Source organism: Panicum virgatum, chromosome 9K, assembly GCF_016808335.1.
Source record: "Panicum virgatum strain AP13 chromosome 9K, P.virgatum_v5, whole genome shotgun sequence".
Taxonomy (NCBI): Eukaryota; Viridiplantae; Streptophyta; class Magnoliopsida; order Poales; family Poaceae; genus Panicum; species Panicum virgatum.
This window is the reverse complement of record NC_053144.1, coordinates 6,610,088-6,680,337: the sequence shown is the minus strand read 5'-3', so window position 1 is coordinate 6,680,337 and position 70,250 is coordinate 6,610,088. Positions and strand designations below refer to the sequence as shown.

Sequence of the window (70,250 nt, the reverse complement as noted above, 5' to 3'; positions counted from 1 at the left end):
AGCAGCCTTGTTAACATAAAACCACTGTTTCGCTCTCCCCAAAAGAGAGAACGAAAATAGACGGAGCCGGATTGCATCTTGCGATACACCCTTGATAATAAAAGTACTGCAGAGCTCCAGGAACTGCTGGAGATGAGCGCTGGCATCCTCATTGGCCTTGCCGCAGAAAGGGCTGGCCTGCACCATCGTAATGAGACCCATTTTGATCTCGAAATTTCCTCCTCCGGTGTTAACCTCGGGCCCGGTGGGGACCTGGTTAGCAGATGTAGCAGAGTAATCACAGAGTGTCTTTTGGGCCATAGCTCTAGGAGCTGACGACTTTGCGATGACTGGATCGACTGCCGAGAGTGAGATCTGAGGAGGTACGATATGAGGTCGAACTCTTCTCAAAAGTGACTCTGGATTGGAATGAAAGTTTTGCGGCAAGTCGAAACCGGCCATACACTAGCCTGTTTTCATATCTACAAAGACAAGAAAACAAAGCCAAGTTAGCCTGTTTAGCAAGCGAATACCAATTTCGATTTTGTTCACAACTTTGTCTATATATTTCACTCTGTGCCTTCCCCGACAACGGCGCCAAAAATGCTTCTTGGCGCCTACCAACGTCACCAGCGATGACGCCCGCAGACGCCAATTTGGGGTGGCAATATTTCATAAACCACGAATAAATCCACAAGCGCACGGAATACCGCTGTAGCATTTTACCTGGGAGTATACTGTGGTGTCATTTATATTTCCGCAGGGAAGGAGGTGAGTGAGAAGATATATAGATTAGTTGGTGAACTCTATCTAGATTGGATATTCTCATGCATAAACAGGGGTAAGATAATAACATGGTAGGAGGTAGTGTGACACACACACAAACTACCCTCTTGAATAAATAAAAGATAAAAGATGCTTTAGGCCGGGAGCAAGATAGAAGTCAGAGCTCGAGTCAACTGTGCTAGGCTAGCTATATCTACACTTTCTCATTGATTAGCTCGTCAGAGATTAAACTACACAACAGGGAGATCGCTATCGAAGTAACGGGAGGAGCCCGTATACCCCGGCGACTTTATGTACCTCCTACCCCCCATACCGAACGTGGAGGATTACTCGGGCTCGGACAGGACTGTCACCACCTGCCGGCTACCTCTACAAACCGTGGGTATAGTTGACATCCAGCAACACTTAGCTAATCTAGACACCATGTCTACACTAGTAAGGGGATACTCTAGTATCCCGCGCGGAGCCCCCACCCTCCGGATGGACAGACACCACACTAGAGCAATCATACGAATACTGGAGCAGTTGATAGAGTTCTAAGAACAAAAGACTAATCATCTCCAGCACAGGACGATCATACAATGCAAGCATGGAATGATAACACAACCATATCAAGAAGCATATATGTAACACCCCTGTGTTAATCGTCTCGCTAATTACGAGTTAACTCGCTAATCGCGGACTCAAAATTTGTCATTTGCGTTAACCGAGTCCGCGATTTAATCTTTGTCTTAGCCATTTTCGATTCCGTTTTTGTCCTTGATCTGAGCTCCAAATCAGCTTCCGCCCAAAACGAAAGTTGTAGATCTTTTAATCCTCTACAACTTTTATTTTGGCCAAATTTCAAGTTGTTATATGAAATTTGGAGTTTTAGCGGGTCAAACTGGAGTCAAAATCGTTCAGCGAGTAAACAGTAGCCCCCAGTGCTTCTACTGTGAAGCTCCCGACGCCCATACGCCGCAGGTCGCCGGCGAGCGCGTCCACGCGTCGGCAATCGAGCTCGACCTCGGCGTCTGAGCGCCGCTCTTAGCCACGCGGACGCCTTGAACCCTCCCGTCCTTCCCTTCCATCCCCATCCTCGAGCTCGAGCGGAGCTAGGTCGAGCAGAGTCGCCGCCGTCCACCGCGCCGGCCACTGCTCGCCACCCCGCCTCTATTCGTCGCGCCCGGAGCCGCGCAGCCTCGCCGTCCACCCACTCCGACCACCCACGAGCGCGGCCGTGCCCAAATTCGGCCGAAATCGAGCTCAGACCGTCGCCCACCATTGCTGTCTTCCCCGAGCTCCGCCCCTCTACGCCGAGCTTCCACCTCCGACCGTTCCCCGCCCAAAATGAACCCTCGGTGAGCTCCACAGCAACCTCCTCTCGCTCCCCGAGATTTTCCCCGCCGGAATCCGCGGCCGCGGCCGTCGAATCGCCGCCGTGCCGCCGCGGAACGCGCCGCCCGCCGCCCGCGCACGCCACCGGCTCTCCCTGCGCCTCCCAGTGCGCCGACTCCGCGCGCCCTAGGGCCGCCTAGGACCCCTGGCCGCGCCGCCGCCCGCCTCCGCCGCCAACCAGCCCTGGCCGGGCTAGAACGCCGCCGCCGCCGAGCGCTCTGCCTCGCGCCGCCGTGGGCTGCCGCATGCACGCGTGCCCACCCCTCTGCGCCTTCCCTCTGTGCGCCCCGCCCTGTGCCTGCCTCACCGCCCCGCCCCGCCCTGGCCAGACTGGGCCGCGCCGCTCCGCCGGCCGGGCTCCGCCGGCGGTAGCGCCGCCTCCGCCGCCGCCGTGCCGCGGCCTGAGCCTGTGCGAGCAAAAGCAGGAGAGGGGGTGCGCCTGGGAGCTGGGCCGGGCTCCCTGACCAGTGGGCCCCGGCTGTCAGCGCCCCCCCCCCCCCCTTTAATCTTTTGTGTTTATTTCCCTTATCTCGGCTGAAAACTTCGTAATTGCGTAGAAAATCACAGAAAAATGCGAAAAATGCCAAACAAATTTTGTTAGGGTTCTAAAATCACAAGCTTCTGAGGAAAAATACTTGTGCCTATGTTTTGTCACTTTTGCTGTGATGAAAATTCAGTTTGCGTTAAACCTAGTTTAATTATTGTAGGAAGTTCCATGGCTCTAAAAATTATGGAAAATTCGCAGTGGCTTACTCATTTCATGTGTAGCCCACTGTAAAAGTTTCATGGCCTGTTCCTATGCACTTTTGGGTAGATCTATTTATGTTCCTTTTTCCTTGCTAGGGTTAGTTAATTGCTTTGTTAGCAGTAGCTTTTGTTGGAAAATTTTGTGAGGCATGCTTACTGCTTTCACGTTGATCTGGTTAATTGTGCTGCTAGATCATGTATGCAAGTTAGGGTTTTGCTTATAGTTAGCCCCTAGCTTTACTCTTTTCTTTATTTAAATGTTGTTAGTTGTTTGTCTCTTGCATGCGAAACAAGCCTCTGTTTTAATCCCTGCTACCCCAAGCAAGTTAGTAGTTGTTTTTCGAAGGAAACACTTCAGGCTATTTTGAGTTAATCTTTTCATCGCATTAAGTGCTCATGCGTTCCACCGTATCCTAACTGTTGCATGGCATATTTTACTCGTGTAGACGCCGCGAACCAAGCTGTCCACGAGCTAGTTGCTGAGCCGGTCCAGGAGCCACGAGCAGGAAAGCAGCAGGAGGACGCCGTTGAGCCCGCTCCAGAAGATTTCGTTAACCCCGCTGACCTGCAAGGCAAGCCCCGGAGCATAACTATAATTTAAATTATTCAATGTTTATTTAAGTTTTGTGCATTTAGGTTCTAGGAGTTGAATGGAACCATAGTATGCATGTTTTCCCTAGGTACCGTGGGCCTATACTAGTATGCAGGTGTCGATAGAAATGCTCTGCTAAATAGGATTTCGGTAGAAGTCGAGTGATTACTGTCACTCGTGAGTTTAGGATCTTGATCCCTTAGCTTTGGCTTGAAATGAATTGTGGAATAAAGAGAAATGGAGACCGGGCGGAAATGAGTTGGATTAATGGTATGGAATGGATGAAAAGAAATCTCCGCCCGAGTCGATTGAGGACCGTACCGTTGTTGGCAGTGCTGACTGAGTTTGAACAGTACTAACCACATGCCGGAAGTAGGAGATAGTCGAAACCGGTAAGCTAATTACCTGATTTGCAACGATACTTTGAATCGCGACCTGCTACTCTGGGAGTGGGATGATGGCGGGTGTTGGAGTGTATGTCACCTCCTAGTTCTCTGGGAGTTCGCTGTGAGGGACCCTTCACCCGGGTTTTGGCAGGCGTGATTCAGACATCGGGGTGATGATGGGAACAGTTGACGTGTGTGGCCCGACGGGGTTTACGCGTGTCGTGTGAGTTAGGTCCACCTTGCAAGGTTAAATCGGATCGATTCTCCATCTCTCTCGGTTAAGAGAACCTTGGTCACTTTGTCACATCGTAGTAAGAAAGTGGAATGAAAACGGAATGAAAAAGACTGGTTTGGAAGTTGCTGAAAGATAATCGGTTCCACCATGTGTGCTCTAGATGATTAGGCGAATTTAGTTAATACTTGGTATACTAAATGGAGCTAAAATATTGAAAGTAAGGATTCACTTCTAGCAGCCTTTCAGCAAAAGAACTCCAGAGCCAAAAAGCTTTGCATGTCTAGGTAATGGGCTAAGTATACCCAGAGTCGGGTAAGCCTTGCTGAGTATTAGTATACTCAGGGTTGTTGTTGTACCCCTTTTTAAACAGGTTGTGTCCCTGCTGACTTCGAGGAGATCTGCGCGTCCTGGATTGGACAGCCGCTTCCTCCGGGTTGGACCGTCGAGTGGGCCCCGTCTTCCCCGTGAAGGTTGGGCAGGTTGGCGTCACATCGGTGGGCAGGATGTGGAGCTCACCTTTTATCGTCGTCGTAGTTATCGTATTGTATTTCGAGCTCAGTTTTAAACTTCTGCTGTGTTTTAAACTCTGTCGTTTGTATTCGAATCTTTTATGTAAAACCTGGTGTTGTAAATTAATTTGAAAATTTCTGTTTGCTGGTAACACCTGTGCTCGTCTTCGTACGGGTCTAAGTGCAATTGTGATCCTGGAGTACAGTAGTTTAATCGGGATTTTACCCGACAGCCTGTCAGGTTACACCGTTTTAAGTGCACAGTAACTTGATTAAGTATTAAGATGATGGTTAGTGCATTTAAGCCGGTTTAATTTGGACGGTGCTGCTACAATATATCCGATAACTCAGAACATACTTCAAGCAGATATCGGTAACCATAGTCTAATTCTATTACAAACAACCGAATATTACAAGAGAGAGCTAGAGATGAACCCATACCAGAACTCTCGAGCAACTCCGGCGACTCGATGACTCCTAAAGACTATGCAAGGAATGCAAGAGAGGAGAGATGTGAGGTGTGTGGTGTGTGTGTTCTAATCTCTACCCCCCTTGTATTTACAGCAGGGAGCCACGGGGTGAAGCCATCACAACCGACGTAGGGGACCAATGGGGAGACGCCACGTGCCCTGGTTGAGGCGGTGGGGCCCACGGGCCAGGTCGGCCGACCAGGTAGGTCGGTCGGCCTGCCCGGGCCAACCGCCCCCAACTTCTTCTAGCAAGCTGTCTTGGGCCTCCTTGTCTGATCCACGTTGGGGTTGGCCTGTCTTGACTTGTTTGGATTGGGTTCTTGCATCACTTTTGGTCCATCTGAGCCTGAATCGATGCTCTGATAATTTCTGTGATTTTATGTCGGGTCAAAGTGTGCTTGTAACCTGCATATTAGGTTGAAAACACAACTTGCATATTTTAAAAGGTAAAGTGTGGTTTAGGGACTTTATTGGATAAGGATGCGTGTAAGAAATGCAAACTCTCATGATTTTCTGATCAAGTTGACGCCTGGAAATGATTGTTAGTGAGCGTCAACAGGCATGTGTTTAACTGGTGGCCTTACCGAAAGGGCAAGGAGGGGGTTGGTGTAGGGGTCACAGCCCGGTCCTCTTGGGGTAGCAGCCTTTGCTAAGGTGCTGACTATTAGGGAGGGTTATGGACCACACCACTACTGAAACTCTAGCGGGCCATTAGTTATCTGCGTGTCTTTGTAAAGACTTCATAGTGGATCTCTTGCCACTCACCAAAGGAAGTGTTTAAGAGGCTAGCTACCTCGGGCAAATTGGGAGACACGAATTGTGGTGAAAGTGTACAACCTCTGCAGAGTGTAAAACTGATATATCAGCCGTGCTCGCGGTCAAGAGTGGCTTGGACCCTCACATGATAATCAAACTTGAAGAATAATTCAATGTGTGGTACCTTGGTTTTGTTATAACGATATATCCTTTATATTTAAGTGGGTTGGGATAAACTTAAACCTAATTAATAGGTGCTTGCTAATAAAATATAACCAACTGAAAATGCTAACCGCTATAAACTCTAGCCTCTCTTGATGGTCTTGCATTCTTCCCCCACTCGCTGAGTACCAACCATAAGAGTACTCACCCTTGCCTAAATGATGTTCAGAAGAGAATGTTGAAGTGGAGAACTACGACGACTTCGAGGAGTTCTAGGTGTGCGTTCACCAGTCAACTGCCTGTAGAGGAAGACGTTGTTGCAGTACTCGTTTAGATTATCGGTGAAACGATTAAAGACATGTGTGTCTATTTATCGGAGTGTAATAAATTTATGTACTCTTTCTTGCTTACGTTTTGAACACTGTCTTTTGATATATTCACTTATAATGTCTATCATATGTGTGTAAATTTGATTTTGGCGCACATATGAGATGCATTCGGTTTTGTTCTTAAAACCGGGTATGACAGTAGACGCCAGTAATACTGAATTATCTCCAATAAATTTTAATTAATTTTGATAAATTTGTTTGACTTTTTATAATTTGTTTGACTGTTTATATACCTTAAATTTCACCACTTGTTTTATTCAAATAATTTGTGCAAACGTAGTCAAATTTAAATTATTATTGAAGAGTTTTTATTAATAAAGCAAGCCACAACAAAAGAATTAACATTTTGCATAAATTTTTCAATAAAACAAGTGGTCAAACTAATAAGAATAAAAAAGATCAAATAAGTTATAATTGTTTGGGGGAGAAAAATACCCGGATAGGGTTTCTCTACACGCGGGGAAAAATAAATTGCGGGCGTGCCAGTGTATATAAATACACAAAATAAAAAGACAAAGAACAAAGTAGGGAATACATATTTCATTCATATTTTCCAACAATACAAATACAGGTTCCCAATATGTATGCGCGCTCCATAGCCTGCCGTGGGGCAGATCGAATATGGGCGATGTGATCTTATGGTTCCCAAGGCCTCAAAAGGCTCCAGTTAATTACATCTGCGAGACAGTTCGCAGAACACCTCCGATTAAGCTGCAATGGTCGTCTTCGTCGATCTTCACTTTGTGTCCTCAATGCATGATGATGATTATGGATGAATACGTGCGGCAGCATTATCATGGCCTTGTCAGTCCATGGGGCGATGGTAACACAGTCGAAACGTCGACGGCGTTCGCCCGTGCCGTTTGGCCTCGCCAGTCACGAACAGCATGTACAATAGTAGAGTTATTGATGTAGTGCATGGTGGCGCTCAGTTTGATCAGTTACACGTTACGATGGCATAATCAAATAGAAGTGTCTTCAGTAATAATCGTAGGGGTGTTGAAAGGCGCAGATCCGGCCAGAGTGTAACCCACGACGCAAACGAGAGGTCTCGGCAGTTGCGGCCCAGTCGAAGACAGAACACATCGGCATCACTCTTTTCTCCGCGAACGTCGAAGATGAGGAGGCAACCGTGTTCACGTTGATCTCTTGTGGCTTCTAATATGAACTTGTACAAGAACGGCTTTTCAGTTGATGCATGCAAGGCATCGTGACATCCTTGACAGATGCATCTCGGCAACATGGGCTGTTCAGGGACGAGCTCCAATATCATGACCGGCTGCATGACGGCGAGAGCCGTGACGTTGATACGGCAACGATCCCGGCGACCGGCGGCGAGGCGGGCTGTTCATGGACGAGCTCCGACGACGAATTGCACAACGGCGAGTTGGACGCCATCGAGCCGCGGCAGCGATACGGCGACGATCCCAGCAGCCGGCGACGTGACGTGGCAGGCTGTTCACCGCAGGGGACGATAATCTCCTTCATGGCGACCACGAGATGCCAACGATGTGCAAAACTCTTTCGTGCATGCGTGCTGAAAGAAAACATGCAAAGAACAAGAATAACATGAATAGAACGATCTCAACCTGAGTTACCGGCGAGAAGGATGGGAGCCATGGGTCGACGCCGAAGTGCTCGACGGCGGCGACGTCAGATGTGTGGCACCGTGAAGCCGAGGTCGGGACTCCGCCGCAGGCCTCGGACTCGCTCGCCGGCGCCGCGTGCGTGATGGAGACGGTGGCCGCGCAGTAGGTGTCGTCGCTGATCACGAACTCCGGCCGGCCGGCGAACTGGTGCAGTGCAGAGTGCAGCACGGCGATGGAGATGGCGGCGGGATGCGGATGGATGTGGATCGTGGATGTGTCTGTCTGTCCTCCCTCGTGAGAGACTGGGGGTTCTCTTTTATAGGCCGGACGCAGAGGCCAGGAGAGGAGCGTCCAGGCGTGCGCGGCCTTTGATCTGTTGCCGAGCGAGCCGGCGCCCGAGCCAAGCGCCCGGACCAGTTTCACGCCGCGCGGTCGCCAATTCAAAATTTGAAAGCTTGATCTCATCCACATGTGGCTGGCGCACGTGGTTGTGCATGCCGAAGCTTCGAGAAAGCAACAATTTGTGGAGGCCTGCTCGTATCCACCGCACGATGCTTGCATGGGCTGATGTATGGGTCATGCGTGGTCACATAAAAGCCCATATACACCAGGCCAATTAGTGCTAATTCTTTACTAATTAATCCAAGACTTAACAAATCCAGTCCATTAACATTAACTGCGGCCGGCCATGTTAATCATTGGTTGCATATGTGGAGGCACTAGTGTCTTGATCTCGTGTAACTTTTGGAAAGAACAAGAGGATGCATTGCATGTTAATATTGCTTGCTTCTTTGAAACTACATACATGCATGAGCTCATTTTATTCGCTCACGTTGAAGTACATGCATGTACAAAATACCGTCGAACAATAATTTGGAATGGATGGGTACCTAAGACAGCGACCGGCCATGGTGCATTGGCGCGTGCGTGCGGACGCCCGCAAGCGCCGAGGATTCACCATTTCGTCCGCCCTCTCGACGACAACGATGTCAGACGTAACATTGACGATCATGTCGAAAAGGAGAGGACCCAGCACCCAATCTTATCTTGGTTTTGCGGACGACCGCGCGCTACGCTCCTGGCGGTCGACAGAGCGCACGTGGGTGGACCCCACACCTGCCGCTCACTTTTTACTCCTCCCAATCACCCCGTTCGGCTGGTGGACAGCCTCCAGCTTCTACAGTATTTCCCTCTCACACAACTCTAGTTCCAGCCTCCAGCCACCAGTCAGGCAACAGTGTTTTTCTCTCACACAACTCCAGCTTCAGCCTCCAGCTCCAGCCTGCCGAACGGGGTGAATGTGATTTCTACGGCCCATTGATCGACTTTCCGCACGCTTCCCTTTTCTTCCCACCAGCCTCTCTCTTTCCTGACTGTGTTTAGTTTCTCTAAATTTTTCAAATTTTCCATCGCATCGAAATTATATCGAAATATTAAATATAATAAATAACGCATCTATGAAATATTAAATGTGAGTAAACAAAACAACTTATTGCACAATTTAGATGTACGTTGCGAGATGAATTTTTTTAGCCTAGTTAGCCCATAGTAGGACAATATTTACTACATACAAATAAAAATAGTACAGTACTTTCCAGCTTCACTTTTCGCATCGAAACACAGCCCCTCTATCACTTCTCTCTCTAAGCCCATCGCGGAGGCTACAGCGGCAGCGAGCTCCCCGGGCAAAGCAATGGCGACAACCTTCCCTGCACGAGCTCGCGGCGCAGCAGCTGGGGAAGAGCGGAGCTGAGCGGCACGGCTGGGCGGAGGCGGAGGCGGCGCGCGGCGGGTTTCCGGAGTGAGCTCCGCGCGCAGCGCGGCAGCGCGCTCTCCCGGCCTCGCCCTCATCGGCGGCGGGGACCTGCCCGGTCGCTCGCCCCGGGGCGGCGCCGAGCCCCCAGTAGTGGCTTTTTTTTTCTTTTTTTCTTTTTGTTTTGAATTTTGGATGCAAAAGGTTTTGTTCCAATTTTCTTCCATTTGGGATGCAAACATTTTTTCCTTCAATTTTTTTCTCAAAACTTTTTCAATTTTTTTCTCAAAACTTTTTCAATTTTTTTCTCATCAAAGCTTTCCGTTTTCTCCAATTTTTTTCCTTGAAAAGTTTTTCCAAAAAATTTTTATATCGAAAAAATACTGTACAACTTAGTATTGTCGAAAAAACTTTCCAGCCCATGAGGGAAAAACTTTCTTTTTCAAATTTTTTCTGTTCCGATCTATTCAATTTTTTCCTTGAAAAGTTTTTTTATAAAGTTTTTATCAAAAAAATACGGTTCGACACGCTCTGACATGTGAGACGTCCCGTCGGAAATTGACCGTACGCACGCAGGCGTTCTTCCGGGCGCCCGTAAATTAGACGTCCCCCACGCAGCACCGCCGTGTATGTTCACATCAACAAACCCAACTCGCCCGCCTCCTCGCACCTCGCCGATTGGCACGGCACGGCCGCACAGATCGAGCTCATCGCCGCACAGGTCACGGGCATCGGAGCGAGCTAGGCCGCCGCCGCCGCCCATGGACGACGCGGCGCCTCACGTCATGGTCCTGCCGTTCCCGGCGCAGGGCCACGTCACCCCGCTCATGGAGCTGTCGCACCGCCTCGTCGACCGCGGCTTCCGGGTCACCTTCGTCAACACCGAGCCCATCCACGCCCTCGTGCTCGCCGCCCTGCGCCCGCCGGCGGCGGCCGGCGGCGGCGGCACCGCGCTTCCGGACGGGATCCGGCTGGTGTCCGTCCCGGACGGGCTGGCCGACGGCGACGACCGCAGGGACCTCCGCAGGTTCGTGGACGCGCTCTCGCGGTGCGTCCCGGACTACGTGGAGCGGCTCCTCAGGGAGACCAAGGTCAAGTGGCTCGTCGGCGACGTCAACATGGGGATGTGCTTCGAGGCCTCCAGGAAGCTCGGTGTCCGGGTGGCCGCCGTCTTCCCCGCCTCCGCGGCGTGCCTCGCGACGCTCTTCAAGGTTCCCCAGCTGATAGAAGGCGGCTTCTTCGACGACAAGGGTATGGTCGCATGAACCACCATCCATTTTTCTGATTTCTTGCTCGAGCTGTCTTGTACAAAAGAACCTGCGAGCGAACGAAAACAGTGGCAAAAACTAGAGCTGCTGAACTTCGAATCGAATGTGTATAACAAACGCAGGCTTCCCGAAGCGGCACGGTTCGTTCGAGCTCACCCCGGGGATGCCGCCGCTCTGCCCGTCGCAGATGCCGTGGAGCATCGACGGCCCAGCCCAAGGACAGGAAATGAGCTACCAGCTGGTGTCCCGGAACACCCAGGCGGCGCGCCGCTACGCCGAGGTCGTCGTGTGCAACTCGTTCCGCGACGCCGAGGCCGCGGCGTTCGAGCTCTTCCCCGCCATCCTGCCCGTCGGCCCGCTGTCCGCCGACGCGGAGCTGCGGAAGCCCGTGGGGCAGCTCCTGCCGGAGGACACGGGGTGCCTGCGTTGGCTCGACGCGCAGCCCGACGGCTCCGTCGTGTACGTCGCGTTCGGCAGCTTCGCCATCTTCGACCCGCGCCAGTTCAGGGAGCTCGCGCTGGGGCTGGAGCTCATGGGCCGCCCGTTCCTCTGGGTGGTGCGCCCGGACTTCACCACCGCCGGCGACCTGAGCAGGGCGTGGTTCGACGAGTTCAAGGACCGCGTCGCCGGCACGGGCACGGTGGTCAGCTGGTGCCCCCAGCAGAAGGTCTTGGCGCACCGTGCGGTGGCGTGCTTCGTGTCGCACTGCGGGTGGAACTCGACCATGGAAGGGGTGCGGAACGGCGTGCGGTTCCTGTGCTGGCCCTACTTTGTCGACCAGTTCGCGAACCGGAGCTACATCTGCGACATCTGGGGGACCGGCATGGCGGTGTCGCCGGGTGAAGATGGTATCGTGACCAAGGAGGAGGTGAGCGGCAAAGTGGAAAAGGTCATCGGTGATGAGGGGATGGCGGAGAGGGCACGGGCGCTCAAGGATGCTGCTTGCAAATCCCTCGGCGAGGGCGGATCTTCGCGTGAGAATTTCAATAGGTTGGTCGATCTCCTGCGTGAGTGACCTGCATTTTGCTCCGCTGCCAAGGACCAAGGTGCGCTCGAGTGATTTCTTGCCTGACTCCTACACGAAAACACTTAAGTGATGCGGTATGAGTTTCTCACTGAACTGATGCACGGATAGTTCTCGTGTAAACAAGTTCTGTGTGTGTGAGGCGTCGAGAAAGAAAACTGTAGCTTTGCATGCTTGTTAATTCTTATTTATAACACGCTAAAAGAGATAAATTTTAGATATTTTCATAACATTTTTTTGAACGAAGGTTAAAAGAATTTCGATACATAAAGAACGGGGCATCAATATGTAATTTTATATGATTTGCATGTTAAAAATTTTTCTATACATGTGGAAGCACTGGCAGGCTCCAAATGTGGGGCTCGGGGCCCTCGCATCCCTTCCCCGACGTTACCCGTACATGTTCGGTTCGTCGGATTAGGTGGCCCATCAACGATTAAGTTCCAAGGCTAGTTGGTGATACTTTGGAGCACAATGTCCAGTCATCTAGAGAAGCCGATATATGTGTGCCAATTAACTGAATTTCACTTGGAAAAAATTGAAACAAGATCTCTTTGAAAAGGACAACTTTATATGGAGCTCGGGTGTTCTGAAAGGACTCAACACTCGAGTGGTATGGTTGGTAACTTGGTATTAGGAAATATGCACATGTACAGGTATTAAGAAATATGTACAGGTATTAGGAAATATGCACAAAACCCCTTATACAATGTACAGGTATTAGGAAATATGTATATGTGAACAAAAAGCTTGAGCATGTCAAAAGACAAACAATCTCTACCTCAAAAAGAACCAAATGCTTTTTAGCAATTGCAGAATATTGCTTCCCCAATGCTGTCTTTGAGTGATTTCGGATAACCCTCAATGCGGTCTCAGTTCGAGAAGGATGCCTGTAGACCTGTAAAAATTGACAGCACAAAAAATATAATATTGGAAGACGGAAATGGATCCATATCGGTTGCTTGGAATGCCAGGTCAAATTCAATGGAAGGAGGGTTTTATCGTGTGCAGTCTCCAGTGCTACACTTTGACCATTAATGTCTCTAAAAAGAGTTCATGACTGTAGATTTGGTATCATATAAAAGTACTCTCAAGTGTAAACCCTATGGTATTTAATTTATACCAACAATCTATAAATTCTTGGTCTAATCGTTGGCCAAAGATTATGAAGTTTGAATCTCAGAATGTGTGCAAGCCTTATAAGACACATGGGAAAAGACAAATAGAATGTGTAACATTATTTTCTGGCAGTGGCGGAGGACAGACAAGAATCAAGGTGTGGCACAACTCGGCTGTACTGACAAAATTATAAGCTGCAGCATATTTCTTAATGCTTTGAAGACTTAAACACTTAATGATATAAGTTGATTATGTGCACCTAGCAAAATCTGAGGTATGGCAGCCGCCACACCTTGCCCTACGGGGCGCTCCGCCACTGTTTTCTGGAGTTGTGGTTGCAATGTTATCCTAGAAAAAATTGAGGAAAGAAAAGCGACAGCAGTTTAATTGTACAATATGCAGAAATAGAAGTGTGCAACGAACCTGTATGTTTTCTCGAGCTGACCTAGGATTATTATTGTCATGACCAGGTTCAGATCCCTCATTGGAACTTTTATTACGGAAGAAGTGATTGAGCTCATATTTTCGCCTCTGTAGGTCCTGTGCTTCTTCTACTGAATCGATGACGGAATCATTGTTCGATTTCTTAACAAGAAATAGCCGTGCTTCATACCTCTAAAAGAAATGATAAGATTAAACCAACACATGATTCATTTCTTTGGGACATAAATACCTCAAAAGCTTTGGTGCATGATTACCTGAAAGAGTTCATCTAGCTCACACTGGATACACAGAGAACCAGAACCATCGTAACACTTTGGACAATATCTCTGACCTTCAATGTCCTCATCCCTTGGGTTATCCATTGTGTTGTCAACTTCCAAAAGTCTGTCCATCAGCTGTTGCCTTGAACTTTGTAGAGAATCAATATCAGCTTGAATTGCATATTTTAAACCGGCAATACTTTTAACCCTGTGAAAGAACAAAACAACCAGGTTAACCATCAAATAGAAGTACATATTTTATTTAGTGATATGAATTCTTGGAAACAAAAATCAGCATAGGCACCCTGGAGAATAAACTAAATAAATGAACAAACTGAAACAAGTTTGGTACAGACCTAGAAGACATTCCCCTTGAACCCAAACCAGTGGTGCTCTTAGTAGAAGAATTATCAATCTTCTTAAGGAGTTCGTCAGCAGAAATATTGCTCTGTTCAATGCAGTCCAAAGCATGTAGCCACCAATTCATATGCTCATCCTGTAGCTCCTTAGTGATATTCAAGACCTAAATGCAGGCAGAGGCTCAGTATGAGGGAGAAAAGGGAAAGGCTTGGATCACACAACGGTTACCAAGTATTTTGAACACAACAGGAGACAAAAAAAAAGTATATAAATAGTTAAATACACTAAGGTAGCTTGGTGCAACTACAAAATACAAAATAAGAGAGGAGTGCAGTGATCAAACCTCTGTGAAAGATGCATTAAAATCCTTCTGTGATTGTCTTGCAAGTCTTTTTTTTTCTCGAACACGCAGGAGAGCTGCGCATCTTTGTATTAAGAGAAAAAAAAAGAATGGTCCAATTACAAGTCTCAGCACCACACCTTGGACCAGAGTGAGGGTTGTAGTGGTCTCAAATATAGGAACAATGTTACAGAAAAAAACACAGTGTAGGACCTGACCACAAAGCACCCCAACTAACTAAGCCTGAGCGAGCGCCCTGTTTTCCAAGGCAGCAAGCCCTTTTGCTCCATTGAACTGCCAGAGGTGAGCTTCATCCTTGTAGCTCTGTAGTGCTTGCTGCAAATTTGGGGCTGCCCCCTCAAATACACATTCATTCCTGTGTTTCCACAAAATCCAAGCACCGAGAATGCACAGCGAGTTGAAGCCAGCGAGTTGCAAGTCTTTTTCAAGCACTCATCAGCGAAACATTTCAATGATGAGTGGCCTTCAGCAGCATTCTTTGTGTCCATCTCTCCAGTTGTGCATGTTTGTTCAATAACATTTTCATCTTCGTCAGACGTTTCCAAACCATTAGTTGTTAAACTCCACCTCTCCCACATATTTCATTTCTCTTTATGCTACGTGTATCAGTCTCAACAATGTTAATTTCCTTTCTTTTCCGGCTGAGGTCAACTTCAGAAGCCTGCTTTTTTAATGGGCATTCTTGTAAATATTCAGAACTACTTCTAAGCAGTTCTGCAAGATTGTAGTTGATATGAAGATTCAATAGAGGGTCAATGTTAGGATCGTTGATCCTACCGCGACTGCGTAGCGCGTATGGATGGGAGGAGGGAGGTGGACGCTTGCGCAGCGGCCGGCGAGTAGGCGTCCTGGCTGCAGCAGGGAGCAGCGGCGGCATGCGTGGAGGGCGGCGTGCGTGAGGGGGAGATCGCGCGCGCGAGAGAGAGAGAGAGAGTCACGAGAGCTAGGGTGGCCCCGTTAGGCCAACTGGAATTCTATTCCCAGCCTAATCTGTCTTCCCTCTAGGGGAGAGTACTTAATACAAATTGTTTCACACTTTAGGAAAGTAAATAAACCCTAAGGAAATAACCGCAGCTCTCCTAGCCACTTGGGTGCCGCCGCCGCCGGTACGTGATGAGCGGCGCCGGCTGGGGCGCCTGCGCCTGAGGCGCCTGGTCTGGCTGGGCCGGGCCCATAACATCTCTCTGCTCCTTAGGAAACTGCTCGTCCTTGAGCTGGAAGTCGGGGTAGCACTCGACGAAGGACTCCCGTGGCTCCCACGTTGCATCCTCTGGAGGGAGCCCCTGCCACTCCACAAGAATCTCCCAGGCGCCATGCTGAAAGCGTGCCCGCCGCACCCGCGCAGGGGTCAAGACCACCCTGCCATCATCAATGGGCGGCAGTGGCGGTGCGGACGCAGGAGGGTCGCCGTCGAAGGGCTTCAGCAACCCCACATGGAAGACATTGTGGAGGCGCGACCCCTCTGGAAGCTGCAGGCGATAGGCCACCTGCCCAATGCGCTCAATCACCTGAAACAGACATGCATAGAGGGGGCCGAGCTTTCCCTTGGGATGGCACTCCAGCGAGTGAGTCGGCCTGTGTAGCAGGCGGAGCCAGACCCAATCGCCCACCGCAAACTCCAGCTCGCGGTGGTGAACGTCGTAGTAGTGCTTGACGTGCTGACGAGCATGGAGAAGACACTCGCAGACGTCGGCGAGGAAGGAGTCGCAGTCGCGGAGAAGTGTGTCGGCCGCGTCCGTCTGGGCCGCGCCGGTGGTCTGTGGTAGAAGCGTCGGCGGGGGCCGCCCGTAGACCACCTCGAACGGCGTCGCCCGAAGCGCCGTGTGGTACGAGGTGTTGTAGCAGTACTCCACCCACGCGAGCCAGTCCACCCAGGCTCGCGGGCGGTCTCCCGTGGCGCACCGCAGGTACATGGTCAGCACCTTGTTGACGATCTCCGACTGACCGTCCGTTTGAGGATGGAACGCCGTGCTGAAGCGGAGCTGGACGCCGGCCATCTTGAATAGGTCGCGCCACATGTGGCTCGTGAAGACGGGTCCCGGTCGCTGACTATGGACGTCGGGAAGCTGTGGAGCCGAACGATGCCGTCGAAGAAGGCGCGGGCGACCGACGAAGCCATGTACGGGTGGCTCAGGGCGATGAAGGGCGCATACTTCGAGAAGCAGTCCACCACGGTGAGGATGACCGACTTCCCGCCAACCTTGGGCAGACCCTCGACGAAGTCCATCGAGATGTCCGCCCGCACCTGGGAGGGAACTTCGAGGGGCTGGAGCAGCCCCGCTGGCTGCTGCGTCAACGTCTTGTTGAGCTGGCGTGTAGGACATGCACGGACGAACTCTTGTACCAGCCGCCTGTTGTGGGGGAAGTAGAAGTCGGCACGTAGACGCTGTAGGGTCTTCTGGGCGCCCTCATGGCCAGCTGAATGGACCAATGAAAGCACCCGCTGGCGAAGGTCGTCCTGGGCAGGCACGAAGATGCGCTTGCCGTGGAGGAGGAGCCTGGCGTCCCAGTGCCAAGGAGCCATGAGGCCCTCACCCTAGTGCTGGGCGGCCTCGCTTTCGATGGAGGTAGCCGCCCGAATGTCGTCGATGAGGCGGAAGGACGGCCCGGAGATGGCGTGAAGCGCCGCTGCGTTGTCGGAGCTGGACTCGCTGTCGCGGCGAGAGAGGGCGTCGACTGTGGAGTTGAGGCGCCCCGGGCGATACTCCACGGCGAAGTCAAAGCCAAACAGCTTGCTGAGCCACTGGTGCTGTGGGATCGTGGACAGCCGCTGGTCAAGGAGGTACTTCGGGCTGTAGTGGTCGGTGCGGACCATGAAGCGGCTCCCCCACAGGTAGGGCCTCCAGTGCCGCACAGCCTGTACCAGGCCAAGGAGCTCCCTCTCGTAGGCCGCCAGCCAAACGGCCTGCTGAAGAAGGCCAGGGGTCCGGACCCCTGGTGGAGTACGGCGCCGAACCCGGTGCCGGAGGCGTCGCAGTCGACCACGAACTGCCACTCAAAGTCCGGCATCTGCAGAACCGGGCCGGTGGAGAGCGCCCACTTCAGCGCCGCAAAAGCCTCCGCTGCTTCCGCGGTCCAGGCGAAGGCCTCCTTGCGTAGGAGGCGAGTCAGGGGGGGCAGAAATGGCCCCGAAGTCCCGGATGAACTTCCGGTAGTACCCGGCAAGTCCTAGGAATCCGCGGACGCCCCGGGCCAAGCGGGGCTCAGGCCAGGACGCCACAGCCTCCACCTTGGCGCTGTCCATGGCGACGCCCCCGGCCGACATGACATGGCCGAGGTAGGCGACCGAGTTGGAGCCGAAGGAGCACTTGGAGCGCTTGAGGTGGAGGTTGTGAGCGCGGAGCGCGTCGAAGACGAGGCGGACGTGCTGCAGGTGCTCAGACCACGAAGAGCAATAGATCAGGATATCATCAAAGAATACAAGCACGAACCACCGAAGGAACGACTGCAGAACGTCGTTCATGAGCGCCTGGAACGTAGCCGGCGTGTTGGAGAGTCCGAACGGCATGACGAGAAACTCGAAGTGGTCGTGGTGTGTGCGGAACGTCGTCTTCTCCACGTCGGCCAAGTGCATGCGCACCTGGTGATAGCCGGAGCGCAAGTCCAGCTTGGTGAAGAACTTGGCGCCATGCAGCTCGTCGAGGAGCTCGTCAACCACCGGGATCGGGAACTTGTCCATGGAGGTCTTGTCGTTTAGCGCGCGGTAGTCGATGCAGAAGCGCCAAGTGTCGTCCGCCTTCTTGACCAGCAGCACAGGTGCCGAGAACGGGGAGGTGCTGGGTCGAATGATGCCCTGAGAGAGCATCGTGGCACACTGGCGCTCGAGCTCGTCCTTCTGCAGCTAGGGGTAGCGGTACGGGCGGATCGTCACCGGCGCCGTGCCCGGCAGGAGGTGGATCCTGTGGTCGTAGGGGCGGGAGGGACGGAGGCAGCCCGCGCGACAAGCCGGCCGGCAGCTTCTGGGCCGAGGACGCCTCCTGCACGGCGTGGCTGGATGCGCAGCCGGCCAGCTCCGTCGTCTACGTCGGGTTCGGAAGCTTCGCCGCCTACGACGCCACGCAGCTCGTGGAGCTCGCCGAGGGCCTCCTGCTCACGTATGTTGCCCGGATACGCGGATACGGATACCGATATGCGATACGGAGATACTCCGATACACTATTTTTTTCAAAAAAACAAGCATACGTGGATACGCCAATATATATATAAAAAATAAAAATAAATAAAAGTTTCGTGAACTAGAATGTGAGAAAATAGAAGTTCCAGGGATTATAATGCGTCATAAACTCATATATTCATATGTTCTATAATTATTAGAAAAAAGAAGGGGCAAAAAAAAGAACCAACCTTATCTTACCTATTCGTCTGTTCCACGAATGGATGCCGGTCGTCTTCTTCCCCAACCTCCGGCACTCTCTCTCTCTTTGTAGCGGCCAACTCCGGCGGCCGCGGCTCCTCTCCCTCTCTAGCGGCCGCGCGAGCCGCGCGAGGCTGCTGCGGGCCTGCGGCTACGCGAGTGGGGATGAGAGGGTGGCACAGCTGAACAGAGGACTTTTATACGAAGCGATTGAGTGGTGTTGTTAGGGTTTGAAGGTATCGGACAGGTATCCACCGGTATTCCACGAGTATCCGATTTATTTTTATTATTTAAAAATATCTAAATAGTCCGATACTTACGGGATACGTATCCCGGAGTATCCGTGGAGTACGGGTATCTGACACGGTATCCGATACCGGTATGCGAGTTTTGCGGAAGTATGCACGTATGATAGCTGCTCACGTCCCGGCCGTTCCTGTGGGTGGTCAGGCCGGGGTCGGCGGGCGAGGAGCTCCTCGGGCGGCTCTGCCGCCGCGCCGCGCGGGCGCGTGGTGAGCTGGTGCCCGCAGCGGCGCGTGCTGGCGCACCCGGCGGTCGCCTGCTTCCTGACGCACTGCGGCTGGAACTCGACCATGGAGGCCGCAGCGAACGGCGTGCCGCTCCTGTGCTGGCCCTACTTCACCGACCAGTTCCTGAACCAAAGCTACATCTGCGACGTGTGGAGGACGGGGCTCAAGGTGCCGCGCCCGGCCGGTGGCAGTGGCGACGGCGGGACGACGGGGCTCGTGGGGAGGGACGTGGTGCAGGCCAAGGTGGAGGAGCTGCTCGCCGACGCCGGGACGAAGGCGAGGGCGCGCGCGCTGCGGGACCTCGCCCGGCGCGCCGTCGGCGAGGAAGGGTCGTCGCGCCGGAACCTTAGACGATTTGTGGACCTTGTGAAAGGATCGGCGAGTTGATGAAGCAAGAGAGCGAATCGATCATTGGCACTGGCAGATTGAATTCCAGAAACAGCCAACGGCTATTCTATTCGAGAAACAGCTTTTGTAATCTTTGGACGACATGCTGTGCTTGGGCTTCTCGCAGGCGGTTGCCCGCCCGCGCCAAGCGCCATTCCCGTTTGGGAGAAGGCACAAAGCCATGTGCCTGATTTTTTTTCTCAAAATACAACACATACGTACCGATGGTTACAAATACACGCACACTCATCTCTATAAATATACATACGCAACTCTACCTCTATCAGCATCTCCAAGAGAATATTTTTTAGATTACACAATACAACGCGGACACTCACAATGCACGCACACTCACACCCCTATGAACACACGTACGCAAACCCTACTCCTATGAACATCTTTAAGAGAATATACGCACGCAATCCTACCTCTATAAGCACGTCCAAGAGAGTGAGCCAGCAGATCCTTAAGATTTCAAAGTCATCACTGACGCGTCGCTATCTAGGAGCACGTAGCCTAACACTGAAATGATTGCGCTGGTTAATTCATGAAATAAATCCAGGAAGACATACGAGCATCAGTGTCGAGTCAAAGGCCTCGAACTCTATTCAAGTTTCACAAAAAAAAACTTGGAGCTTCTCCAAGAATGCCTAAAGAGAGCGATGCATCCGGTTCGTCAATTTCAAGTCTTCGAAAATGCTCATAGGAGTAGAATTGGGTGTCAAACAATATTGGGTAGATAATAACTTTTTTCTGTTTCTGATAAAAATAAAAGAATTAGGAATCCGATGGTCAAGTTGAGTACTATTGTTATAATATACTAGCAGAGAAGCACGTGGGGCACGCACATATTTTAAAAAACCTATTAATCACATATGTTATATTCATAGAACACATGTAGTAGTATTAAATTTTTATTTGACATCTCTCCCACATAGTTTAATATTTCAATATCTCATTGTTTATAGCATTGCTAGGCATATACAAAGAAAAAGAATAAGTAGAATAGTTTACCTCGGCCAAAAATGTCATCTAGATTAATATCACCTTGATTAAAAAGCATGGGAAAATTGTTATCGCCATAAATATTAATTTATGGGCCGAAATCAAGATGGGCTTAAAGCAGAAGACTGAAGAAGGCTTGTAAATCGGCTCCTGCGTAAGCATCTGGGCCACATGGGCCATGTATCTTTAGATTTAGTTCAAGATTAGAGATAGAGTTCAATCGGGACAAGATTAGTTTAGATTGTTTCCCAAGTCTCCGGACTATAAATATGTATCATTTGTTATTCATAAAGAGAGCGTCATCACGACTCACAAACAACAACTCTCGGCGCATCGCCACCCCTAATCCTAGGGTTTCATCCAAGTAAGTGTCATGTTGCCCTGATCGCTTCTCGCAATCAGGGCAGCATTGTTCTTGCTTTTACCTTGGTATTACTCGTACCGAAGCGTTTTTGATGGCGAGTAGTACTAGTTATCTTGATGTTCGTAGCATGGCTTTTAGTAGATCCATTGTGCTTCGTTGTTTATCATCTACGAATATCATGTTGTCTCTGTGCAGTCACGTTTCAATCTTATGCTAGTTCTTGTCGCATAGAATTAGTCGCACAGAGGCAATACCCTGCTTCTTTTGTGTTTAGTAGATCTAGTCTGTTATGGTTTGCTCTTTTCTTAAGAGCTTGCGTAATATCTGTTAGGTTAGGCCTTGCAAACGGGCCTTGCAAACGGATTGGATGATCCGGTGGTGTAGTAGATGCTTTATCGTGGTCTTAATAGGGATTGTTCCGGGAATCGGCTCTTGCTAGTTCTTAGGCCCCTGTTTTGGGTTACGGTTCAGTGGTCTGTTACGTTCATTAGGCCTAGTCACGTGTAGGATGTTCCGATCTAGCAGTGAAGTTTTTATCATCGTGGATTAGATTAGTTAGATTCAATTGAAGCAGCTTTACAATTATTTGCTTTATTTATCACATCTGGATACAATCAGATCCCATCTGACACCGGGACTCGATCGGCTCTTTAAAGCCGATGCAAGAGTCGTTCCGGGGAGCCGACCACGGCTCAGACTTACATTTACACGTGTCTTTGTACGCAGGAAACTGTTCGGAGCACATCTACACCCTCCTGATCCGGTATAGGTCAGGTGGCACGCCCGGCTTTCACACATCCTCCGGGCGCGTGACGGAATTGCGGGCCGTCGACGAGGGAGCAGTGCCTGCCAACGCACCAGCAACCTCCCGGCTCTTCATGTTGCCCGTCGCTGCTCGCCGGTGGGTTTCTACCGACAACACATTCTGGCACGCCCGGTGGGACGTTTCTCGGCAACAACGTCCACTGCAACAATGACCGGAGCTCAAGATCAAGAACTCGCTCCCAAGCCCGTCACGTATGAAGAGCTCCCTCCTGAACACAAGAAGAAGTACGATGAGATCAAAGCTCTGCTGGAAGCCGATCTCATCGGCTCTTTTGAGAAGACCCGCAACCATGGCATCAGGTGGAAGGGGTTCTCGCCTGAAGGCGCTCTTGACAACGTGGACCTGTCTGTACCATCAGAGGAGCGCACTAGGGCCCTGCGTCAGGAGATGAACTGCATGGTGGCCCATGCGATTCATCGGCACTCTTAGAGCCTGATGAACGAGCTTGAGCGCATGGCGCATCGCGTCATCCAGGAGATAATCAAGAACCAGTACTCTCCATCGGGGCCAACCCTGGGGAGTCACACAGAGGAAGCCACGCTGCATTCTAGACCGGTGCTGCCGTTCTCGTTTGCGGCCCCAAGACCACAAAATTCGCCGATCTACGTCGTCCATAAGATCGGCGGTGATCCTGGAGAAGGCCAATTCCTCACCGAGCCAGCCAAGGAGATCCCGCACGGCTACACGTGCGCCTACATCCCTGACAGCGTCAGTCCAACACGCTCGGTGCAGATGGCAAACCCAGGAGCTTCTGTAGCAGACGCGGAGAAACAAGCGTGGCTGGCAAAGTACGCTACTGGGCCGAGTGCTGAGCCATCGGCCCCAGGAGTTCTTAGTGTGGAGCAGGTCAGTGCAATACTGAGAGACCAGGTCGGCATCCTGCCCAAGAGGAAAGTGATCGGCTATTCAAAGCCGTATCCAAGTGATTATGAGTTGATCCCACTGCCACCCAAGTATCGGCTCCCCGAGTTCACCAAGTTCAACGGGTCAGAGGGAGCCAGCTCCATCGAGCATGTGAGCCGATACTTAACGCAACTTGGGATGATCTCAGTGTCGGACCCGTTGAGGGTTCGGTTTTTTGGCCAATCTCTTACAGACCCAGCTTTTGGATGGTATGCATCACTGGCTCCGGATTCGATTCGAACTTGGAGGCAGCTTGAAGATCAATTCCATGCCCAGTACCATTCGGAGGCTGCTGAAGCTGGAATTGCCGACCTCGCCCAGGTCAGGCAAAGGCGAGGAGAGTCTGTGTCGGAGTATATACAGCGCTTCAGAGAAGTCAAGAACCGATGCTACTCGTCGCGCATCACAGAGAAGGAGGCAGTCGATCTGGCTATCCTCGGGCTTGCTAAGCCGATCAAAGATGCGGCTTTCCAGTTGGAGTTCACATCTCTGGCGCACCTAGTACAGAAGCTTGCGGCATACGAGCATTATCATCCTGAGCTGTACCAGGACAAGTTCAAGCGCCATGTAAACATGGCCCAGGCAGAAGAATCTGATGACTCTGGTGAAGAGCAAGAAGTGGTCGTGGCAGAGTGGACTCGGGGGGCAAACCCTGTCCCGTGCAAGTGGGTCAAACAGCAGGGGCTTGTGAAGGGCTTCGACTTCGACGTGACCAAAGCAGAGCAGATATTCGATCTGCTCCTCAAAGAAAAACAGCTGAAGCTACTAGAAAATCACAAGCTACCGACGGCACAAGAGCTGCAGGGGACGCTGTACTGCAAGTGGCACCACTCGTTTACTCATGCCACGGGTGAATGCAAGCAGCTGCGTCATCAGATCCAATCGGCTATCGAGCAAGGCCGATTAATCCTGGCTCAACACACTATGAAGGTTGACACAAAGCCCTTCCCACAAGATAACGTGGTGGAGCTGTCAGACTTCAGATCCGAGGGCCAGGATCTGGCATTCCAGATCAACATGGTGGAACCCATGCGCCGCCATGACAAGTAGAGGAGAGAGGCCGCTTCTGGGAAATGGCCGCAGGGTGAACGCGAACTGGAACATCGGCATGTGACTGAAGAGCAGGTGCGTCACATCCGCAATCAGCTTCCAGCTTCTAATCGGCTTCTGGAAAAGTACCAGTACCAGTACAAGTTGAGTCGCCGATACGAATCGGAGGAGGACGAGTACGAGCATCGCACAGGAAGGACGCTGGGGAGACGCCAGGCTATACGCGACCACTGGCACTGCCCGTTCTTCAGGTATTGCTGGAATTCCGGCATGAGCCGATTTCCTACTATAGATGATTGCTTGGAGTGCAGGCCTCGAGGACGCCAGCACGACGATACATCGGTGTTCCGGCGCTTGGGGCCCAGAACACACCAGGATGACCATGTGAGGCGCCCGTCCAGGGGTGATTCTGAGCCAGAAGAAGAAGACAGGTACCATCGCCCACGGTGGTGTCCTGACGGGCTCAATCGCTCGCAGAAGCGCAGGGTGCAGCGCTTGCGCAACTTGGAAGAGGCAGAAGCAAAGTATCTTGACGTGCTGAGGAAAGCGCGTCCGGATCTCGCGGAGCAAGTCAGACAACCGCGAAGGGAGGAAATGCGCCCTCCGAGAAAAGAGGGGCGCCCAAGCAGACAAAAGCTGATGACAAGCCATCGGCTGATGTGAACATGGTGTTCGTACTCCCGTCGGAGTATCGAGCACCCCAACCGGAGGAATTGGCCATCGCACAGCTGGATCTCGGCCCACGGCCAATCATTTTTGAGAAGCCCAAGGAGAAGAGCTACAAGAACCTGAAGGGGTTATATCTCAAGGGTTTCATCAATGGCAAACCTGTGAACAGGATGTTGGTCGACACTGGTGCCGTAGTCAACCTGATGCCATACTCTGTGCTGCGCCGATTGGGTCGTTCTTCTGCCGATCTGATCAAGACCAATGTGATGCTGAATGACTTTAATGGACAGCCATCAGAGGCGATGGGGGTTCTTAACGTGGAACTGACAGTGGGCCGCAAGACGATCCCGACTTCGTTATTCATCGTTAACAGCAAGAGTACATACACAGTGCTGCTTGGGAGGGACTGGATTCATGCCAACTGTTGTATCCCTTCCACAATGCATCAGTACCTCGTCCAATGGGATGGAGATGAAATAGAAGTGGTCCCTGGAGACAATTCCAGCGAGGTCTCGCTCACAGATATGAACGCCTGGGATGCGGAAGGACAAGAGCCGATCTCAGGGATCGCCCTGGAAGACTGTGATCGGATTGAGGCGACAAAAAACAGACTGAGGCTGGTCTTATCCACTGGCCTCACAGAATAGATGCATCCTGGCATGCCACGGGGTGTAATAGAAATAGAGAGGTCGGTCCCAGCGATCGGCCCCAAAAAATAGAAAAATTCTGTTTAGGTTCGGAATTGTTACATCATGTACACACGATGGCCTGCTCTGGCAGTTGGCCACTCATCGACTATTTGGTTTCGAATGATGATGGAATTATGGAAGCGGCCAGCCCGTGCGGTTGGCCAAATAATTTTTCTTATCATCTCCCTGTGTTTGCCGCTGATTTTGTGGATAACGAAGACTCGCTTGCGTTCGTAGCTAATTTTTCAGACGATGGCAAACTCGGATACGGGTTCACGTCAGCTGATGACGTGGAAGAGGTTGACATAGGTCCTGGGGATAAGCCACGGCCGACATTTATCAGCAAGAAGTTGGATCCGGCTTTGCGAGAGGAGATGATTGCACTGCTGAAAGAATACCGGGATTGCTTTGCATGGGACTACACCGAGATGCCCAGGCTGGATAGAAGCATCGTCGAGCATCAGTTCCCGCTCAAGACAGGGTTTCGGCCGTTTCAGCAACGAGCACGTCAGATGAAGGCCGAAGTCCTAGAAGAAGTTAAGAAAGAGGTGGAGAAGATGCTGGATGCTGGGTTCATCAGGCCGTGCCGGTATGCAGAATGGATCTCTAGCGTAGTACCGGTGCAAAAGAAGGATGGCCAATGGCATGTTTGCGTCGATTTTAGAGATCTCAACAGAGCAACACCAAAGGACGAATATCCGATGCCTGTTGCAGAAACACTGATCAACGCAGCTGCTGGCCACAAAAAGATGAGTTTTATGGATGGCAATGCTGGTTACAACCAGATCTTCATGGCCCCAAAAGACGTGAACAAGACTGTGTTCAGAGTACCAGGCGCAGTTGGCTTGTTCGAGTATTTGGTTATGACCTTTGGACTGAAAAATGCCGGTGCAACGTACCAGCGTGCCATGAATTATATTTTTCATGATCTCATCGGCAAACTGGTAGAGATCTATATTGATGATGTTGTGGTCAAGTCCAAATCGGCTGGGGGGATCTAGAAGATCTGCGTCAAGTTTTAGAGCGGACACGGAGGTTTGGGCTCAAAATGAACCCAAAGAAGTGCGCTTTCGGTGTGACGGCCGGTCAGTTTCTGGGATTCTTGGTGCATGAACGGGGAATTGAGATTGGTCTAAAGAGTCAAGAAGCTGTAAAGACGATGAAGCCACCTACTAGGCTACTACAAAGAAGGAGTTACAGAAACTCATCGGTAAAATTAACTTTGTCAGGCGATTTATTTCTAATCTGTCTGGACGCATTGAGCCGTTTATGAGTTTAGTGAAGATCAAATCCGATGATGAGTTTCGCTGGGGGGCAGAATAGCAACAAGATTTCGATGAAATCAAGGAATATTTGTCAAAGCCTCCAGTGTTGGTTCCTCCTCAGCAAGATAGGTTGTTTTACGTGTACCTATCCGTGGGTGACACTTCCATTGCTTCGGTGCTAGTCCAGAAGCATGATGGTCAAGAGAGGGTGGTTTTCTACCTCAGCAGACGCATGTTAGACGCCGAGACCAGGTATCCTGAAATCGAGAAGCTTTGCCTTTGCTTATACTTTACATGTACAAAGCTTCGTCATATTTTGCTCTCGGCGGAAACAATTGTCATATGCAAATCGGATGTCATAAAGCACATGTTGTCGGCTCCTGTCCTGAAAGGCCGACTTGGAAAATGGATGTTTGCATTGTCAGAGTTCGATATCCGGTATCAGCCTGCAAAAGCAGTCAAAGAACACGCACTGGCGGATCTTGTTGCGGACGGGATCAGCACTGATATTGCTGCATTATTTATTCGTGCTTGGGCTATGTTCTTTGACGGATCGGCTTGTGATGATGGGTGCGGTGTGGGAATTCTGCTGGTGTCGCCTCGTGGGGCGACTTACTCCTTTTCCATCAGAGTAACTGCCCTATGCACCAATAATTTGGTGGAATATGAAGCCATTCGCAAAGGGATGGAATTGCTACTCGAAGCTGGAGCAGAAGCAGTGGAAATTTTTGGGGATTCAAAGTTGGTGATTTCTCAGCTCACGGAGGAATATATATGTGAGAGTGAAGCTCTATTTCCGATATGGATGCAATGCCGTGAGTTAATGTCACAATTCCGGTACATCAATTTCCACTGGATACGCAGGACTCTGAACAATGAAGCCAATGATTTGGCACAGATGGCTTCCGGGTACAGGGAAGCAGCCGATGGAGTCGACATGGAGGTTCAGTTTCTAGAACCCGGAGACTGGAGAGCCGATATCTTCAATTACTTGAAGGATTCGGCTCGGGGGGCACCCAGAAGGATAAGACTCAAGGCCATGAAATATGTTCTGATAGGGGATGACATGTTCTACAGGACCTTGGAAGGACTACTGCTTAAATGTCTGGGACCTTCAGAGTCAAATCGGCTCTTGCATGAGGTTCATGAAGGAGCCTGCGGTACTCACCAATCGGCTCATAAGATGAAGTGGCTGATTAGGCGGTCGGGTTATTACTGGCCCACTATGCTTGAAGATTGTTTCAAATATTATAAGGGATGTCAAGCATGTCGGAGGTTTGGCAAGATTCAGATAGTGCCAGCATCAGTGATGAATCCTATCGTCAACCCGTGGCCATTCAGAGGTTGGGGCATGGACATGATTGGACAAATCAACCCGTCGTCTAGCAAGGGTCACCAATGGATCTTAGCTGCCACAGATTATTTTACAAAGTGGGTAGAGGCAGTGCCCATGAGGTCGGTAGCGTCAAAAGATGTGATCAGCTTTGTCAAAGGGCACATCATTCACAGATTTGGGATCCCTCAGACCATTACGACCGATGGAGGATCGGTCTTTATATCAGAGGAATTCAGAAAGTTTGCCGATGACATGGGGATTAAGCTGATCAGATCATCTCCGTATTATGCCCAAGCTAATGGACAGGCTGAAGCATCCAACCAGAGCCTCATCAAGCTCATAAAGAGAAAGATCGATGAATATCCTAGGCGCTAGCATGAGGTGTTATCAGAAGCTTTGTGGGCATATCGTATTTCGTGTCATGGATCCACCAAGACGTCGCCGTACCATCTAGTCTACGGCCAGGACGCTGTGCTACCATGGGAGATCACGGCTGGATCAAGGCGTGTTGAGTTTCAGAATGATCTATCTGCTGAACAATATGCAACCTTGATGAACGATAATGTGGAGGACATGACAGAGCTAAGACTTTGGTCGTTGGAAAAGATCAAGGAAAATAAGGCTAAAGTCGCCCGTGCATACAACAAGAAGGTTAAGCCTAAGTATTTCCAGGTGGGAGACTTGGTTTGGGAGGCAGTATTGCCGTTGGGAACTAAAGATAAAAAGTTCGGTAAATGGTCTCCAACTTGGCATGGGCCGTACAAGGTTGATCAGGTTTTGCCTGGGAACGCGTACATGCTCGAGGAATTGGACGGCGTCAAGTTTCCTGTTGCTGTCAATGGACAACATCTAAAGAAGTATTTCCCGAGCATGTGGGAAGGCAAGTAACGAAAAGCCGATGAGATCCATCTGGCTGCAGTGTAATAGGCCAACACGTTGAGTTGGCTGGTAAAAAAAAGAGAAGATAAGGCCAACACGTTGAGTTGGCCAACAATATATATATATATATATATATATATATATATATATATATATATATATATATATATATATATATGAGAAGCGAACAGCCGATGTGTAACCATCGACTTAAGATGTTTTTAAACAAGTGCAAGTTTCAGGATAATAGGCAGTACTAATTGTCTCTTGAGCCTATCTACTGGTTCAGGAATTCTTCTATGGCATGGATGGCTTCAGTACGGACGGTGTCTGCTCGTGCTACAATCACTTCGTCATCCTTGTCATCGCCTGTAACTATCTGCCGACTCAAGGTGCTGATCTCTGCAAACTCTGCTTGTATATGCTCGGATATTTCCTGGGTTTCTTGTTTGGAGTTTGCAATGGAAGCTTCCTCGGCCTGGATGAGTTCTTTGGTAGTGCGGACCTTTTCTTCGAGTTCCGCTAGTTCTTTCTTCAGGATATCGAGTCGATTTATGTTGGCAGACACGTCAGCTTTGATATCTAGAGTTGCCTTCTTCTGGTTAAGGGCCTTGCACTTTTGGGTGATATCAGCTTTCAGAGAAGTTTGAAAGCGACGTGCTTCCATCCTTTGTTGTGCTTTACTCACTTCTATCCGAAAGAAAGGAAGGTTGCTGGCTTACCAGAGTTTGATTTGCAATGGCTCCGGGAGTTGGGATTCTATTTACTCGAAAATGTTCTTTATCTTGCTGGAATCATCAACTAGAGCAGTGATCGGAGCAGATAGAAGGTCTTTGATGAGTTGAAGCTGATGTGCCAAGTTAGCCGATTGCTGTAAGGAAGGTGTTTCTACTCCAGGGACAGTCAGACCCATTAATGCAGGGTCAAAGGAAAGCAAACCTGAAATGTCGAAGTTATATGGACATATCTGGAGTTAGAACAATATGCATTTATGAAGCTATCGGCTGGTTCAGAATTGGTTTTGGAATGTTACCTGTTCTGAAGAAGAGATGTTGGACGGTTCAAGAGCAACTGTAATGTTAGAGCTGTTGTTGGCGCCGAGAACATCTGCTGCATCGGTTTGTTCTTCGTTTGTCTCCACCAGTGTATCAGGAGTAGCAATCATCCCATGTTGTACTTGGCTTTCTGCGTTGGGGATGTCTTCAGCTGCATCCTGAAGATGGAATTATAGTCAACCAGGGTACATATGTGTGAAATAAAGAAAAGTTCTTGAATGATGAGTTACCCTGTTGGTGTTGGACTCTGATGGACTCGGAGAAGATGGTACTGGTTTCTTAACGACATGCCTCGTGATCATCTTCCTTTTCTTGGTCAAGACTCGGGGGGCAATACTTGCAGAAGTGTGTCTTCGCTTGGAAGCCGACTGAAGTAAGTCTGGCTGAACAGTCATTATCACTTTCTTCATTGGTGGTGATCCTTTGCAAAAGAGTACATCAGGAGCAGTTGGAAGAAAGTGGAATGGCTCCCCAGTGCTGGTCATAGGTTCTGGACCATCTTGTTGCTGCTAACATAATGAATTAGAATTAGACAGATGCAAAGGATGGAGGACTTAGAAGGATGAATGCGTAAATTCGGTACCTCTTCCTCGGGGATTACATATTCAGGATCGATTTGCTGCAGTCGAGGGCCTAGAGCTTTTCTGAAGACATGAGTTTTCCACATGTTCCACCAGGTATCAAAGCCGATTGATGAAGAGGTTAAGGACAGATCGGCTGGTATTGGAATGTGGAGATTGTCAAACATGCTGTAGCATCTCGAGCTGGTGAGACCATCAGGCAGATCGGCTCTGCTCTCCACCAAGTGGTGAATATGGAAGTGGGGAGGGACCTGTCCTAGGCCAAATTGCCGAACTGCTATAACTGGTTGGTAAGATTCATAACCTGGCTTGATAATTCTGTTAGAAGTGCTGATGCCAACAGGAAGGAAGCCGGGTCGAATCATCAAAGAAAATAGATGCCGAGTGCTGTCATCATCGGCAAGGTTATCTAATCTGAAGGCAGTTGGGTTCTCAAAGGATTCAGATTCAGTAAATGGGAAGTAGAGAGGATTATCTAGTCCTTTGTAGAAGACTCTAAACTAGTTTGCTGCATCTTCTGAATTTAGTTTACTGTCAGGGAGACTGAACAAAGCTTGGCCGTAACTAGTACATCTGATTGGTTTGCCACTCTCATCAGGGAAAGAGTTCTTGGTCAGGCCTTGGAAGTTGGGAATGTGGTGCTGGAAGTACAGTTGTGCCCACAACTGAATGAACCACCAAGGGCCTCCAGTTCTCAGTTTCTTGTGGTTAAGCAAGTTATGTGTCGTCAAATGGAGATATCTGTAAATTTCTCCAAGGAAGAGTTTGCCTAGGCCGGTGTGATTACCATGGGCCAGGTGGTAGGCCAAGGGGAGATAGTTATTAGTTGGAGCTAAGGGAGGGCCACAGAAGATGAAGTGCTCTAGCCAAAGATTTAAGAAGGCTGTGTGTTCCTTCTCAGTCACTGGACCTTTTGTTTTCATGTGCTGACTCATGTAAGTACCCCAGTTTGTGCAGTTGACTTTGGAAGAAAGTTTGAAGGGGACTTCTACCATTTTGTGAGTAGCAGGATTAGGAGAGCTAATGTCTAGTCCAGTGATCATGGTGACATCCAGCAGAGTAGGGGTCATGGGTCCATGACCAAAGAGGAAACAATTCAGAGCATCAGACCAGAAATAGCCGATGGTTTTCAGAAGATTTTCATCTTTGTCAAGGGGTGACAGTGATAGGCTAAGTGCATCGGCTATATTCAAATCTTGCCACAAGGGCATGTAGACTTTTGCTACTCTGTTGTACCATGTAATTCAGCTTTCGGGTGGATTAGGCCAGGCTCTTAAGCAGTCGGCCCAAAGGTTCAAATCGATGTTTTGACTCACAAAAGGGATCCTATTTGCTTCACAAGAGATCAAATCTATGGGGTTTTCATGGGTTTGTGGGCCAAGACAGAAAGATTTTGGATTAGAGGGATGCGGCAAAAAGATGTCTGACACCTGAAGTTCAGAAATTCAGAAATATGCGTATGGTGTCATGTTTCAGAGTTTCAGTTTCAGAAGTTTGATAAACTGAAGAAAATTAAAGGATTAGGCCGAATATTACCTTCAGACCGTGGATTGCCGCATCATCGATTGCAGAGCTTGTTGTTTGAGCTGCAGAATCTGTCATGGTCAGATCTGTTGACTTAGGGTTTGATTGCTGGAGATTTTGATTCGAATTCCGGCTGCTTGGAGAGTTATTGCTCGGATTTGTAGAGCGTGGTTTTCGAATTGTGCTCGGATTCAAGAGTTCGGTTCAGGCTGAAAGTATTACTCTATTCTTCTGCGGGTTGCTTCTAGTTTGAATTTCGTCGGCTCTTGGATATTTATAGAAGCCTGATGCGTTGCCATCGGCTTTTTGAGAAATAAACGAAGACACATGAAATTGAGGAAACTTGATTTCATTAAAGGAAAGTTTATTACAAGGAAATCCGATTTTACAAAGGAGTCAATCCTTCGGCTTTGCGATCCTACTCCTACGATACTATTACTGTTCGTAGGTACCTAGTACCTACGACGCTTGGGGCTTTGAGCTGGCACATCCCCGCTGTCGTCGTCGTCACTGCCGTCGTCGTCGTCGTCGCTGCTGAAGGCGCTGCTGCCGCCTTCAGACCCGGAGTCGCTCCAGCCACCGCCGTCGCCGCTGTTCTCCTCCTCGCTGTCCTCCTCGGAGGACCCGAGGAACCGAAAAGGCTTTCCGCCCATCGGCTCGTCGTCATCGGAGGGGGAGTCGATCTCCTCTTCCGAGGAAGAGTCGACTCCGTCCGAAGAGGGGTCTTCTTCCTCGTCCTTCTCCGACTCCTCTTGGAACAGGAGCCGGAGGTCTTCTCCTTCAGTTTCGGGCTCGTCCTTCTCGGAGGCGACCCCAAAATCGTACTCCTCTGCATCCCAATGCAGAGGAGCCAGCGCTTCGTGCGCTGCGGTTGGGTCCCACTCTGGCGTCGGCTCCCGACTCTCCGGGATGGAGTCGACGGAAGAAGCAGGAAGGGGGGAAGAAGAAGGGGAAGAAGAGGAATAAGAGTCTCCAAAAGAGTTGGAGTCAGAGGAAGAAGAGATGGCCATTGCTGGTGCTGGAGGATTGGGGTTTCTGCGCTACTGGCCTTGGGAGGAAGAAGGATTTTTGCTGTGAAGAATAGCCGATTCGGGGTCAGGTTAAATAGTAAAAGATGGGAGAAGGATCGGCGGTTTTCACGTCCTACGAGGAGCCAGTTGCAGAGACGTTGCGTCTTCCTTGGTGGTTGCAGTGTGATTACTGAGCATTAACGGGAAGATGAAGCGACGGATTGGTTTTGGAACTATCATTGTCAAAACTAGGGGGCATGTGTTATCACCATAAATTAACAGGATTAATTTATGGGCCGAAATCAAGATGGGCTTAAAGCAGAAGACTGAAGAAGACTTGTAAATCGGCTCCTGCGTGAGCATCTGGGCCACATGGGCCATGTATCTTTAGATTTAGTTCAAGATTAGAGATAGAGTCCAATCGGGACAAGATTAGTTTAGATTGTTTCCCAAGTCTCCGGACTATAAATATGTATCCTTTGTTATTCGTAAAGAGAGCGTCATCACGACTCACAAATAACAACTCTCGGCACATCGCCACCCCTAATCCTAGGGTTTCATCCAAGTGCCATGTTGCCCTGATCGCTTCTCACGATCAGGGCAGCATTGTTCTTACTTTTACCTTGGTATTACTCGTACTGAAGCGTTTTTGATGGCGAGTAGTACTAGTTATCCTGATGTTCGTAGCATGGCTTTTAGTTGATCCATTGTGCTTCGTTGTTTATCATCTACGAATATCATGTTGTCTCTGTGCAGTCACGTTTCAATCTTATGTTAGTTCTTGTCGCATAGAATTAGTCGCACAGAGGCAATACCCTACTTCTTTTGTGTTTAGTAGATCTAGTCTGTTATGGTTTGCTCTTTTCTTAAGAGTTTGCATAATATCTGCTAGGTTAGGCCTTGCAAACGGATTGGATGATCCGGTGGTGTAGTAGATGCTTTATCGTGGTCTTAATAGGGATTGTTCCGGGAATCGGCTCTTGCTAGTTCTTAGGCCTCTATTTTGGGTTACGGTTCAGTGGTCTGTTACGTTCATTAGGCCTAGTCACGTGTAGGATGTTCCGATCTAGCAGTGAAGCTTTTATCATCATGGATTAGATTAGCTAGATTCAATTGAAGCAGCTTTACAATTATTTGATTTATTTATCATATCTGGATACAATCAGATCCCATCTGACACCGGGACTCGATCGGCTCTTTAAAGCCGATGCAAGAGTCGTCCCGGGGAGCCGACCACGGCTCGGACTTACATTTACACGTGTCTTTGTACGCAGGAAACTGTTCGGAGCACGTCTATACCCTCCTGATCGGGTATAGGTCAGGTGGCACGCCCGGCTTTCACACATCCTCCGGGCGCGTGACGGAATTGCGGGCCGTCGACGAGGGAGCAGTGCCTGCCAGCGCACCAACAATCTCCCGGCTCTTCGTGTTGCCCGTCGCTGCTCGCCGGTGGGTTTCGACCGACAACAAAAATATCTCATATCTTGTATAAAAAAACATGCCCAAAAATCATATTTTTCTAAAATTGATAATAGCTACCTCACGGGATTAGTAGCTATGAATAAAATTTGGCATGAGAAAAAATATCTACCAACAAGCACGAATAGTTATAAACCCAGCACAACTTTTGTATAAATGCAAATGCTTAACAAACAGTACTTCACTACCGAGATAAGCAAATTGAAGCTACGGAAGCTCTATGCTAAATGGGTGTAAACCGTGACGCTAAATCTCAATCCACTCCACACCTAAAAACCCAATGAGATCCTCTATTTTTTAAGCTATAAATCAATATCCAGAAAGCATGTAAATCAAAACAATCTCACCATGGCTAGGACGACAAATGTAAAAATTTAAAACATTCCTCTTTTTTACCTCCATCGTGGGCCCTTCTACTCGCTCCCCTTCAACCCTCGTGCCACCACGGCTGCCTCCTATCCCAGAGGCATGCCCAAAGATAAGAATCCTCCTCCACCATGGCAGTGCGTAAATCAAATAAAAACTTCAAACCTAAAATCAGGGGCGGAGGCAGCACTGCACCCCCCTAGACCACCCCCCCCCCCAAAAAAAATTTTTGAGAAGAAAGGACGAGAAAGGAGAGGAAGAAGTAAGGGAGAGAGAAGATGAAGAAATCAGCCCCCCTTCAACCATTTCTGAATCCGCCACTGGCTAAAATCAATACCTATCAACCATGGCAGCGGAAGAGGTTGTCGGCGGTTGAGTGGATCCGGTCGCCCAGACTGCCGAGAAGCGGCGATAGCAGCATCCACACTGTCGCGACCGAATACTCCATGGAGTCGTAGGGGCTCGACGGGGAGTTCGAGGGCGTCGAGACGGAGCTGCTGAAAAACAAGAGGAAGGGCGCGACCATTGGTAAAGCAGCGCCTCGCGCTGGTCCCCGACGGCGATGGCGTCCAGCGTAGGTATGCTCCGTCGTGGACTGCCAGATGCGGCTAGGGGACTCGGCATTTGCGGGAGTTCTCGTCAGATGCCTCAATGCGGCTGTGCGGAAGAGAAGTCCCGTGTGGAAATATTAAGATGGGTACGGAGACGGGTGTAGAAATTGCAAGGTGAAAAAATAATTCGTTTTTGGCAGAAACGCTCTTTAACATGTGATTTTTATGGGTCCGGCATGAAGGGTACGGTGGGCCCGATTTGAATAAAAAAGGTTTTCAAAAGTTTTCGATTTTTATAGTATATATAGAAAAACGACGTCGCAGCGATGATGTCAGCGATGATGTTGCTTTTTCAAATATTTTAAATTTAAATATGAATCAACGGGAACGAGCCTTCACTAAAAGAATGAGCAGGCGATCGCGGTGCTAGATGTGACCGTCCACTTACCAACCGAGCAGGCGTCCATTGACTTTGACTGGTAGGCTCGCGCTCAATCCACTGGCTCGCCATTACCGGTAGCCGAACCGCGCAGACCCACCATTACCGGCTTACCGCGTCACCGCCCGTACACCACTCGCCGCCAAGCACGCAACAGCATCCATGGCGGCGGCGCCTCCCCATCCTCGTGTCCTAATGCTGCCGTTCCCTGCGCAGGGCCATGTCATGCCCCTCATGGAGCTGTCCCACCGGCTCGCCGATCATGGCGTCGAGGTCTACTTCGTGAACACGGACTTCAACCATGCCCGGATCCTCAGGGCCATGGAAGGAGGAGCAGACCAGGCAGGAGCGCTCCCTGCCGGGATCCACATGGTCTCCTTCCCGGATGGCATGGCCCCCGACGCTGACCGCTCCAACATCGGCAAGTTCGCCGAGGGCCTGGCGGCAGCGATGCTCGGCCGCCTCGAGGAGCTGATCAGGTCCAAGGAGATCAGGTGGATGGTGGTCGACGTGCCCATGGTCTGGGCGCTGGAGCTCGCCGCCGTGGCGGGGGTGCGCGTCGCCTTGTTTCCGCCGTTCTCGGCCGCCGTCTTCGCGCTGATGACGCACGCTCCTAAGATGATCGAGGACGGCATCCTCGACGAAGATGGTGAGACACGATCACACGAACACTGCGATTTTCAAGTCATGCAGAAATTTGTAAATCGTTAACATCAAGGGGCGTGCTTGGTGATTGCTCAGGGAACGTAAAAAGGAACGAGAGGATCCAGCTGAGCCCCAAGATGCCGGCCGTTGACGCCGACGAGCTTCCCTGGAGCGGCGTCGGCAAGACACCAGCGGCACGGAGAGCCGTCTTACAGGCCGTGATCAAGACCGGCGCGGCGCTCGCGCTCGCCGACAGCGTAGTCTGCAACACCTTCCAGGAGATCGAGTCCGAGGCGCTGGCCCTCATCCGGAAGACGGCGCTGGCCGTCGGCCCGCTGGAGGCGCCCACGGCCGCGCCGGCGGCCGGCCATTTCTGGCCCGGCGACCCGACCTGCCTCGCCTGGCTCGACGCACATGCACCCGGCTCCGTCGTGTACGTGGCGTTCGGGAGCCTGGCGGTCTTCGACGCGACACGGATCCAGGAGCTCGCCGCCGGGCTGGCGCTGACCGGCCGGCCGTTCCTGTGGGTGGTCCGGCCAAACTTCGGCGCCGATAGTGTCGGCGACGGCTGGCTCGACGAGTTCAGGCGGCGGGTCGGCGGCGGGATGGGGCTGGTCGTCGGCTGGGCTCCCCAGCAGCGCGTGCTCGCGCACCCGTCGGTGGCCTGCTTCGTGACGCACTGCGGGTGGAACTCGATCGTGGAAGGGGCGAGGCACGGCATCCGGTTCCTGTGCTGGCCCCACTTCGGCGACCAGTTCTGCAACCGGAGCTACGTCTGCGACGTGTGGCGCACGGGCGTGAGGCTCCGCGCCGACGGGCGGGGGCTCGTCACGAAGGAGGAGGTCAGGGACAAGCTGGAGCGGCTGCTCGGCGACGAGGGGATCAGGGCGAGGGCGCTGGCGTTGAAGAGCGCGGCGCGTGCCAGCGTCGCGGACGGAGGGTCCTCGCATCAGGATCTGCTCAGGTTCGTGAATCTGCTGAGAGAACAATAGGGGCGTGCCGTTGGGATGCCGGAGCTGAAGACGCCGCCGGCCGAGGGGAAGGCGGGCCGACCAAGATTGGAGGAGAGCTTCTCGTCGACCAGCCTGCCCCGGCGCTCGTCGGGCCGTCGGAGGGCCGGTCATCGTGTCGGATCTCTGAAGGTTTTTTTTGACCTGGTGCTCGATCAGCCGAGTAGCCCAACCGCCGGGCCAATCATGATCGGAATGTGGTGGAGGGGGTCCAGGAGTCCAGCCCATTAGATCTGGAGATGTGGACCGTTGAAATGGGTCTCCTTTTACCTCTTAGGTCGTGCAGGTAGCTGGGAGCCTTATTAATTTGACTAGTTTGACTGACCTGCTAGAAAATAGTAGAAAATAAGAGCGCGTTTAGTTCCCAAAAAATTTTACTTTGAAATTTGTGACTTTGTTTTTGGACACATGCATGAAACACTAAATGTAATTAAATAACAAAACTAATTACACAGTTTGGATGTACACGACGAGACGAATCTTTTGAGCCTAATCAGTGCATGATTAGCCATAAATGCTACAGTAATCCACGTGTGCTAATGATACGGTCAAAGGTCAAAAAAAATTCGTCTCGTGATTTCCAAGTGAGTTCTGAAATTAGTTTTTTAATTAGTGTCTGAAAAATCCTCCCGACGTCTGGTCAAATTGTTGACGTGACACCTAAAAAAATTTTATTTGGTAACTAAACGGTCAAGAGTCTGATTGGCGGGCCTCTGGGTCCTCAAAAATAGCTCTGGTTCCGGTTTTTATGGTAGAGCGGAGGGCGGCAAAACCAGGACCGGGGGCGGAGGAACCAGGGCAGGGCTTTACCGGTGGATCCGATTGTGCGCCGCTTCGTACTGCGCGCGCCTCCATGTGAGGCTGGGGCCTGACCGTGACGCATCAACCAAAAGGCTCAATGCATGTGGACAGCATTGATTAGCGTGACCCGCTATTGTCGCGTAAGGCGGCTGGACTATTAAATTTCCTCCTATGCGAGCTAGCCGAGCCGGGGCATTGAATGGCAAGGGATGGGCACGCACAAAGAGAGATAGGTCTTGTTTGGGTGTGCTCAGAGTTAATCATTTTGTTTTCGTTGCAAATCTCGGTGTTTAGCAGAAATGAAATTTCGGTGAATTTCGGCGAATTTCGGTGAATTTTGGCCGAATTTTTTTGAATTTTGAATTTTCAAACGAAATTTTCCGAAAAATACCGAAAATTTTTTTCCTGGTAACTAGCGAAAACGAAATTTTTCGCCGAATTTCGGCGAAATTTCGCCGAAATTTCAAACCCTGGGTGTGCTAGAATTCTACCACGCACACTTTCCGAAAAAAAAATCTCGCATGCATATGCATGAAGCACTAAATGAAGTCAATTTGCAAAACTTTTTTAGGGATGGGTGTAATTTTTCACGACGAATCTAATGATGGTAATTAATTGGTAATTAGCTACAGTGATGCTATAGTAACCATCCTCTAATCGCTCGATCAAAGGCCTCATTAGATTCTTCAGGGTCGCTAGCGCGGGGTTCTGAAGTTGATTTTGTAAACTGACTTTGTTTGACACCATAATTAGTTGTCAAAGTTTATTACTATTCACTAGCGCTACAATTCTTCCCAAAACAAACAAGGCCATAGAGGCCGTGGAGCTGCTAGTACTTCTTGCACTCGCAGTCATCGGTTAGATATTTCTGTAAAAAGTGTGTAGAAGATAAAACATGACAAAATCATATGTGCTATGAAGTCATATAATAGGTGTGCTCCTCTTCCCTTTTGCCCTACCATGAAAAATGAATTTAATTGTCATTCCCTATATTTTTTTTAACTTTTCCTTCTTTTTTGTTTTTTTCCTTTTTCTACTCTCTTTTTATTTTTCTCTCTTTTTTCTTTTTTCCTCCTCTCGTCCTTATCCATTTGCCCTACCTACCCTTTCCAGTCTCCTTCCACCTCCGCCGCCCCCCTACTGCAAGCACCCGCGGCCCCCTGCCTCGGGTATCTCGGGCCACCATGAGCTCTCGCCGTTGCCGGTCTCCATCCCACCTCGTGCCCTCCGCCGCCGCCATCCTCCCGCCCCACCGCAGCGCACAAAGATGGCGCGAGGAGACGCTGCACGCGTGGGGGTAAAGGGGACAGGCGACCTGGAGGAGCACACTGGAGCAGCATGGAGACACATGGCCTGTTTGGCAGGGCTCTGGCTCCTCCAAAAACAGCTCCGGCTCCTCCGGTGGAGTAGCTTCTCTGGTGGAGTTGGAGTCGTTTTAGAAAATATTTGGCAAAACAGCTTCACTTGTTGGATTGAGGTTGCAAAAAGTCTAAATTACCATTTTTTTTCCTTTTCTTTTTTCCTCTTCTTATCTATTTCCTTCCCATTCCTTTTTCCTCCTCTTTTCTTATCCAATTGCCGGCCACTTCCTCGCGACTCGTTGGTAGCCCCGCCGCCGCCTCCTCCGCTTCGCCTCCTCATTCAACCGGCGCCCCCCTCCACTCGCCGACGGCGGCCCGTGCCGCCGCCTCCTCCAATCGCGGAGGCCGGCGCCTCCTCTCCCCGCGGCCGCCGCCGAGCGCCTCCTCGAGCTCCTACGGCCGACCGTCTTCTGCCGCCGCCCCGCACTCCCGCGGCCGGCCGTCCCTGACGCCGCCTCACCTCGCACTCCCGTGACTGGCCATCGCCGCCGTGGGCCGCCGCCTCACCTCGCGCTCCCGTCGCCGGCCATCCCTGCCACAAGCTCGCACCTCCGCGTGCGTCGCCGGCCACTCGACTCAGCCCCGCTTCCGCGTGCACCACCGGCCGGCCAGCTCCCGGCGGCCTCCGCGTGCCAATCTTCCGAGCGCGCTGCTGGCCTCCTCGGCACACACGCCGCGAGCTCTCGGCTGAAGACAAGATAGGAATGCAACCAGCAGAGCCCCGTCACGTTTCTGTGGCTCCGCCTCCTTTGTGTAAGCCGATACCGGCTTCAGGTGCAGCTCCTGTGATGGAGCTGCTCCACTTGCACCCGTTTGGCACGGTTCTTGCTGGAGCGGCTCCAGGAGCCCTGCCAAACGGGGCCACAATTTGTGGCTCCAGCACCGTCAGTTCCGCTGCAAAGAGCGGAAAATTCCGTAGGCCGTAGCTCCACCCCGGGGCCGCGGTGGGGCACCTCGTTTGTCAGGGCTCACGTGGTGCCGGAGCAGGAGCATATTTTGGAGCACTGCACTGCAAAGGGGGTCTAAATTTCAAATTTTATGGTGGTACCCTGGCAGTGGCAGGTGAGGGATAAAAGAAGATACACTGTGTTCACTTCCAAAATTTCTCTCTTCAAACTTCACTATTCACTTATCACATCAAATCTTTTATTTTGTATGCATCATTAAATATAGATAAATAAAAAAACTAATTACATAGTTTTAACGTACAGACGAGACAAATCTTTTGAACCTAGTTAGATCATGATAGAACAATAATTACCACAAACAAATCAAAAAAAATACAGTGTATTACAGTGTCTGATGTGATTTTTTAACACTGTTTTACGCATCTAAACACACCCCCAATCGCGCAAGCTACCGCAGCTGCCTCTATGGCGGCCGCCGCTGCTCCCCTGCCTCGCGTCATGGTGCTGCCCTTCCCGGCGCAGGGCCATGTCATGCCGCTCATGGAGCTGTCGCACCGGCTCGTCGACCACGGCTTCGAGGTCGTCTTCGCGAACACAGACTTCAACCACGCCCGCATCCTCGCGGCCATGGCAGGAGGAGCGGGCGCAGAAGCGACGACCCGTGCCGGCGGGATCGACCTCGTCTCCTTCCCCGACGGCATGGGCCCTGACGGCGACCGCACGGACATCGGCAAGCTTCTCGCGGGCTTGCCGGCGGCGATGCTCGGCGGCCTGGAGGAGACGATCAGATCCAAGAAGATAAGGTGGGTGGTGGCCGACGTGACCATGAGCTTCGCGCTGGAGCTGGTCCCCGCGGTGGGTGTGCGCATCGCCTTGTTCTCGACTTACTCGGCTGCCAGCTTCGCCGTGCGGATGCACCTTCCCAAGATGATACAGGATGGCATCATCGACGAAACAGATTAGAAAACAAGAGCAGTTTAGCAGTTTAGAAAAATCAAGTTGTTAAGATCAGGGACATGACTTACATCTGCAGGGAATGTGAAAAGGAACGAGAGGATCCACGCCACCGAGCTTCCGGCGTCTTTTTTATTTTTATATTTTTTAAAATTATTTTTTACATAAATATATTTTTGGTTTAATGATTTACAGTTTTGTACCCCTACCGCCCGGCTGCGGGGCGGCAGGGTACCTGCCGCCAACTGGCGGGGCGGTAGGGACCTGAATGTAAATAAAATTTATTTTCAATCGTATTTTACCCTGCCGCCAATTGGCAGGGCGGTAGGCCAGGCAAAAAATTATTTTCTTTTTAGTTTCCAGAACAGTGAATTTCTAAATTCAATTAAAAATTATACAAAAATCAAAAAAATACAAACTAAATTTTGTTAGGTTTATTAAATCAAGATCTACTGAGAAAAAAATACTCATGCATGTGAAATGTCAATTTTGCCCCTGCTAAAATTTTAGGTTGTGTTTAATCTAGTTTATTTTGTATCTGTTGTTCTGTTTGTCTAAAAATCCTGAAAATTTAGTGATAGCCTACTCTTTTCATGTGTATTCCACTGGAAAATTTTCAGGTGCATAGCCTAAGTGCATATTTGTGGATCTATTATTGTTGGATTTCCATCATTTAGCAGTAGAATAATAGATCCGCAAACATGCACCTAGGCTATGCACCTGAAAATTTTCCAGTGAAATACACATGCAAAAATTAGGCTACCACAAAATTTTCAAGATTTTTAGACAAACAGAACAACAGATACAAAATAAACTAGATTAAACGCAACCTAAAATTTTAGAGGGGCAAAATTGACATTTCACATGCATGAGTATTTTTTCTCTGTAGATCTTGATTTAAGAAACCTATCAAAATTTAGTTTGCATTTTTTTAATTTTTCTATAATTTTTAATTGAATTTAGAAGTTCACTATTTTGAAAACTAAAAAAATGAATTTTTGCCTGGCCTACCGGCCTACCGCCCCGCCAGTTGGCGGCAGGGTGCGATTAAAAATAAATTTTATTTACATTCAGGTTCCTACCGTCCCGCCAATTGGCGGCAGGTACCCTGCCGCCCCGCAGCCGGGCGGTAGGGGTACAAAACTGTAAATTATGAAACCGAAAATATATTTCTGTAAAAAATAATTTTAAAAAATATAAAAATAAAAAAGACGCGAGCTTCCGTGGATCAGCCTTGCCAAGAGCCCGGAGTCATGCAAAGCCATGATTCAGAGCGTGCTCGAAAACAACCCGAGATTCATCAGTCTCGCCGAAACCATCGTCTGCAACACGTTCAAGGAGATAGTCCGGGGCCCTGGCCCTCCTGCCCATGCCGGCGCTGGCCGTCGGCCCACTGGAGGCGCCCAAGTCCACATCGGCGGGCGGCCATTTCTGGGCCGAAGACGAGGCCTGCCTCCCCTGGCTCAACGCGCAGGCTCCCGGCTCAGTCGTCTACGTGGCGTTCGGGAGCCTGGCGGTATTCAACGCGGACCGGCTCCAGGAGCTCGCCGACGGGCTGGTGCTCACCAGGCGGCCGTTCCTGTGGGTGGTCCGGCCGAACTTTGCCGACGGTGTCGGCGGGGGCTGGCTCGACGAGTTCCGGCGCCGCGTCGCCGGCACGGGGCTCGTCGTCGGCTGGGCGCCCCAGCAGCGCGTGCTCTCGCACCCCTCGGTGGCGTGCTTCATGTCGCACTGCGGGTGGAACTCGACCATGGAAGGGGTGCGGCACGGCGTGCCGTTCCTTTGCTGGCCCTACTTCGCCGACCAGTTCCTGAACCAGAGCTACATCTGCGAGGTGTGGGGCACCGGCTTGAGGATCCGCGCCGACGAGCGGGGGGTCGTCACCAAGGAGGAGATCAGGGGCAAGGTGGCGCGGCTGCTCGGCGACGAGGGGATCAAGACGAGCGGAGGGAGGGTCCTCGCATCGGGATCTGCTCAAACTTGTGAACCTGCTAAGCGAAGATTAGTTTTTAGCTTGTTTTTGGACGTTCAGAGGTATGTTGGTTAGATATAGGCTGTGTTTAGTTCCCAAAAAAACTATCCCCTAATTCCAAACTTTCCATCACATCAAAACATTAAATATAGTAAATAACACATGTATGGAGTATTAAATGTAGGTAAATAAAAAACTAATTGCATAGTTTTGATGTACACGACGAGACGAATCTTTTGAGCCTAATTAGGCCATAGTAGGACAACAATTACCACAAACAAACGAAAATTACTACATTATGCTACAGTGTCCTATGTGACTTTTTGTATCTCCTTTCCCTCCATCTAAACACAGCCATACATTTGTTGCAGAGCCGTAAGAAAATTAAAGCATTCAAACATGTAGGTGGACCATTGTCTCATTCTCATCGCATTGTTTTAGGCAACAATACAAAGGATTGTTCCACATTTGGAATTGTTATTATTGTATCACTAGAGAGCAAGTGCAATGCAACAAATGAGCAAGGACCGTGTTCTGAAAGTGACACATACCATCGAGAGAGAAGTTCCAGACATTGCTAGGTCGGCATAGGATGATAGGAATACTGAATGCCTGCCGTTATTCAAACAAGCAAACACTAGTACAAAAGGATCCTGCTGGCTTTAGAATTGTATCAGCTCAGAGCAAATGCAGTGTTGATAGAAAAGCATTGTGGTAAAGCTACATGTGGAGTTGGAGTACTGGGTCCTGTTGTGAGAGTGGCATACCATCTCAATCAACAAAGCGCCCAGATTGTTCCAGACAGAAACCAATGCTAGATTGGATAGATGCTGAATGCCAGCTATTTATAACAGTTAAGCAAACCCTGCAAAGGATCATGCTAACTTGAGAATTTTATCAGCATATTTTTCCACTGTGTGCTATTCCCTGAATTTTATTACGAAAGGAACGAAATTACAGAAATTGTATCAGTATATAGCAAATGCAATGTTCGTATAAAAAAGCATGTGGCCACTTCCATGGATTAGTGCTGTTGCTGTACAGATACTATTGCAGGGAATTTCACTCTATCAAGTACCATCAAGAACGCAAGGAAATAAATGGGGAAATGAATCAATACCTGAGCAGTTCTGTTAGGATTGTAAATGGCATTTTCCTATAATAATCAGTTTAGCCCTGGCAGAAATTAAATCAGTTGCCACGACACGCCACGTGTTCCTGTTTACTCAATCATACGAGGAAGACGTAGACAACACGGCCTACATTGGTTGCCTCCACAAAAAATGACGCAAGGCAGCTCTTTATGGCTGGAAATGCAGCAATAATATGAATGATTGGGAGGATGAGAAACCGATGGGCAACCAGAGGAGTACCAATGAATTCTTGCTTATCTAAGATGTGACGCAACTGCGTTGATGTGGTCGCTCGACGAATCACACGCGAGCTGATGGCCGCCGCTTACCAGTGAATTCTCTCTCTCTCTGTATATGGGCAGGAGCAGCCAGCGCCCCACATCAGGCTCTGAGCTCAGAAGATGCAACTCAAGGACTCGTCTCCGTGCAGCCGTAGATACCACGACCAGCGCAAACACGTTGGCTACGACAGCCTCCATGGCCGCCACGGCTGCTCCTCCCCGGCCTCGTGTCATGGTGCTGCCCTTCCCTGCGCAGGGCCATGTCATGCCGCTCATGGAGCTGTCCCGCCGCCTTGTCGACCATGGCTTTGAGGTCGACTTCGTGAACACGGAGTACAACCAAGCCCGCGTCCTCGCGGCCTTGGAGGCAGCGGGAGGAGAGACCAGAGCTGCTGTCCATGCCGGGATCCATTTGGTCTCCCTCCCGGATGGCATGGGCGCTGACTGCGACCGCACCGACATTGTTAAGCTGGGCCAGAGCTTGCCAGCGGCGATGCTTGGCCGCCTAGAGGAGCTGATCAGAGCTAGGAACACTCGATGGGTGGTGGCTGACGTCTCCATGAGCTGGGTGCTGGGTCTGGGCGCCACAGTGGGCGTGCGCGTCGCCTTGTTCTTGACCTATTCAGCCGCCATCTTCGCGCTGAGGGAGCAAGTTCCCAAGTTGATAGAGGATGGCATCATTGACGAAAGTGGTAAGAGCCGACAAGATTTCCAAGTTTCTTAGACTTCTCCGCATCAATTCATTCTTGACATGCTGCTTCCGTATGCAGGGAACGTGAAGAGGAATGAGAGGATCCAGCTGAGGCCCAAGATGCCGGCCATCGCAGCAGCTGAGCACCCATGGATTGGTGTTGGTAATAGCCCTGAGGCACGAAGAGCAGTAATACAGGGAGCGATTAAGAACACCCCATATACACTCGCCGACACCATCGTCTGCAACACATTCCAAGAGATCGAGTCCGAAGCGCTGGCCCTCCTCCCCAAGGAGCCACTGGCCATCGGTCCCCTTGTGGCGTCCAAGTCGACATCAGCCGGCCATTTCTGGCCTCAAGACCTGACCTCCCTTGCCTGGCTAGACACGCAGGCCCCCAGCTCAGTTGTCTATGTGGCATTCGGGAGCTTTACAGTCTTCGACACTACAAGGCTCCAGGAGCTTGCCGACGGGCTGGTGCTCACCGGACGGCCATTCCTGTGGGTAGTCCGGCCGAACTTTGCCAATGGCGTCGATGAAGGTTGGCTGGAGAAGTTCAGATGCCGCATTGGAGGCAAGGGGCTGGTCGTCGGCTGGGCTCCCCAGCAGCGCGTGCTCTCGCACCCCTCGGTGGCATGCTTCATCTCGCACTGTGGATGGAACTCGACGATGGAAGGGGTGTGTCATGGTGTCCCGTTCCTGTGCTGGCCATACTTCGCCGACCAGTTCTTGAACCAGAGCTACATCTGCGACATGTGGGGTACTGGTTTGAGGATCTGCGCAGATGAACAGGGGATCGTCACCAAGGAGGAGATCAGGGACAAGGTCGCCCGGCTGCTTGGAGACGAGGGGATCAAGGCGAGGGCGTTGTCCTTGAAGAGCAGGGCGTGCACGAGCATCGCGGATGGAGGGCCCTCAAATCAGGATCTGCTCGAGTTTGTGAACCTGCTGAGAGAGCAATAATCTTTAGTTTGTCAGATCTTTCTTTTCTCGTTCAGAGGTCAGTTGGCTGGATAAACATTATTGCAAGTCGCATTCGTAGTTGAATAGACAGCCATAGAGTGTAATGAAATACTACTAGAATTTATGTCAGTGTCACTAGATAGCAAATGCCAAATGCAATTTGCCCTCGTGGTGTCTTGGTCACCACGTACTGAAGGTGACACCTGGCAGCATCTTAAGAAATTGTTTTTTTCAATATTATTATTTTTTAGCAATCTCTAGATCTGCGAAGTGGCTAGGGAAGTTCCAAAGAAGAAGCAATTGCTACATTAAGATAATACTGAATGCCTGCAGTTTCGGCCAAGCCATCAAAAACTGAGCTAGCAGAGCCCAACAGCTATAAGCAAGTACAGAGTTCACTACAGGATCAGAGTCTAAGATATTAGCACCCAGTAGGACGTTCCCAGCTAACAAATATTCATGATGCAGTGTCAGCATGTCACTATATATCTCAAATAACTAATTGGGTAAGGAATTGCACAACTGAACAGATGTAGGGATTACATGCTTACCGAAAATAAGGCAGATGCTCCATGAGACCAGGCCATTGCATTTTAAGTTATTTCCAAGACAATCTGGCTCGTTGACTTTTCTGCAGAGTATACAAATTAGCTTAAGCTTTGTCCACAGGTAGATAAATGATAAACATCAAAATGTCGATAAAGTTTACAAACAGAAGATGAAATATGAAATTGATTTGATATCTGTTATAAACATTATCTTTTGGGCATAGATGACTTCAATCTTTCAGGCGTATGTTGGCTCGAAGTAACGGACAGGAACCAACAAAATGGATGTTCTAAATATTCTCTTATTTTAAGATGAATTAAATATAGTTGTTGCCTGGAGTTGTTAGTTATATGGTTGTTTGTGGACGTTACTCAGCCCTTTAGGGTTCTTTTGTAGTGTTGTTTGCCCAGTCTAGGCTCCATCTTCTACCACAGCGGGGGCTTGTACAGTTTTTTTTTTTAAAAAAAAAGGCTCCATCTTCTTTTTAATATAATCGGCAGTTTTTCTGACTGGTTGTTTAAAAAAATGAATTAAATATTGTATTTTCCTATTATAGAGTGTCAATATCTTTGAACCTGTTAGAATTTCCAGTGAACCTCTTTACACGTAATGGATAGGCCAGACAACCAGAGGTAGTTTAAGTTCACCAGCTGGCATCTCAGTCACGTGCATATAAGTGAATACATCTAGAGTACCGAGCATAACTATTTGGAACGTCTCCGTCCCCTAGTATATGTGGCTAATTTGCTTGCCCAGCAAGGCAGAGAAAACAAAGTGGTCAAGTCTGGACTGAATGATTGTGAAGATAACCTTCTCTTTGGAAAAGTGAGACCTATCTTCAACAGGCTACAAATTTGCTGATGTATAGTCTGAGGCAATAACCATGATATGGCACCCTTTGTATGCACACCTGATGAACCAATATGGTAACATCTATCCACAAACTGTTTGTGGCCATGACAGGAAAGGCCATTATGGCTGCTGCTCCTCAACCTCATGTCATGGTGCTACCCTTCCCCGCACAAGGTCATGTCATTCCACTAATGAAGTTGTCCCACAGGCTAGTCGACTATGGGTTCCAGATTGACTTCGTAAACACCGAGTTCAACCATGATTGTATCCTCAAGTCCATGCAAGAAAAAGGGGTGATCCCTGAAGGAATTCACATGCTCTCGGTTCGAGATGGTATGGACCCTGCTGATGATCACACAGACATTGGCAAGTTGATCGGTGGCTTACCAGCTGCAATGTTCAGCCCCCTTGAGGAGATTATCAAAATCAAGAAGATAAAATGGGTGATAGCAGATGTGTCTATGAGCTGGGCGCTAAAACTGACCAACACGGTGGGAGTACGTATTGCTTTGTTCTCAACTTACTCAGCATCTGTGTTTGCATTAAGGATGAAACTTCCTAAAATCATTGAGGATGGTGTTATTGATGAAAGTGGTAAGGATCAAATCCCCTTGAGCATAGCAAATCCCATACTGTCATGTTCCTCCTTGCATCTTATGACTTAGTGACCAAGAACATTGAATTTGGTGCAGGGAGCGTGAAAATGCACAAGATGGTCCAACTGATGCCACCCATTGACTCAACTGAGATCCCCTGGGTCAGCATGGAAAGCACCACAGAGAGGCGCAGAGTGAGCATACGGAATGTCATTAATACTAACCAATTGATGGCACTTGCTGAGACCATCATCTGCAACACATTCAGAGAGGTAGAACCTGAAGCGTTGGCTCTCCTCCCCAATGCATTGCCCATTGGTCCATTGCTAGGTCCAATGTCAAAGCTGACTGGTAATTTCTGGTCTGAAGACCAGACCTGCCTCACCTGGCTTGAAAAGCAAGCCCCAGGCTCTGTCATATATGTGGCATTCGGGAGCTCTACTGTCTTTGACGCGATAAGATTCCAAGAACTGGCCAATGGACTTGTGTTATCTGGCAGGCCATTCCTATGGGTAGTCCGGCCAAACTTCACCAAAGAAATCAAAGAGGAGTGGCTCAATCAATTCAAGCAGAGTATCGGTGGCAAAGGACTGGTCGTTAATTGGGCTCCCCAGCAAAGGGTACTCTCACACCCTTCAGTTGCTTGTTTCATGACACACTGCGGGTGGAATTCAACGATGGAAGGTGTGCTCCATGGTGTCCCATTCTTGTGCTGCCCCTACTTTGCTGACCAGTTCTGCAACCAGAGCTACGTGTGCAACGTGTGGAAGACAGGCCTGAAGCTCTGTGCCAATGAACAAGGAGTCGTCACAAAGGAGGAGATCAAGGACAAGGTTGTGCAGCTGCTGGGAGATGAGGATATCAAGGCGAGGGCAGTAATGTGGAAGAACAAGGCATGCGCAAGCATCAGAGAGGGAGGATCCTCTCATGAGAACTTGCTCGAACTTGTGAAATTGCTACAAGAAGGATGATATTTCATAATTCAGCTCAGTTTTCGCCCCAGCAGTGAGTATGTTGTACCAAAAACTCTGTTATATGCTCTCTATAAAAGCAGGGATATCATTCACCGAAAAATAATAATAATTCAGCTCAGTTTTCCCAAACAGTTATACTATATTGCTGCAGTATTTCAGAGTTGGGTTCTGCGTTTCTGTAATCATTTCGTGTGTCAGTATCTATATGCGTGTATTAAATCCATATATATATCTTCTTTGTCTAATTTTGAGGGAGCTATTGTAATAAAATGCATACACCCTGTGTATGTGCTGCCCCATAATTAATTACTCTACAGATGGTAGAGCTGTTGATGTAGTTTTAAGGTTAATGGAGGTGAGGTTAATTCGTCAAAAGTAAAAACAGAACGCACACGGTGACACGGTGGCAAGCATTAGCTGCGAAGTGTCATAGCCAATTCAAGGTATTAGACCTTGTCTTGGAAGAGTAATTACAACACAAGGAACTGTCACATTGGAGCTAACTGAGCTAGCCACGCTATGCTCAGACATGGAGGAGGAGCCAGGCACTGGTACTGAAACTGACACTGAAAAGGAAAATCAGTTTCGGAAACAACAATTTTTGACGTCTCTCGCTTTCCACCACGACAATAAACGCCCCCCAAATCGAACGAATCTCGAGATTGCTAACGAAAGTGGGAACGCAGGATAACTCAAAATGCAGCGATGCGTGCCCCGGCGTACCTGGCAGATTCGCTCGCCGCCGGTGCACGGGAGGTGTTCGATGGAATGCCGAGCCCCAATGACGGGCAAGGGGGCGCCGCCGGCCACGGCGTCGCCATCCGACGGAGGCCGCGACTCGCGAGTCACGGCATCCTTGTTCCCTACCGTCCTCCATCAGCGGCGGCGTGGCCGCGTCACGTGGGGTTAAGCTACCGAACGCCGGCTGAAGCAGAGGCGCCGAGACGCCCCCGTTCGAAGCCGGGGCTGCACGACGCGCCCGCTCCGGCGCTCCCTCCCTCCCGTCCCGCAGTCCCGTCCCAGGCTGCTCCGAGCCAGGCCTCAACTGCCACGGTGTGCCAACTCTCTGCTCTCGCACGCACACACGGTTGGGGGAAGGAAGGGGGAGGATGACGAATTGACGATTGACGACGCAGGATGTTATGTTTGTAGTGGGCTTGGGGCACCCGCGCAGGCCAGAAAGAACTGACGCACATGCCAAAAAAAAAAGGTTCGTACATGGGCCACGTTACGTTGGGCTTCTACCGCTAGGCAACTCGGACAGCATCTATTTGGGCCTGGTCCTTGTACTGCCAGGAGATGCAGGGAATGGAATCGCTGGATCCAACCACCGGACAGCGCCGCAGTTGTGGACCCCTCTACCCGCCCGCGGTGCCGGCCGGTGCGCGCCCAACTCCAGCGGCCAGCGCCTTGTGGTGGCGGCCGCAGCCCGCAGCGGAGCCACGCCGCGCGGGGGGGCAGGACGGCAGGTGGAGATGCGCGCGCGCCACCGTCGGTCGGCCGGCCGGCCGGGCAGTCGGTGGCGGCACGGGCATCCCGTCCGCGGCAGAGGGCGGATCCCCATCCATCGGCACGCGTAAAGAATTGGGGAGGCGCGTGAGTGACGCCGCCAGCCTGCCTGCCCGAGCCGGCGGGGCGCACGTTGGAAAGTCAAAATCCCAGCGGGGGGAATGAGGTTCCCGTCCCCGTCCCCGCGCGGTGGCCAGGCCCCGGCATCATGAGCTCCAGCGCATCACCCGGCGTCGTTGCTCGCTCGCTACGCGTCGCCGTCACGACCGCGCGCTCCCGTCCAAGAGGTCGGGTTCGGGCAGACGTGACGTGACCGTGGGCTGGCCCGTGCCCGTCCCTCCCAGTGCGCCCCGTGTGGGTTGGAAGTTTTCTGGGGGAGCTGCGACCCTTACCCACATGCGAGGCGGCTTCCAAGTCCAACGGGGCCTTGCCTGTGCAGTGTCGGCCACTGCTGACCAACGAGGCTGCTTCCCAGTTCTCACTTTCTTCTTGCTTCTCACATGCACGAAAACACGTCCACTCCTGCGCATGTACGCGTACACCTTGCGCGCGGCGCGCCTAACTTCCTTTGGTCCTTGCCAGGTCTGGTACTCTGGTGCCCGGCGATTACTTGATTCGTCCGAGTACTGGTACCGAAGGAATTTGATACGGTGCGGGTGCGGTCCTTCGCCAACCTTGGAAACAAGACAAGCTACCGCGGCGTAGTTGCAGTAGCATACTCCTCGCTCACGCGGCCAGAGACAGCTCGGAGTGAGCCGTGCCAGCAACGTCGGCGCAGCAGCACGAACAAACGGCGGTGCTCTTGCTCCAGCAGTTTCGACAGCTCCTTCGCGGTTGCAACGCGACGGAGTCACTCACGGAGAGAGAAAAAGAAAAAAAAAACATGAAAGGACCTGCCCTTTTTCTCAGCGAGGGTGGTGACGCTTCCCTTCCCTGCCTGTCGGGGGTAGGTGAGCGGCGAGCCCCGCGCAGGAAGGACCAGCAGGGCGCCCGCATGTTCGCGTCGAACATAGTAACGTGCCCAAAGCGGGCACACGCCGTGCTCGCCATCATTGGGGGCGAGAGGGGAAAAAAAAAAGGAGAACCAGGAGCACACAGCGGGAGCAGCCTGTCGGTCGGTTGATGCCGTCGCGTCGCTGTGACAGAACCGCCAATTAAACGGTTTAATTAAACGTAATGGTCATCATTTGAACGCATCAGGCGCATTAGCTTAATTAAGTGTAACTTGACAGCATGTTTCCAACCCACAGGCCGATCGAAACACACCAGAAATCTCGCGCGACGGCGAGCACAGACGGTACCAGCATAATATAATTTCATAAAAATAGATAATAATAAAAATATTTACAAAACAACTTTAAATTTAGAATTTACATAAAATAAATGACAGCAGCGGAAGAGAATGTGACCTGAGAGAAGGAAATTTGATTGAGAACCAATAAAACAAAACGATAACTATGAACACGTGAGGACGTCACATCGAGCCCACTGATGCAAATCATGGTTAGCTTCTATACCTGAAACAGGGTAAACAACAAACCCTAACTATAGTAATACTCAGCAAGACTTACCCGATTATTGGGTATACTTAGCCCACATACCTAGACATGCAAGGCATTTGGCTGGTGGTTTATTTTGCAGAAAAAGCATCATAAAGGTGATCCTTATTTTTAATATTTTAGCTCAATGTTCTATATAGATTAACTATAATCTAATATTTGTCTAAACCAACTAGAGCACACATGGTAGAGCAAATATACTATAATTCAATGTAACCATCATCATAAATGTATAATCCATATTCTATATTGTATCACTACGATGCGGTGCTGTGATAAAGGTGCTCATATCCGAGAGCGACTGACGGCGAATCGATCCGATTTAACCTTGCAAGGTGGACCTAATCAACACGGCACGTATTTGCCCCGTCGGACAATACAAACCAACCATTCCCCTCCCCGTCTCGAACTACAGAACCGCCTCACCTACATATAGTTAGCCGGGCTCAATGAGAGACCACCAAAAGTAAACATATGCATCCCAATTCTCCGCGACTACCCGACTCGCCCTAAGGGGTGGTGATGAAGTTATGTACTTTCGAAACAAGGCAGTACTCGGCTTACCGGTTTCGACTACCTCCTACTCCCGGCATGCAGTTAGTACAATTCGAACTCGATCACAGGGCCAGACAACGAACGGTCCTTAATCGACACAGACGGGCTAGCCTTTCCCCGCCCGGTCTCCATTTTCTTTTCTTTCTCCAACTTATTCCACTATTCCATATACTCAAAATAACGATACATCCTATGTCTCGCGAGTGATCAGAAATCACTCGACTTCTACCGAGATATTATTAAGCATAGCATTTCTATCGTCCTATACATACTAGTATAACTACAGGGAACCTAGGGATCATGCAACTAGAATTCCAACAATTCCTAAACCTAATGCACAAGTAATAGAAACATATATAGATGTCATAAATTGAAATAATAGGTTATGCTCCGGGGCTTGCCTGGGGTTAACACTGAGTCAGTGTTAGTTAGATGATACTCGCTTGGCAAGTACCTTCCTTGGGATCATGCTCATCGGGATCCATCCATCCAGCTTCTAGATGTGTCCACCATTCACCGTCTTCTGTCTCGGTTTCAATGTGACATCCTTCACGTGGTTCATCTATCGTACCTAAATGAAATGCAGCAATGCATATGTATAAATGCAAAGTTCCGAGTTGCTCAACAATATAGATGTTATTATTTTTCCTTCACGATAAAGTTGTAGTCCAACATGATGTGAGTTTGGAGAGGAAACTTATCAATTAATATTTTCTGGGCAGTCATTTATAGAGTAGTTATTTAACACAACTTAGTTCATAAAATCAAAGTGGGGTTTTCATTATATACCAAAACATACAAAAGTTATTTCTTCTAACAAAACTAAAGATAACATGCTTTGTCCAAAACTATAATTACCCATAGCTCATGGGGTTGAAATTCTGCTGCAAGGAACAAAACTAAAGTACCAACTTACAATAAAATTTTCAGCTATTTTCATGAAGCAGATTAAACATGAACAATAAGTTAAACAACTTTTGTTGGGATAAAGATCTATTTTTACAGAACAAAGTAGGAAGTTATTGATTCTCAAACTTTACATGTAGATTCATCTACTCAAAATCAAGCTCTAGTAAAATTATGAGATTTTTCTAATGAAGGAAACTAGGGTTTTTGATTTACAAAGTTTATTCATGATTAAATAAAAAGGACTAGTTATACCTTACTAAAAATTACCAAAATGTTTCTATAGAATCTATAAACAATGGTAAACCTGTCGTAAAAATTTCAGCTCAATAAAACTAGTATAGAACCCTGTGGATTTAAATATATTTAACATAGGCATAAACCAAGATCTAATGAAACCTATAGCTATATTTGTCAAAATGTCTTCAAATTTTTACAGTAATCTATTCATCTATGTTGTAGCACACTGTCCAAAAACTAGCCTTAGTTCATGGGTATAACTTGAGATACATACAAATGTGGATTAAACTAATATTTAATCTAGAGATAAAAATATTAGTCAAATGCAAAAGTGGATGTAACAAAAGTTGTAGGTCTTGCTGCAAGGATTCCAAAACATTTTAGTTTGTATTTTTATGATTTTTTTACAATTTTATATGGAATTTACAAATTTGCTGTTTTTTAAAACAAAAGGAAAAGAAAACGAACTTTTGCATCTAGGCTCCTGGATTTCTGTTTATTCTCAGGGGAGGTCCTTGGCGGACGGGACAGCACAGAGGAGGGTCGGGCGGCTGGATTTCCGGCGTTTTTGCTCGCCGGCGGCAAGGGAGATGTGGGGGAAAAGGTAGAGGGGACTGAGACGAACCAGTAAAGGTGCTTGGTGGGGGCGGAGGCAGTCTGAGGAGGGCGGCCCACAGGCACCGGCGGCCGGTGGTGGCCCTGTGCCGCGGCGGGGCTACTCCGGCGGCAGGGAGGCGGCTTGGCTGGGCTTGGGAGCTCCGTTGGGGCGAGGTGAAGCCGTTCCCGAGGTCAATCGGAGCCGTGGGAGGGCGGAGGTGGGAGCTCGACGGTGGCCTAGGGGCGGCGGCGGCCCTGCTTCGTGGTGGCGGCGTTCTGGTGGAAGAAGCAAGGCGAGGCCGGGTGCAGGAGCTTCAGAGTGGCGACGGGGAGCTAGCTGTGGGGTCGTTTGTGGCGGAGGGAGGCTGGAGGGGTGAGCTCCGCGGGAGCAGGGGTGGCGGCAACCATGGCGGGCGGCGACGCCGTTCCAGAGCAGAGGAGAGCTCGAGCTCTGGCTCTAGCGCGAGGAGAGGAAGAGGCGAACTCGGAATTGGCGTCATGAACCGATGAGGATAGCTGGAGCGGCGGCGAGGACAGTGGCGCGGCGACGCGTGGCTCGGACGTCGAGAGCAGCGACGGTGAGACGACGACGTTAGACGGCGTGTCGCGCGTGGAAAGTGCCAGGGAGGCTGGTTTCGTCGAAACCAGGGGCGCGGAGGACGGGTTTGGCCGGAGGCGCGACGCGTGGGACGGCCGGGGGCCGACGCCGGCGACGAACGCCGTCACGGCGAGAAAACAGAGAGGGAAATGGAGTTGATGGCAGGCTCGTAAATAAAGCAAAGTTCAAAACTCTAGTTTGTAAACTCAATTTTTCTCCTTCTACATGGCCTCAAATGAAAAACTCTTGAATACCAAAGTTGTTTAAAATTTCGAGATCTACAACTTTCGTTTTAGGCAAAAGTTCATTTGAGGCTTCGTTTAAAAGATAAAATTTAAAACTTGAGTGCATGTGAAAAGGTCCTATATGCTTCGAAATTAAAATTTTTCTCCCATTTTTGTGTGGCGACTCGAAAAACTTTGAACGCAAAAGTTGTTCGTCTTTTGAAAACCTATAACTTTGGTTTTGGACAAAAATTCATTTGAGCTATATTTTAGAAATTATTTTCAAAGCAGATTTGTTTAAAATTTGAAAGATTGTTTAAATCTTTAAAAACCATGATTCAAAAGACTTGTCATTTCATGTGTAAAATGTCATTTTCTCACTTTACTTCAATTAGACTTTGGTTTATCATGACGTTAGTGACATGCCAAAACAATTTCATATGTAAACCTTTATTGGTTTGTGAGTTATTGATTGCCAAAATGCATAAACATGGGCACATACATACACACATACGTACACATGCATGCACACATAAATGTATTCGATTCCATTTTTCTTGGTTGATTATGCATAAAATCATATTTAATATTTTTTTGCTTAGTTTTTAAATGCCATGGCCAATTTCGCTTTGGTGACCCCGGACAAAATATCAGGACGTTACAGTCGCGTCGTGGCATCCAAGTCCACCAATGGCCAAACAGATCTCAGGGTGCCCAGACGATTCAACGACGCCCCGGCCTAACTCCGCCGTGCTGCCGAACACGGCCGGCGCAGGGCCGGGGCGCCGGAGGTCATCAGGCCGACGAGGTCGGATCGATCAGCGCGGACTCGCTGAATTCGCACGACGTCGACGCGGATCCCCCGCTTCTTTTGACGAAGCGGCGGCTCCGGCCGTGCGTCTCGGCCCCGATCACGCCCGTGGTCGTCGTCGCCGGGTCCATTTTTAGGCAGCATGCAGTCCGAACCGTCCTCAGTGCGACTGTCAAGTGCCAAACATTCAGTTGTTCCTAGAAGACTACCAGAACCGGAGAAATCGTGGGTCAGAGTTTGGTGTGCCACACTTTTCCTTGAAGAAAATTACTTACCGACGCGACGCTGCAAGCCTGCAATGGCGTTGTCAGCTCGATTAACTGGTTACTGTCAAGTCGTAGAGGTCTGATTCGGACAAGGCCGTAAGAGGCGTCGCCTGACCCGGCATCCGGCTCAACTATTCTCAGACAGCACCCGGCCATGATCTTTGTTCTTTCCTAGTCCAGCACTGCCACTGATCCATCTGCAGGAAGGGTCGGACATTCCCAACGGTGGCGCGCACATGAGATATTTTGGATTTGTTTGGTTTGAGGGGTTAAATTTTAGTTCATGTCACATTAAAGATAATCTTAGTATTTAGAAGTATTAAATAAAGATTAATTATAAAACTAACTGTAGAACCCTGTGGCTAAACTGCGAGACGAATCTAATGAGGTATATTAATTCATGATTAACGGATTGTTACCATAACAAATTATAGATTAATTAGGCTCATTAGATTCGTCTCGCGGATTATCACTCAGCTGTCAAAAAATATTTATAAACAGATTTTATTTTATACTTTAAAATAGTAAAATTTCTTTTGATGTGATAGAGAGTAAAAAAAAAGTCTAGGAAAACAAACAAGGCGTTTGTCCCACCGCCACTTGCGACCTCTCCGTCGTCTCCGTCTAATGACATGAGATCATTTCTTCCGGCGATTCGTTGGAGTTCGGTACGAGGACCGAACCTGATATTTTACGCTGCGGTGTGCTAAAAAGGTTACCGTTGGATCCCCACGCATGTGAACAGACCTTCGCTCGTATGTGTAGTTGATGATCTAAAGGCCAACTTCGATACAAGGGCTTATGTACAGGGGCGTTTCCGTACTTGGCGAAAGATAAACCCTTTCCCTCACCGCAAAGGATGCAGAAAGTCCATGCCCTATAGCAATGTTGCTTGATCTAATAGTCCGGTGCTTAACGGGTGATTGTACATGTGTAAGTACCGCATCGACAAATTAAGAGATCACATGTGCAATCATCTACGTTTCTGCATGAATAAGCACGCAGATAATGAAATCAATGTAAACATCTGTACATGATTATTTCGAGATCTTTGATTTTATACAGTAGATCGCAGGATTATAAAAGAGATCATTTATATAAATATGTATTGTGCAGGTTTATAAAAATAAACTACCCGCAAAAAAAGGTTTATAAAAATAAAATTGCAGGATATTTTTGCCAATCATCCTTTTCTAACTGCACGCCTGCACGCAATAACAAACAAAATTACGCTCTAAAAAAAGGCAAGTGATACGTGGTAGCTACTCCTTCCCTCTCTCTCCGTTTAGCCGGTTAATACTCCCAACTGAAGCCAGATCAAATCTGGAGGAGAAAGAAACACGCCAAGCCGGCGGCGAAGTTGACGTCGCTCCCCCCATCACATCACGTCAAGCAACCGAAGGTAAATGCAGCAGAGATCCCACTTCGTCTTCCTCCCCCTCTGCTCCGATCCGTACGCCTCGTCGTCGCTCCGTCGTGCGCACCTGCAGGTGGCTGCCATGGCCTCTGATTGCGTTTCTTGGCCTCGCGTGAGAGGCACTCAAAGGCGAGTCACCAGCTTTCCTTGGGTTGGTCGCGGTTGCCTCCGCGGCGGTTGTAACCGATTCGGGTGGGGGCGACGCCGTGCTGGTAGTTCCTTTTCCTCTGCTTCACTCCATTGTCGGCGGGTTCCTGCGTGAACGGTCGTTGGCGAGGAGCCAGAACCGAGATGCAGATCCGGTGTTCGTTGAAATGTCTCAAGGCATGTTCCGTTGCACACGGTTTCGTTCCGGACCCGGAATGATAGAAACAATAAGAGATATAACAAAGAGATTTGGATTTATTCCGAGTCGGAAACTACTTGCAACAAAATAAACTTACGGTGGATACAACAAGAGACCCGGAATCAATCCATGAGTCTAGAGATGGGGAATAAATCCGGGTTTTTTATTGTATCTATTATAAGTTTATTTTGTTGCAAGTAGTTTCCGACCCGGAATAAATTCGGGCCTCTTATTATATTTCTTATTGTTTCTATCATTCCCGACCCGGAATGAAACCGTGTGCAACCGAACAAGCCCTCAGTGGGAGGCTCCTCGTGTTTCCCTTTGTTGGTGTGATCGATGGCGAGGTTGCATGTTGGTAGGGGTGGTGGGGGTTTCTAAATGGTGATTTGCTTTGCTTGGTGTCTTGTGTTTTATTTATGACGTCCAAAGCCGAAAGCGATGTGTGTTATGCACAGTTTATAAATTATTGTCTTTATAAAAAAATCTTACTACTTAGTTTTTTTTTTCTTTGAATAGATTTCAATTTGTTTGACTAAACAGGTTTTTGGTTCCTATGTTGTGTGTTAGTATTTAACAATATATGCACCGACTTGTACTTGAAAGAATTTATCGTTTGGTCGACAAACAAGGGTATTTGTTGACCCGGTAGCTTGAGCATGTGCCAATCCATGACTTTAGAACTGTGGAAAATAAGGAAATTTCTCACTAGAACCTTTTCCTAAATGGTGGCTTAAGTAGTAGGAAAAAAAAAGATGGAGTCCTTTTCAGTCTACTACTAGCATTAATCTAACGACAGTGACTACAGACTGAGAAAGTTCCTCCTTTTCCTGCTTACACTCCTCTGCATAACATAAACACAGCCTCTTTTTTTTTGCGAGGAAAACACTGGCCTCTATTCCCCCCCCCCTTACTTTTTAACTTTTACACCATCAACCTTGGAGTTTTCCCTGCACTGGATCCAGCCTGTGTTTCTTAATCAGCAAACAAAACGCACGTTTTGGCTGGTGACTCGGTGGAGAGTATCATTGGGAGAAGCATCTGCATCAGCTTCCTGGATTTGACTGTGTCCAGGCTTTGAAGTTTTCTACTGCCTCGGTTCGTTTGATCCAGCCTGCATTTCTTACATCTCCGTCACCAATACTGTAGCTTTAGCATCCACGGTTAGTACTCGCAGCATATTTTATGGTTCAGAGTTCAATTATTCGGTTGCTGTTTGTAGTTGACCGCGGGATTAAATTGCAGCAACTCTAGGTTATTCTGCAGGCCATGTTCTTCCTTGACTTGCTTCCGGTTCATGGGCTACATGTACGCGCCCATCTCGCCTGACCTTAGTCTCTGTGCACGGAACGTGGTGAGATAGAGCCAGATCTGATCAGAGAGTAATCAGACCATCAGACTGCTCAGTTACACCAAAACTGCTCATCAATCAGCAACAAAAAAAAACTTCTGTCTATGCTCTTGCTGGTGTGGGAGAATTTCTCTGTGTTTTTTGTGAGGGGTTGAGGGTATAGAAGGAAAGTGTTAGGTGGAGTGTCATGAACTCATGTGAGTGCCTTTTAATAATTGCAAGTTTGGTGGCATGCATGAGAGCTTGAGCTCTCGTCGTCCACCTCACCACCCCTATTCTCATTTACTCTGGTTTCTGACCAGCCTTGACGCGGTTACTTTTTTCAGGACGAGGCTCCGCTGCAGTTGGCCGCCGTGCAATTGAGTCACTGTGTGTGGGGCCTGCACGCGTGGGGCCCACGTGGCAGTGACCCAACTGCAAGGGAGGTAACTGCAGCAGATCCGGTTCTTTTTTCACCCCCCTCGACACGGCACGGTTATTTTTTGAAGGGGGAGGGGTAGATCTGATTCGGTGGGTTTGCGTGGCGGGGTATTTAATGAGTTGTGGCCTCGCGTCTCCTCTGCACACACCCACAACTCGTAGGCAGCGAGCGTCTCCCCCTCTGCCCCCCGCAGGAAGAGAGAGCGAGATCGCCGTCTCGCTTCGTCGGTGGTGCGGGTGCCCGCCCTCCCCGAGCGAGATCTCCCTGCAGTTCCTCGAGATCTGGTGAGCCTCGAACCCCGATCCCGCGCGATTGCTTCCTTTGATTTTCTGCGCTGAGTTCCGGCGCGCCTGATCATGCCAGGCGGGGGTCGTGATTCCGTTCCGCGAGTAGTTGGTTCCTCGAGTTCGGTCTGTGAGCGGTTGCTCCCCGAGTTGATTCTCTGAGGAAGATGGTGTCCTCAGATCTTAGAGTTTCGTGGTTTGGATCTGATTCGGATCACGACTATGCGGTGTAGTAACTGAAAATAGGATTTGCGCCCCCTGGAATCTGTATCTTTTGTTCCCGTTCTGGATCAGAGTTTCAGATCTTTCTGGCTCACCGCCGTAGAACATGGTGGTGGTGTTCATATCATTTTCGTGAAGTAAATTCATAATGGATTGGTGGTCATGGATCTGGTTCCTGTTCGTCATTCTATTTGGGCTCTGTTTTTTTTTCAGTAAACGGTAGAGTAGTAGTTTGGAACTTGGAACGGGATCGCAGGTGGTTTGGTACTTTGATGGTATAATTAGTGAGTACAGTATACCCGATTTGTCAGGTTCGACTAAGGAAGGAATTTTAAAAGCATTAACTACAAATGTATTTGGTTTGGAAGAGCGGTAGATGGATAAGTTTTGATCAGCAGAGAGACAGATATATGCTATAATTGCTTAACAAAAAGGAGATCTGGATATGTCCTAATCCCCCAAAACAAAATAAACCTTTTTTAGATGCATCCTACCTGGTGGGTAAACTTCTTAAGATGTTGCCAAATTGGTAACTTCTATTGTTCAGTAATAAGTGAGGTCGAGGCGTTGGACAATGCCTTAATCGGCATTCTTGGGGAAGGAGTCGATGACCTACAAGATACGATAGTACATGAACCTGGTTGAGCTGAGTCCCCATCTGGCGAAGGATGTAACAGTCAACGACGGCCAATGATGACATTCGAGTTGTGGAGTTTGCGAGGACTAAGTATTGTCTGGATTTTTAGCTTCATGTTTGGCGGTGTGTGTTGAGTGGTGTGATGTTTGTGGAGAGGTTTGGTGTTGGGTTATTTGCGTTTTTCTTTTTGTTCTATGCTCAATCTGAGCTTTCATCTTCTTTTTAATATAATCTGCCTGGTTCGTTTAAAAAAAAAAGTTCAGTAATAAGTTAGAATGACCTTCATAGAACCTGGTTCTGTATGTCTCTGCTATTTCAGTCTTGCTTTAATGTTCAGGATCTGGTGCTTTTGTTTGTGAATGCTGATCGCTTCAGTTAACTTGAAACACTTGCTTGTCATGTCTGATTCGTGTCAGGATCTTTATGTGTTCTGTTTTACAATCCACTAAAGAAGCACCTTTTGGAATTACAGGTCACAGATCTAGCTGTCAAGATGGTGAAGATCTGCTGCATCGGTGCTGGCTATGTCGGTGGCCCGACCATGGCCGTCATTGCCCTCAAGTGCCCAGACATTGAGGTCGTCGTCGTCGACATCTCCAAGCCCCGCATTGAGGCCTGGAACAGTGACACCCTCCCCATCTACGAGCCTGGTCTCGATGATGTTGTGAAGCAGTGCAGGGGCAGGAACCTCTTCTTCAGCACTGATGTTGAGAAGCACGTCGCTGAGGCTGACATCATCTTTGTCTCGGTGAACACCCCCACCAAGACCCGTGGTCTTGGAGCTGGCAAGGCTGCCGACCTCACATACTGGGAGAGCGCTGCTCGCATGATCGCTGATGTCTCCAAGTCTGACAAGATTGTTGTTGAGAAGTCCACTGTCCCTGTCAAGACTGCTGAGGCTATTGAGAAGATCTTGACCCACAACAGCAAGGGCATCAACTACCAGATCCTCTCCAACCCAGAGTTCCTTGCGGAGGGCACTGCTATTGAGGACCTGTTCAAGCCTGACAGAGTGCTCATCGGTGGCCGGGAGACCCCTGAGGGCAGGAAGGCCGTCCAGGCCCTCAAGGATGTGTATGCTCACTGGGTTCCTGAGGACAGGATCCTCACCACCAACCTGTGGTCTGCTGAGCTCTCCAAACTTGCTGCCAATGCCTTCTTGGCGCAGAGGATCTCCTCTGTGAATGCCATCTCCGCACTCTGCGAGGCCACTGGTGCCAATGTGACTGAGGTGGCGTATGCTGTGGGCAAGGACACCAGGATTGGCCCCAAGTTTTTGAATGCCAGTGTTGGGTTCGGTGGGTCCTGCTTCCAGAAGGACATTCTGAACTTGGTGTACATCTGCGAGTGCAACGGCCTGCCTGAGGTAGCCAACTACTGGAAGCAGGTGATCAAGATCAACGACTACCAGAAGAGCCGGTTTGTGAACCGCGTGGTGTCGTCCATGTTCAACACCGTTGCCGGCAAGAAGATTGCTGTCCTTGGCTTCGCCTTCAAGAAGGATACCGGTGACACCAGGGAGACCCCTGCCATCGACGTCTGCAAGGGCCTGCTGGGTGACAAGGCCCAGATCAGCATCTATGACCCCCAGGTGACGGAGGACCAGATCCAGCGGGACCTGGCCATGAACAAGTTTGACTGGGACCACCCGATGCACCTGCAGCCGACGAGCCCCACGGCCGTGAAGCAGGTGAGCTGCGTCTGGGACGCGTACGAGGCCACCAAGGGCGCCCACGGTCTGTGCATCCTGACCGAGTGGGACGAGTTCAAGACCCTGGACTACCAGAAGATCTTCGACAACATGCAGAAGCCGGCCTTCGTGTTCGACGGGCGCAACATCGTCGACCCCGAGAAGCTGAGGGAGATCGGCTTCATCGTCTACTCCATCGGCAAGCCGCTCGACGCCTGGCTCAAGGACATGCCCGCGGTCGCTTAAGTCCCCGGAGAGAGCTGCAGCCTGCAGGAGTTGGATTCGAGAAAGGAAGAGGCACTGGTTGACCATTTTTTATTATAGTTTGTTTTTGCAGGAGACGCTACGATTTTCTCTTCTGTCAGGCATAAAAGTTGGACGGTGCTGCTAGTAATCTGTGTTTCGTGTTTTCATGTTGGAAGGACGTCTGTAGATGTAAGATCCTCGAGCGCTTGTGTTCTCTGCTTTGAGGAAATTTCCTTGTACCCATGGACCTGCTATACTTGGTTGATTCATCAATTGTATTCCTATAAAAGTTACTACACAATCGATGCTCTTCTTTTCGCAGAATAACAAACCTTGCCTCGTGTTCGATCCTTTACGTTTCCACAGCGGATACGAGTACCGTAGCACAAATTGACACGCGCTGTCGAAAACACGATTAAGTACCCGGCAATCGTGAGTTCTTTAATCCTGACCGAGCGTTGTGTACCGAGATGTGTGCTTTTTTTTGTCTCTATGTGATGTATTAACATGTATTCTTGTTTTTTTCCATGTATTTTGCGCCTGTGAGTCTGACGGAAGAGTGCTGATGTGACAGAAAGTTCCCCGGCGATTGATGGTTGTATGCTGCAAAGCATCTTTTTTTAATTTTTTCTAGATCTGAACGTGTGGTCATGGTTGGCCGTTTGAAGTTGTGGTCAGGATTTACCTATTTTTTTTATAAGCGGAGGGTGAATAGTCTCAATGACCCGGTAGGTACCGATTTCTTGTTGGGGTGGTACCGGACGGTACAAACAGTTGTCCATTAACCGTTTGCCCCCTAGTCTATTTCGCAATGCCTATTTTTTAGGTTACAGTTCTCGGTGAGGAAGGATAGAGGAAAATGGTGGTTGAGCGTGACGAAAGGTGGGTTCTCGAGTTCCCCTCAAACCCTAGGCGTGTAGGCGGGCCGTCTTCTTCTGCTCCAACCGGAAGGTCCGGTGGGGGAGGCTCTGTGACTCCATCGTCTCCCAAATCGAGTGATGATGAAGCATCCTCTGCATCCAACATCACCAACAGATGTTCACCAAAGGCTGTCTTCAACTTGGTTTCCAAGCTCAGTGAGTTCAAAAATGAAATTATTAGGGAAATTGGGTTTGGCGGGATTCTGGACATACCGTGCATTAGCAAGCTTAACCTCAAGCTCTCAGCGTGGTTGCTCAGTAAGATGGACTGTGAGGAAAGTTGCTTGGTTTTTGGGCCATCTAGACGCATCTATGTACACGAGGCCGATGTTGGGATTGTACTTAGAGTTCTGAGTGGGGATATTGATGTATCCACCCTTTCTGTTACCGATGAACAACTAGAGTTGCTGCGTTCTAGCATAGGGTTAGTGGGTTCCATCTTCATCGCGTATACGTATGCCACAAATGGTTCTTCCCATCAATTTACATTGATCATGAACACCTTGAGTTTCCACAACATCGCCCTCCTGATCAAATCGTAACTTCTTCACTGCATCTGTTATGCATGTCCCTTGCTTTCGTATTCCTTCATTTCTGTATTAATTGAAACCCAAAAAAAACATGGAATTGCAGTCTATACAGAATTAATATGAATTTAACTTGATTTAACAAGCAAGTACCTAATCCAGTACCTTTTGGAGGACTTATTTGTCGATCCTATTGCTTCTGCATGCGTCCCAATCTCAGGCCTACACATGTTATGCAAAAAAAAAGTACTCATTTCATTAGCCCAGCCGTGTGAATCAAAATTTAGTATTGCAATGTCCATATTGGCCAACAAGCGAATAGAATGACTCATACATGCTACATAAAAGCTTTTGCAAAAGCAAAATTATGCCAGCTTATCCATTGGAGTATACATCTAATACATTCTTACTTTTTGCATTCACCTCTACTGATCTGGTTACATTTGTGATCTACTACATCACTCACCACGCTCTACCCTGCACCTATAGAAGAAGACCCTAAAATGCCCTCCACCAATTTGATGGTTCGTTGGTGTAATGCTCTCCACCAACTAACTAAACCTCATTAAACTGGTAATATCTTGAAATTTGTCGTTACATACATTTGATTGATCCTAAAGTTTTAGATGCACTTAACCAAGCTAACATGACACAGCAGCAATAAAATAAACAGGCCATCTATAACTTAAACTGAAAGCACTATCTCACAGAGCATAAGTTTTGGCAAAAGTGTATGTGTCGAATGCTTCGCTAGGCTGAGCTAATTCAGACCCTGCAAACCCACTATCTTCGCTGCAGCAACTAGTAAGACAGCTGGTTGAGTCTTTATTATTGGAACCAACAAAGCCAAACTTGTAAAACAGTACATAACCGGAGGATTACATCAAAATGTCCAATCTGGTAAAAATTACCTTTCCAACCGAACATTCAAATCTATTACAGACCACATGTCTGAAAAGTATTTCCTTCTATCAAATTGTTCTACCATCGCATCCAACCAAGCATCATGGCTTCCTGCAGCATATCTGCTCGACCACAAAAAAAAGGAAACAAAAAGAAAGAGAAAGACCCAATGCCACGCACAGATGTTTTAGGGGTTAGTTTCAGCAGCCTTTTCCATTCCGAAACCCTTAATCGTAATCGGCGTGAGAAATAAGGAACGAAATGAAAAAAGCACAAGGAACAGGCAATGCAAAATTTAGAACAACTAGAAGCGCATGACCTTCGATGATTCGCATCTTTACTGCAACAAACTCCCAAATCCCCCCTTGCGCCGCTTTCACCTTCAGACTGTAGTGGAAATGGGGAATTTCCTTCCTCTGCTCCTACACATAGCATGCCCGCCTCCGCAACTCTCGAATGCGTTGCCCCGTATGCAAATATAGCGGTCGGAGTTTCCCTTGTACCAACTACCTCGGCGGACAGGCGAACCCGCTCCTTTGGAACCGCCATTGCCGACTAGGGCGACGAACTCGACGACCAAGACCAACTATGCGCTGCTGGATTTTTTCCTTGATCTATCACGGAGGTAGGACCATCCTCCCATGTTTTGTTTTCGAATTTTGAACAACAGGCCGCGAATTGGTACAGAGCACCATTACACCTAACCCGCGCCTCCCCGTACAGAACCCTCCCTTCCTATTGGTTCAGGTCCCATCGTATGCTCTACGTATTTGCATGTGTGTCCCCCACTCCTCTGCCTCTGACATATGCACAGATCTCCAGGCTAGATCACGGTACAGATAACCCCCCCACGATACCCTGGTCCTTATAATCTTCATTCACGCGCTGTTAACAAATGCCGAGCCTTCTCATTTGGTCACATCACATTTCGGTCACATCACGATCCTCGCGTTTCGGGCACGATTTGGTGTGTATCAAATTTACCATGTCAAATAACGAGGGTCGATCCGACGAATCCAATAATAGACCCCATTATTTATTGTTGTTTCTGTGAAATTGCCCCAAAATATTTTAGTCTAGTTGCGATTTCTTCTTTTAGTTGGGATTTTTGGAGCTGTCTAGTTTTTAGGTTGATTCACCTGCATTTCTCAATACCTTTACAAAACTCACGGGATATCCATGTCACTCTTGTCGCGGTTCATGCTACTAGAAATGAATATGTAGCTTAAAAATTCAGTAATTTCCAATCACATAAGTTGCCAATACTCTCTCTCCTATCCACGCCCGAACCTTTCCTCTTTCATGCATTGATTCGAAATGATGTAAAAAAGAGTGTTCTATATATCAATTGCGCAGATCTTATTGTACTTGGAACAGAAATATTAAGAGTCACACGTGTGACGGACAATCAAACCATCACATAAGACGGAACATTTTTTTATATTGCTGGAACAATTATTCGAGCTTAAAAAATGTTCCGCATTCAAAAAAATCCATAAAAAATTATTCAAGTGCGGTCTTATTTTGAAGATTGTGTCGCAAGGAACAAAGTGGTGTAGTTGGATTTTGATCTTGTTTTGAAGATTGCGTCACAAGGAACAAAGTGGTGCAGTCGGATTTTGATTTGGATATACGGTTTTGAAAAATATGACCGTGCGACATCTTGATTGCCGGTCACACGTGTGACTACTAATAGCCCCCCACTAGAAACTGATAAAGACACTCTGTTTGATGAGATTTTGTGCAACTAATTTAAAATATGATTTTGTGAATCATATACATGAGTCATACAAGAGGGACTAAAGTCAGCTGCATAATTGTCACGCCACGGGAGCTTAGCATGTGAATGAGGCCCCAAACAAATCATGGGAACGTGCAGAGTTCCATATGGGCGTCTACGCATGCAGTGCCGGTGCGTGTGTACGTACGTACGGGACTGTGTGTACACGTACTCAAACCTGGAACAGATGTGTGGCCAGGCCCGCACAATAGCCGGCGTGGCCTAGCAGATTCTAGAAGTATCATGATATCCCGAACTCTCTGGCCGTGACGACGACTCGGCGTATTGATCCGTAACAAAATGAGAGAAGCTTACGAACTAGCCGGCCGAGATGGGAATACGCGTGCATGCGCTAGCCTTGCTTCTAGCTTTCTCACGCACGTTCCTTTGGCCAGGCCCACGATGCAGTGAGCTTGCATGGCCTGGATGCTTATCTTGCTCGATTGAGATCACAGACGTATATCAATCTCTATCTCTCCGCTCTGCACGCTGAGCGGATGAGGCTTGCGGATTTCTCTCAACAGACTAGAGGCGGCGCCAAGTAGAAAACCTAGGGGAGCCCGTCGCCCTACCCCCTGCCTATATAAAGGCACGTAAGCCTAAGTGCTAGGGGTTCTTCCTCTCCACGGGGGGAGCGCAGCCAGGTGAAGGAGCCAGAGGAAGGTGCGCCCCCAGGCGATCTCCGTCGGAGATGCCAACGCCGTGCACTTCCTGCTTGCCTTGACGAGCGGAGGAAGCCAGGGTTGGCGCACGGAGGAACCGGGAGACGTGCTCATCCTCTCCGCGCCATGCATCGTCAAGCCGCCGCCTTCGCCCGGGGCGAAGTTCTCACGGGGGAGGAGCGGGAGTCCAGCCATCGGGACCCCATCGATCTGCTCGTCGTCGATGGCTCAGCCGCTCACGTCTACCTCGGCCCGGATCGACCTGCTCACAGTCGACGGCTCAGCAGCCCGCGTCTACATCGGCCCGGCGCTCGTCGAATCATCATCCAATCCACATCGCCATGGTGCCGTACAAGAGCACGCCCGACGAAGTAGAAGTCGAGCTGGCAATGAAGACAGGTGGCCGGTGGCCGGCAGCGAGATCCACGCTGCATGTCGAGGCCCAGCTGCTCAACCGGCGACGACGGCGCTGCCACGAAGTCATCGAGGTACAGCCCGATGGGGCTGGCGCTGCACATCTGAGCCCGGCCGCCGCACCAACGTCGATGTTGAAGCACGGTGCGACGAGGCCGGCACTGCACGTCCAAGCTGGCGCCGAGGACGACGAAGACACCACGGGAGGAAGCGATGTCAAGCCGATGCCGCCGCCTCGAAGACGCCGAGGCATGAGACGCCGCCAAAATGGCAGCCGATGTTGTGATGCCGGGCCGGGCTATCACAAGACTCCGCTGCGTCGACGCCCCAAGGAGCCCGACCGTGTGCTTGCATGCGAGCTCGTGCATGGCCACGAGCTCAAGTGCACACGTATAGCTAATGAGAAGATTAGCAGGCTACAGTGGCATGCACGAATAAGATGTGTACGTGCGTGCGCCACCATGCGGCGCCTCTTTATCATCGTCGACCTCTACATCGGCTCGACTGCCGGCGCAGAGGCAGCACCTCTCTCGTCGTCGACACCGAACTAATCATCATCGGCGACCATCTCAGCTCGGCTGCGGCGGAGCGGCGGCACCTGTCGTCATCGACGTCCGACTGCTCGTCGTGCCAAACTGCTCTTCATTCAATCCAGGATGGTGACATGACCGACGGCGATGCGGCCGAGGTTGCGGAGGGCACGGTGCCGCACGCCATCTGCTCGGAGCTTAAGAGGACGGCCCCTGGACGAGCATGTGCGCTGGACGTGGCTGCATGTGTTCACGCTCATGCATGCACATGCAAGTGCACGCTCCTGGCAAGCAAGTGACCAAGACCTTGCACGCTCTTGGCAAGCCGGCGACGAGACTCCGCTGCACCACCAGCTCGGGTGCCGAGTAAGCGACGACGGCGCCACCATGAAGCTATTGAAGCGCCGAGCGGCGGGGCTGACCCCGCACATCTCAACCCGGCTGCCGCACCAACGACGACACTGAAGCGCGCCACGATGAGGCCGGCATGGAGCTGCCGCCGAGGACGACAGCGTCGGCGCTGCTGACTTCAGGCTGCCGCAAGATGATGCCGCCCCAGAGAGCTGCGCGGAGCCGAGAAGCCAATCTGCCACTCGGCCGAACACGCGCTCGCGCACAAGTCCATACGTGCATGACCAGAGATGTAAGTGCACCACACATGGCTAGCAAGCTAGCTAGTTACAGTGCCATGCACCACAGAGCGTACGCGCATCACAAAGAAGCAAGCAAGGGAGCAAGTTGCACGTACGTGCAGATGTCTGCCTCGCCATGGCTCCGCCTACGATCTCGCCGGCTCTGCATCGACTACCCACTTCTACAATGACTACGATGCCGTTCGAGACCGACGAGGCCGGATGACTCAGGCGGGCGCCACTGATGTCCCAGCACCGTTGCACCGGCTCATGGACCGACGAGGCCATGGATGACGCCGACGCCATCTACACCACCACCACCACCACACATGCTCATGGGTTGGCGAGACCCTCTTCATCAACAACATCGACTACCTCGACCACGACTAAGCTGCCACGACACCGACTCGGTCCAGCTTCAAGTCTTCTCCACGCATCGACATCCTACTATTGTGACTACCACGCCGTTCGAGACCGACGAGGCC

At 49.8% G+C, this 70,250-nt stretch overlaps 4 protein-coding genes, 1 long non-coding RNA gene and 1 pseudogene across 6 annotated transcripts; 5 read left to right on the top strand and 1 right to left on the bottom strand.

The window, feature by feature from the left end:
• Positions 1-9,636: 9,636 nt before the first annotated feature.
• On the top strand, positions 9,637-12,254 carry LOC120649712 (UDP-glycosyltransferase 83A1-like). The gene is made up of 2 exons (XM_039926580.1): positions 9,637-10,981; positions 11,121-12,254. Exons 1-2 carry the CDS (start codon positions 10,360-10,362, stop codon positions 12,011-12,013), a joined length of 1,515 nt encoding a protein of 504 aa, XP_039782514.1. The 5' UTR covers positions 9,637-10,359; the 3' UTR covers positions 12,014-12,254.
• A 6,022-nt stretch (positions 12,255-18,276) lies between these two features.
• LOC120647666 (UDP-glycosyltransferase 83A1-like) lies at positions 18,277-20,074 on the top strand. The gene is made up of 3 exons (XM_039924537.1): positions 18,277-18,322; positions 18,408-18,660; positions 19,336-20,074. The coding sequence occupies exons 1-3, from the start codon at positions 18,277-18,279 to the stop codon at positions 19,835-19,837; spliced, it is 801 nt and encodes a 266-aa protein (XP_039780471.1). The 3' UTR covers positions 19,838-20,074.
• Positions 20,075-35,844: 15,770 nt separating this feature from the next.
• On the top strand, positions 35,845-43,946 carry LOC120649710 (annotated as a pseudogene).
• An 871-nt stretch (positions 43,947-44,817) lies between these two features.
• LOC120649709 lies at positions 44,818-49,658 on the top strand. Its single transcript, XM_039926579.1, has 4 exons — positions 44,818-45,585; positions 45,664-46,411; positions 48,115-48,542; positions 48,641-49,658. The coding sequence occupies exons 1-4, from the start codon at positions 44,967-44,969 to the stop codon at positions 49,513-49,515; spliced, it is 2,670 nt and encodes an 889-aa protein (XP_039782513.1). The 5' UTR covers positions 44,818-44,966; the 3' UTR covers positions 49,516-49,658.
• LOC120649711 lies at positions 46,131-50,666 on the bottom strand. The gene is made up of 3 exons (XR_005665358.1): positions 50,242-50,666; positions 47,099-47,178; positions 46,131-46,532 (listed from the first exon to the last, which is right to left on the bottom strand). It is a non-coding gene; the product is annotated as an uncharacterized LOC120649711 (long non-coding RNA).
• Positions 50,667-58,107: 7,441 nt separating this feature from the next.
• Positions 58,108-63,721, top strand: LOC120649708 (UDP-glucose 6-dehydrogenase 5-like). Of its 2 annotated transcripts, none has more exons than XM_039926578.1 (2): positions 58,108-58,185; positions 61,934-63,721. In XM_039926578.1, exon 2 carries the CDS (start codon positions 61,955-61,957, stop codon positions 63,395-63,397), a length of 1,443 nt encoding a protein of 480 aa, XP_039782512.1. In that variant the 5' UTR covers positions 58,108-58,185; positions 61,934-61,954; the 3' UTR covers positions 63,398-63,721. The 2 variants fall into 2 exon arrangements, with proteins under 2 accessions (XP_039782512.1, XP_039782511.1); XM_039926577.1 differs by lacking the exon at positions 58,108-58,185 and adding an exon at positions 60,440-60,602.
• The last annotated feature ends 6,529 nt before the right edge of the window (positions 63,722-70,250 follow it).

Excerpts from the sequence above, each read along its gene's own strand:
- LOC120647666 (XM_039924537.1), top strand. The coding sequence starts at position 18,277 with ATGCAGAAGCGCCAAGTGTCGTCCGCCTTCTTGACCAGCAGCACAG. Across the intron at positions 18,323-18,407 it reads CTTCTTGACCAGCAGCACAG|CTAGGGGTAGCGGTACGGGC; the intron begins GTGCCGAGAACG and ends GTCCTTCTGCAG. Across the intron at positions 18,661-19,335 it reads GCCGAGGGCCTCCTGCTCAC|CTGCTCACGTCCCGGCCGTT; the intron begins GTATGTTGCCCG and ends CACGTATGATAG.
- LOC120649712 (XM_039926580.1), top strand. The coding sequence starts at position 10,360 with ATGTTCACATCAACAAACCCAACTCGCCCGCCTCCTCGCACCTCGCCG. Across the intron at positions 10,982-11,120 it reads CGGCTTCTTCGACGACAAGG|GCTTCCCGAAGCGGCACGGT; the intron begins GTATGGTCGCAT and ends TAACAAACGCAG.
- LOC120649708 (XM_039926578.1), top strand. The coding sequence starts at position 61,955 with ATGGTGAAGATCTGCTGCATCGGTGCTGGCTATGTCGGTGGCCCGACC.
- LOC120649709 (XM_039926579.1), top strand. The coding sequence starts at position 44,967 with ATGGGCAGGAGCAGCCAGCGCCCCACATCAGGCTCTGAGCTCAGAAGA. Across the intron at positions 45,586-45,663 it reads TGGCATCATTGACGAAAGTG|GGAACGTGAAGAGGAATGAG; the intron begins GTAAGAGCCGAC and ends TTCCGTATGCAG. Across the intron at positions 48,543-48,640 it reads TGGTGTTATTGATGAAAGTG|GGAGCGTGAAAATGCACAAG; the intron begins GTAAGGATCAAA and ends AATTTGGTGCAG.